Source organism: Mus caroli, unplaced genomic scaffold (genome assembly GCF_978045245.1).
Source record: "Mus caroli unplaced genomic scaffold, Mus_caroli_1 scaffold_10, whole genome shotgun sequence".
In the NCBI taxonomy this organism is placed as follows: Eukaryota; Metazoa; Chordata; class Mammalia; order Rodentia; family Muridae; genus Mus; species Mus caroli.
This window is the reverse complement of record NW_028227265.1, coordinates 109,119,061-109,180,008: the sequence shown is the minus strand read 5'-3', so window position 1 is coordinate 109,180,008 and position 60,948 is coordinate 109,119,061. Positions and strand designations below refer to the sequence as shown.

General features: G+C 43.3%; 2 protein-coding genes, 1 non-coding gene and 1 pseudogene across 4 annotated transcripts; 1 reads left to right on the top strand and 3 right to left on the bottom strand.

Moving 5' to 3' along the window:
- Nucleotides 1-1,495: 1,495 nt before the first annotated feature.
- Coprs (coordinator of PRMT5 and differentiation stimulator) lies at nt 1,496-7,136 on the top strand. Its single transcript, XM_021170649.3, has 4 exons — nt 1,496-1,611; nt 3,958-4,024; nt 6,046-6,258; nt 6,725-7,136. The coding sequence occupies exons 1-4, from the start codon at nt 1,543-1,545 to the stop codon at nt 6,892-6,894; spliced, it is 519 nt and encodes a 172-aa protein (XP_021026308.2). The 5' UTR covers nt 1,496-1,542; the 3' UTR covers nt 6,895-7,136.
- A 3,558-nt stretch (nt 7,137-10,694) lies between these two features.
- On the bottom strand, nt 10,695-24,098 carry Champ1 (chromosome alignment maintaining phosphoprotein 1). Of its 2 annotated transcripts, none has more exons than XM_029480937.2 (2): nt 23,968-24,098; nt 10,695-14,509 (listed from the first exon to the last, which is right to left on the bottom strand). In XM_029480937.2, the coding sequence occupies exon 2, from the start codon at nt 14,461-14,463 to the stop codon at nt 12,058-12,060; it is 2,406 nt and encodes an 801-aa protein (XP_029336797.2). In that variant the 5' UTR covers nt 14,464-14,509; nt 23,968-24,098; the 3' UTR covers nt 10,695-12,057. The 2 variants fall into 2 exon arrangements, with proteins under 2 accessions (XP_029336797.2, XP_021026653.2); XM_021170994.2 differs by having other exon boundaries at nt 23,991-24,098.
- LOC115031790 (small nucleolar RNA SNORA3/SNORA45 family) lies at nt 17,518-17,647 on the bottom strand. Its single transcript, XR_003837452.1, has one exon. It is a non-coding gene; the product is annotated as a small nucleolar RNA SNORA3/SNORA45 family (small nucleolar RNA).
- A 15,517-nt stretch (nt 24,099-39,615) lies between the features above and the next one.
- LOC147002506 (mitochondrial import receptor subunit TOM20 homolog pseudogene) lies at nt 39,616-40,043 on the bottom strand (annotated as a pseudogene).
- Nucleotides 40,044-60,948: the final 20,905 nt, after the last annotated feature.

Genomic DNA, 60,948 nt, shown 5'->3' with positions numbered 1-60,948 from the left:
GTGTCTACAGTATAGAGTGTCTTCAACAACAGGAACTTAATTTTCACCTGAGAAGGTCCACCAAGGGCCTTGGACAACCTTGGCCAGAAACTTCTTTTTTTAAAAGATTTTTTTTATGTATATGAATACACCGTGGCTGTACAGATGGTTGTGAGCCTTCATGTGGTTGTTGGGAATTGAATTTTAGGACCTCTGCTCATTCTGGTCATCCCGGCTTGCTCAATACCTGCTTGTTCCCTCCCAAAGCCCAAAAATTTATTTATTATTATACATAAGTACAGTGTTGTTGCTGTCTTGGGACGCACCAGAAGAGTCTGTAAGAGGGTGTCAGACTCATTACAGGTGTTTGTGAGCCACGATGTGGTTGCTGGGATTTGAACTAAGGACCTCTGGGAGAGCAGTCAGTGCTCTTACCCGCTGAGCCATCTTGACAGCCCGGGCAGCAACTTAAAAGGGACATTTTCACATCTAGTATTAGGATTTTTGTTAGAAGGTAGATGGCTCTTAGAGAAGCACTGTTAGCCCTGGTGGGGAATTTTCATCTCTATTATTTATGTCTATGTATATACCAACTTATATGTATAGTAGATATGTGCTGTTACTAGAGTTTAGGCTGTGCTGGGGAAGGGGAGGCAGTAAAGGCTGCCTCTTCAGCTGGTTAATTCACATTCATATATACATATACACACATACATACACACATATACACACATCCTATCTACAGCTAGCTGCTGACTTATGTTTTTGAGGTAATGGGGAAATAACTGGATTGTAGACTGTAAGACTTTGCCCGTTAAAAGACAGATTTTTGTCAGCTTCTATCGCCCAACTGTTTTGAACTGGGGGGTGGGGGTGAGGTTACAACCTGTGTTAGGTCAGCTACCCATACTCAATAAGCCAGTAAAAATAGCCAAATTAATCATGGAAAGACGAAAACGGAGAATTATTCAACATAGTCACATTACTGACTTGGAGCACTGGCTTTTGACTCTAAGTTCCTAACACCACCTTGTTTTTGTGGTGGCATGTTGTTTTGATCCTTTATCCTGGTTCCTTGCAGATTGACTTTAAAGACGATCATTAAATCAAAGCAGCATGTCTCCAGGCTGCTGGGTTATCATTTTAGATCACTTCAGGTTGCTGAAGTCCCTCATTAAGGGATGCTGTAGTGCGGGTGCAGCCTGCAATCTGGAAAACCCTGTGATGGGGTTGAGCGAAAAGTGATAGAGCCCATCGGCTGTGACTGTGTGACACCCGGGTGGGCTCTACTTGTCTTTTAGCAATGCAGTAGGGAAGCCCCGTGTGGCTGGGACGACTCAGTGCCCAATCAGGCCTGAGGCTCGAAACCAGCACTTGAGGTCAGAAAGAGCTGTAGAGCCTGCGGTCCCGCACTACAACGCAGGTGGGCGTGCCGTCCGGCGCTGCCCCTGCGCCGCCCCGCCCCCTCGGTCGCCGCGCCGCCCCGCGCCGATTGGCTTGTCCGCAGCCCGTCGGCCGTCACGTGCCGGAGCGTCCCAGGCGCCTGGCTGTGGGCGGCGGGGCATGGACCCTCAGGCAGCCACCGGTCGGGGCCCGGGCGAGCGGAATTCGCAGGAGGCCCCCAGCGCGGAGGTGAGCGCCACGGGGTGGGGGACGCGGGCACCCGCGACCACCCAGGCGGGAAACCGCGGGGCTGGCGCGCTGCCGGGAGGCCGCTCACCCGGGAAACGCCGGGGCCGCGCGAGTGCGCGCAGAGAGCCTGGCCGGTAACGGCAGTGGGCGCGGGAACGCGCGCGGACCCGAGCTCTAGGCTGTGGCTGGCGCTGAAGGGAGAGGGACGCTGGGGCTGCTGGGGAGCCTCTGCGGGAGTGAATGCAGGGAACGCGGAGCTGGCTTCCGGGAGCCGGCTGCCCTGAGCCGGCTCCAGCCGCAGGGGGCTGGGTCAGGTGGGAGCTGCGAGGAAACGGATATATTTTTTTTCTCACCTTGAGGACCTCTGGCCATTGGTGGGGATGTGTAGCTGACCTTGGACGCCAGATGTCACCCGTGCTTTTTCCCATTTGATGAAACGAATGGTCCTCTTGTGACACGGGTTTCCAGAAACTTGTTTTTAAGTGCGCGCCATACAGCCTTTCCCCATGACCTGCCCTTATTGCATCCACCTCTACTGCGAGCTTCCTAACTGTAGACATCCTGTTTTCCAGAAGCCGCACCTAGGCCTGGTGTATCCTAATTGGATGAATGAATGGAACGCTTACCTGAGCCTCAGTTATGGTACTTGAAGCTATTCAAGTACCAATAGATTTGCAAAGAAAATTACTTTTGCAAAATAGGAGAGTGATGTTGTCAGAGCGCATCTGGAAAGGATGTTCTTGGGTGAGAGGGTAGGCCCAGCAAAGGTCTGGATATGAGAAAGGGCAAGGCAAATGGCCTTGGAGCTTGGGTCGGAGAGCAGGCTTCTTACAGAAAGGAACGTGAGAGGCAATATGAATGGCATTGCTGGTCTGTGATGGCAGTGGAGGGCCGCGAAGGTTTTAAGTGGAAGGGTGAGCAGGAGTAGGGAGATGGGCGTGAGGTTCAAGTAAGAGGTCCAGCACCGTAGGGGGCAGCAGTAGCGGTCTGTGGTTATCACTGACTACAGGAGATGGATTGAGTCATTAAAGCTCAGGGGTGACTAGATAATGAACGGTAATTAGGGTGAGTGCTAAGTACAGTTTATTTACATGCAGGATGAAGGCTGGAAAGACAGCCATGGTGGTCTTACAGAGTTTGACTTGGCTCTTAGCACCCACAACAGATGTCTCAGCCCTCTGCAACTCCCTCTCCAGGGGATCCTCCTGGTGCATTCACACACACAATATACACAAATAAAATAAATATTGCGATTTAAGTCAAAGAAGTGTTACTTCTTGCAGTCTAACAGGTGGTTTTGTTATTACTGTTGGCTTTATTGTAATTTTTTTTTGAGACAGGGTCTCATGTAGCCCAGGAGCTGGGCTCATGCTGTGGCCAAGAATGACCTTCAACTTCTGATCCTCCTGCACCTACCTCCTAAATGCTGAGATTACAGAGTGGCCCACCATGCCTGGTTTTATGTAGTGTTAGAAAATCAATGTGTAGCTTTGTGTACACAAGGCAGACACTTGACCAACTGAGCTACGTCTTCAACCCATGTTTTATAAATGTCCTCCATCATAGGACCCCTGCCAGATCAGAACAGCCATTCCAATATCTAGAGGTCACAGTCTACGTGCATGGTGGGGCAAAGACTGACATTGACCTGATCATCTAAGCCCTGGACATTACTGTTTCCACTGCAGAGAGACCTTGGGGGGAATAAAGTTTGGGGAACTTGGAGGTAACAGGCTGTAAAATTACCTGGTTGGCGGGGGGTGGGGGGGGTGGGGGGGGTTAGGAATTCCTTCCAGTGTGTAGAACTCAGGCTGCTTCTCCCGTGGACCACTGTGGAATGGCTTTGTTGGAAGGAGTTGTTAGACATAAAGACCTGAGAAGGGCAAAGGTGTGCAGAGATGTTGCAGGTTCAGGAGACAACTATCAATCCTGGCCAGGAAAAAAGAGAAGTTAGAGCAGTTAAAGTATTTTTGGACTTAGAGGAAAGAGTCTACACACAGACCTGAGGTTACAAACCAAGACCAGGGAGCTGTCCCATCTGGCTCTAGGGTCTCTGAGCTTGGAGAAGTCCTGCTGCTCAGACTTCTGAAGAGGGCCTGGGGCTGAGAGCAAAACTGACAGCTGTCTGTTGGCCACTGCAAAAGGGTGCTCCCAGCGGTCAGAGCAGAGCAGTGTTCCTGGGTGATGCCTGTAGCCTACAGGCCCTGTTCTGAGGCCTTGCCGAGTCCTCAGAAGGGTGTGCAAACTCTACAGCGTGCAGGGCATTATGGGTGGGCAGGTTTGGAGCTTCAAAGCAGTAGCATGTCCTACTACCCAAGTTCCTGGTAATTTTTTCTTCTTCCACAGGCTGGCTTTGCCACAGCTGACCTCTCTGGTCGGGAGACGGAGACTGAGCTGGCCGTGGATCGACTAGGCAAGTAGAAGGCAGAGACTGGGCCTGGGGCGGCCATTGGGAGAGATGGAGACAGCACAGTCCCGCTGTCTTGTCTATCTTCTCTTGCTAGCTGACCCACTTTGCCACTGAGTTACCTTCTTTGCCCACCGTCTCAGCGGAACTCTTGGTTTAGAAGCTTCGAGGAGGTACTGGATGATCGTGGACCCAAACCACCCCATTTCACTGGGAGGAACAGCTTGAGACTGTGAAAAGCATCTAGTGTGTGTAGCTAGGAAGACTGTTACAGTTTCAGATCCAGGCTGTAGTCCTTGGGCTTGCATTTTTCATCTCTAGATGTCTATCTTTAAAGTAGGGTACTTCGTCGGGTTGAGTGAGAAGATCTGTAATGACACTTCCACTGTGTAGCTCTGTGATGAACTGAGTTACACTGGGTAGCATTGGTCTATACAGCCTGGGTACAGAATGGGTATGATCAGAGCAGGTGCTAGGTGTTTCAGGCACAGATCTGATTCCTTTTTTCCCCCTAAATAAACTCACAACAACCTGAGGACTATTTCACCAATGAAAAACTTAAGGTACATAGTAAAGTCCTTTTTTTTTTTTTTTTTTTCCGAGACAGGGTTTCTCTGTATAGCCCTGGCTGTCCTGGAACTCACTTTGTAGACCAGGCTGGCCTTGAACTCAGAAATCCGCCTCGTAAAGTCTTAAAATACAGCAAAAGATATAGACTTGGTTTTACCCGTTAACTCTATTAACTATATGACCTGGCTCATTCCACTCTGTGATAGTGTGTACAACTGTCACCGCTACCTCTAGGATGTTGTCACGACCCCAAAAGGAAGCCCTGTCTCTGGAGCAAACACTCTCCACTCTTTAGTTCTCGAGCCTCTAACTACTGATAGCTCCCTACCCCTAATGATTTACCTGGTATGGACATGCAAGTGTGAATTCACAGTAAAGTAAATTATACAATACATGGTCTCTTACATCCCACTTCTTCCAGCTCAGCACATTTCCAGGGTCCATTCCTGTAGCAGCCTGTGTCAGCATCTATCACCCACAAGACTGAGCACGCCCACCATCAGGTTTCCTGCACTTTGTGGATCATTTATCCACTGGTGGCATTTGGTGGCTGAGTGGTGCTGCAGTGAACATCTCTTCCTGTCTGAAGTGTCTTTATAGTTCTTTAGGGCGCACTGTTCAAGGGGAGTTGCCAGGGCATGTGGCAATTCAGGGTTGGTTAGCTTCAGTGTCAGACAGCTCAGAACAGATCTGACCTGAGGCAGTCTGTCTCCAGATTCCGTGCTCTCCACTGAATTGCGTTATAGCTGTGATGACAGTCTTAACACCATGGCTCTTCTCAGGCCACTTGCTTCCTTTCCTCAGACCTGGTATCACCACAGCAGCCCGTGTTGTGGAGGTCTACTGTCCTTCTGTAGGCTTTGTTACGTTACTGTGTGGCTTCACTGAATTCAGGAGGAAGAACACGGGGCTGTACAGGCTCCGTTCTGTTTTCCTTTGTGTACTTGCATCTAACAAGCTTCAAAAGGAAACGTGGGGCATGGGCTTGAATAGTGGAAGTACACTCTGCCAGAGGCCATTTGGTTCACTGTAAATGACCTGAAGATGTCCCCTTTATAAGCCAATACCCTCTGTACTGACTGAGTGGCCTTGTTTATGACAAAACATCTTGGAAAAAATGATCAACTTCATTTCCAAAATATAAACTAAATACTCCAGTAAGTGCTCATGTAATGAAAGAACTATCTGTAGATTTTTACTGCTTCCTTAGAAAAGGGCTATTAGAAAGATTAGAAAGTTTCTTTTTTTTTTTCGAGACAGGGTTTCTCTGTGTAGCCATGGCTGTCCTGAAACTCACTTTGTAGACCAGGCTGGCCTCGAACTCAGAAATCCGTCTGCCCCTGCCTCCCGAGTACTGGGATTAAAGGGGTGTGCCACCATGCCCGGCAGAAAGTTTCTAACCATATGAGCAGACCTCCCGTTTATCATTTTTTTAAAAACTGTCTGTCTTTTCATAGCCAGTGGAGCTCAGAGCATCCCTGCAGACATTCCTGCCCATGCCGAGGGCCCAAGTTCTGAAGAAGGCTTTGCAGTGGAGAAGGAAGCTGATGGGGAGTTGTATGCCTGGGAGCTGTCAGAGGGGCCATCCTGCCCACCCATGGAACAGGCTGCAGATCTTTTTAATGAGGACTGGGACTTGGAGCTGAAAGCGGACCAAGGGAATCCTTACGGTAGGTAGGGAGCCTCTGGGGCTGAGCCTGAGCAGCTCAGACCCTGCACCCTGGCCCTAAAGGCAAACAGTGTGGAAGTCAGATGGTGTTCATTGCTCCATTGTCCCAGGACTGGAATCCCTGCTTCTTTTCTATATTAAAAACAAATACACTGAATCCACAACATGTTGATTTGCTTTAACAAGAAAATTCTCCTAAAGTGTTTGAGCTGAGTGGCTGCAGATGGAAGTACTCTGCTGTCTGTCTCTTTGTATTCCTTTATGGGTTGTTTAGAGTGGCTTATGTGCATTTCCTCAGGAAAGGAGATGTGTGTGTGTTGGGGGGTGGGGGGGAGTGCCCACGTGTGCATGCACACCCAAGCATATGTGTGTCTTCTATTAAAATACTTGCAGGTTTATTTCCTAGGCATTTTTCTGTGCAGTCCAGTTTGACTCTCCCTCTTGCATCTCTCGGAAACTGTCTGCAGATGCTGATGACATCCAGGGGAGCATTTCCCAAGAGATCAAGCCTTGGGTGTGCTGTGCACCACAGGGAGACATGATATACGACCCCAGTTGGCACCATCCACCTCCACTGATACCACACTACTCCAAGATGGTCTTCGAAACAGGACAGTTTGATGATGCCGAAGACTAAAAGTGTCACTTTCCACAGTGGAGTGGGGGAGTTTTTGTGTCCTCCAGATCACAAGTTGTTTCCTATGTTTCAAGTGAGATACTCTTTCCGTTCTCAGTGACTCCTCAGTGTGGGCTACAGACAGGCATTAACTGGGGCATGTTGTTGTTGTTATTGTTGTTGTTGTTAATGGACTCTGGAGTGTGTTGGAATTTTCGTCTGTGTTAGTTGTGTTCTTTATAAATAAAGTTAGGGAAAAATAACCTACTATGCTCTGTCTGCGTCTCTTCCCTATAATTATGTACTTCTGGTCAATGCCTTGCTCCTTCATTCAAAGCCCTTGAATTACATGTTATGGATGGAAATGGTACTCGCAAAGGGAAAAGGCACATGGCTTTGCTTCTGTGTATCCTGCATGTTTTTGCAGGGATTGTAATCCAGGGGTCACTGGTGACTGTGTGGCTTATTTCTGTTGCCTCTGAAGGAAAGGCTAAACATTTACTTAGTTTACAAGGAAGGAAACTAAATGGCACTTTAAGCCAGAAATTATATAATCTTTTTTTAAATAAAGATTTATTTATTTATATTATGTATATGAGTACACTGTCGCTGTTTTCAGACACACCAGAAGAGGGCATCAAATCCCATTACAGATGGTTGTGAGCCACCATATGGTTGCTGGGAATTGAACTCAGGACCTCTGGGAGAGCAGTCAGTGCTCTTAACCGCTGAACCATCATCTCTCAAGCCTAGGGGACAGTTTAAAAATGCTTTTCTTCCCTCTGCCCTCATCTTCCTCTGTCCACAGCTCTAGCTGCAGCTCAGAGTTCCTATCATACACTTAACCATCATTTGACGCCAAACAACTTCCATTTTGGTCATCTAGAACAGTGTCATTTAATCTCAGAACATCCAGAATGCTTCATTTCACTAGTGATTTCTAACTTGATTCCATAGTAATAGAGTTATACACATTCAGTCCTTAGAGGTTTTAGATTTATTCTAGGGCCCAGACTGTTTTCATCATGCCAATGAATACTTGAAATGTACCTACCTTGCAGCTCCTGAGTTTTATAGAAATAAGACACATAGCTCCCTAAGAGACCAGATCTTCTTGTATATAGCCTTGGTATTGATACGCTTCTCATTTGAGAGGTAAATTTTCCAACTTCCTTTTTTTTTTTTTTGATTCACCAGCTTTTGCCATATATATATATATATATATATATATATATATATATATATATATATATTTTTTTTTTTTTTTTTTTTTTTTTTTTTTGGTTTTTCGAGACAGAGTTTCTCTGTGTAGCCCTGGCTGTCCTGGAACTCACTTTGTAGACCAGGCTGTCCTTGAACTCAGAAATCCTCCTGCCTCTGCCTCCTGAGTGCTGGGATCAAAGGCGTGCGCCACCACGCCCAGCTCGCCTTATATATTTTTAATGTACAGATAAATACTTAGGACCATTGCAGTTGCCGCTAAACTCACCCCTTGTTCATTAATAACATGTATGGCTGTTGTACGTCCTTCCCTAAAGCGGGGTTAGTTAAGGGTGAGGCTTGGTTGGTAGAGTGCTTGCTTAACATGCATAAGGCCCTGGGTTCAATGCCCCACATCACATAAACTCTGCATGGTAGTGAATACCTGCAGTCTCAGCATTCAAGAGGTAGAGACTGGAGGACCACAGGTTCAAACTCATCCTCAGCTACATAGATGTTCAAGGTCATTATGGGCTATGAGACCCTGCCTCCAAAATCAAGCAACCATCAGAAACAGCAAACCTTTAGTGGGTTTGTTTTTCTTTTAAATTTGTTCTTGTATGTTTTGTTTTTGTTTTTTGTTTTGGTTTTTCGAGACAGGGTTTCTCTGTATAGCCCTGGCTGTCCTGGAACTCACTCTGTAGACCAGGCTGGCCTTGAACTCAGAAATCTGCCTGCCTCTGCCTCCCAAGTGCTGGGATTAAAGGTGTGCGCCACCATGCCCGGCATCTTGTATGTTTTTTAAGTAGCATAGAGCTACATCTTTTATTAATCCTGTGTTTGCCTGACACTTGGGTACACAGGCCACTTTTTTTGTTGACCAGACCCCCAAGCTACTTCAGTGGTAGAAATACTCTGTAGAGCCTGGACCTCTCTCATGCTATTGGCAGAGCCATAGGTCACTCAGCATACAGGCAGACTAGGAGCTCAAGATAGGAGAGCTGCCTGAGTGGTTTGCAAACCCCCAAGGGCTAATTACAATTGGAATTTATCTTGCCCTTAGGCCAGCTGGGGTTAACTTGAGGGCACAGTGACAGGGAACTTACCATGTTGTCAAATGTACATACGAACAGGTAACTGCTACAATGGAAATACTGATTTTAGATATGGGGCCTGGACCCAAATGAAAATGGGTGCAGTAAGGAAACCACAACAGCTGCTCCGTGGGTGAAAGGGGAAGTTTATCCCAAAGTGACGAGGCTCCCTCCCAGGAAAGCAAGCAGACAGAGCTACCTGGGAGACTCAGGGTTAAACAGGACTGGGAGAAAGGGAGTTTGTGAGCTGGGCTGGGGCTGGTGAGCAGCAACAGGGAGCTTAGAGGCTAGCCTGGATCTTGACAGGAGGCACCCAGGCCCCCTGTGAATGGGTCACAAGCTGCTCTTGCCAGAGATAAAAGAGAATGACTCCACTTTTAGCAAGCAGGAACTTTCTTCAAGCCCAGGAGGGAGCGGGGCCAGAGCTTGGGAAAAGAACTTTCTTTGGGGGACAAGACCCTGTTAGGATGCTTTTTCAGGTATCTGTTAGTATCCAAGGATGTCACAGACTCCACCCCACGGATGTGGCTACCACTGTTTTCTCCCCGTTGTAGTCCATGAAAACACTGAGTTGAGACGCATTACAACCAGTCTTACAGAGGAAGAAAATAAAGGTGCACTAAGCCGGTCATTATTAAGTGGCAGCTGTACAGGAGGCAAAGTCGTTCCATCAAATTAGTTGTCCTTAATACATATGAGGTCTAAAACCAGAGTGGATGGGGCAAGAACAACGGCTTAAATCTCACACTTTAAAACAGAACAGGGCGTAGGCGCAGAACCCAAAGAGCTAAATCTGTGTCTCAATCGTAGCTGTGCAGTAACAAGACTGGCAACCTGCTGAAGTCAAAGCACCTTACAGAACTAAGGGAAAACGTGGCTTAGAATGTACTGCTCAACACATGAAAACTAGTCTCTTAAGGTGACATTTGGGAATAAGCCACTAAAAATCCCTGCAATAGCCGGGCGTGGTGGCGCACGCTTTTAATTCCAGTACTCAGGAGGCAGAGGCAGGCGGATTTCTGAGGCCAGCGTGGTCTACAAAGTGAGTTCCAGGACAGCCAGGGCTATACAGAGAAACCCTGTCTCGAAAAACCAAAAAAAAAAAAAAAAAAAATCCCTGCAATTAATCTTGAGTGGACAGACATCAGTGCAGCACATCCATGTGCCAGAGGGCACTTTCGGGAGTGCATTGTGAAGGCTCTGCTCTGGACCATGCTTCAGCCTCTACAGTAAAAACGGAATACACCAATGGGAAGTGGTGGCACCCTTGGGCAAGGTGAGTCACTAGTGGTGTGCCTGTGAGGGACATATCTTGGCCCTGGCCATTTTCCATTCCTCTTCTCTTTCTTCTGGATACCTTGAGGGCAGCAGTGTTTCTCTGCCACACCCTTTCTCCTTGCCACATGCCTACAAGCCATCGAAACCTACAAAACCAAAGTCAGTCTTATTTTAAACTATCTTCCTCAGGCATCATAAGTCTGATTATAATACAATTATAAAAATTAAGTACACATGAAGATGTTATCGTGAAAGCCTTTTTAATTTGGTTGATACACATTTAACAAAATATGTTAGAATAATCCACAGAGAGATAAAGGTATTTACAATGGCAAAAACATGTGAAACAAAAGCGACATGTCTTTCAAACAGGAATGCTTTTGAGGCAGGGCTTCACTGGGCTGCCCCCGTGAGATTCAGTGAAGCCTCATCAATTCAGCTCCCAAACCACCAAGTCGGCATCTAGTGTGGATCGCTGCCACACCAGCGCTGTTTATTAACCTCTTACTGTCAATCTGGAAGACTTTCAGCTCCTGCTCGTTACTTGGGTCTTGAGCCCCACCCGACAGAAAGCACATAAGGCCCAGAGTAGGAGGTACAGACACTAACATGTTTGGCAAGTAAACATCATCTGTTGATGTGATCAGGCAGGGAAGTGAAGGGCAAGACCCCACAAGGAAGACGGCATTGCAAACAACTAGAGGGAAGCGGTGTCCTTAAGCGCTGTCTTCTCAGCCTGCAGAAAATACCAACACTGCTTTGCAAACCCACTCATTGTCCTAGCAGCAGAAAACCAGCAGCTCTAAGACTCCAACTCTCTTCAACAGCATTCTCAACTTTCCTAATGCTGTGACCCTTCAATACAGTTCCTCACGTAATGGTGGTCCCTCCAACCATAAAGTTTTCATTGCTGCTTTATAACTAACTTTGCTATCCTCATTATGTAAATATCTGTGCTTTCTGTGAAAGGGCCATTCTACCCCCAGGCTGTAACATTAGCATTAATGATCATCATGAAAGTATTAAAGACTTATAAACTAATTTTACATGAAAAAATAAGATATAAGACATGTTTCAAAAGTACATTTAACAAAATTTTTCTCAAATTTACTTTTCATGCTCAATTCTCATACATTCCACTTTTTTTAAAAAGGTATTGGGGTTAGAACCCTGGAACTGGTAAGTATGCAAAACATGCTAGTCGAGGCTCTACCACTGAGCCCTCATCTAATAAGTTCTATGTTCTGAAATCAGTTACACACACACACACACACACACGGTGGAGGACAAAGACTCTGACTATGTTTAAACTTGTTTATTAAATGGCCTGCCTATTTTCCCCCACTCCTTGTATTATAACAAAAATAAACTTAAGGAAAATGAGTTATATCCATCTGGAATCTATAACAGAAATGTATTAAGACTTATAAAATAGCCATCCACATAAACAAGAGATCATATGAAAGAATAACCAAGTACTTATTTTTTGTAACACTGCTTACAGAAACAGGATACACCACTACACACATACTGGCTACTGGTCCATCTAGGCTACTCAACAACCTAAGAGTTTGGCAAGCAACACTGTAGAGCAAGGGCCACTGTCTGAAAATCAAATCTGCTGCTCCTCCAATGGCGACTCCAGGGCTTCCATCAGCTTCTTATTCACCTCTTCATTATGCCGGCTCTGACAGTGAGTTAAGTGTTTCTTAAAGCCTCTTGGGAAATTTGATTCAAAATTACAGCGTGGACATTTAAGTAAACTTTGCCCGTGGGCTGCTACGTGGTTTTTAAGAAGGGACTCCAAAAGAAACGCTTTTCCACAAATTGTGCACTTATATGGACTGTGGACATTGTGCTTATTAACCAAGTGGTGCAAGACAGCGCCCTTTTTCATGGCCCGACAGCAACAGATTTTGCAGTAGTATTTCCCTTTCCCACGCTTCATGTACTTTGCAATCTCCTCCTCAGAGATGAAGGCCTCCTTCTCCTCGGTGAACTGAAGCACATTTTTGGCTTGCTCTGAACTACCCATCTCCATTTTGTTCTCTTTGCTAAAATCAATCGATTCCACATCCACCTGTTCCTGATCGCTGCTTGACTCCTGGCCCTTCGTGTCCAACGTGTCTAAATCTGTTCTGATGTATTCACTGCTACTGAGCTCGGCATCCGAGTTCTCCTGGCTGTCCTTCTTGAGCTTCTTTGAAGAAGGAGATAAAGCATCGTCTAACAGTTTCTTGGGTGTGGCCAGAAGCCCTTCCTGGACCAGACTATCACATTTTGCGTTATCCACAGCTTCAAGTTGTGTCTCCTCACTAAGCTCAGTGGCCTTCTGGGCGTCTGAGAACACAGCGGATTTGGGAAGTTCAGGTAGAAGCACATGCTTCCGGGACTCTGGGAAAAGTGCGCGTTTCCGTGGCTCGGGAGAAGCAGGAAGGACTGCTTTGGTGGGCTCAGGAAACAGTGTGGACTTCCTAGGCTCAGCATCGATAGACAAGACAGGCTTCCATATGTCTGACGCTACCTTCGGTGACTCAGATGAGCCCGAAGCAGTGTGTTTCCTCGTCTCAGAGAAGACGTTAGGTTTCTGAGACTCCATGATGAAGGAAGACTTCCAGAGATCAGGAGGACTACCACAAGAACTTTTCTGGGGCTCAGGGAAATCAAGTGAAGCAGAAGTTTTCCGCTGGTCAGGAGAAACCTTCCAAAGGTCTGGTGACCCTGAAGGCTTCTTGAGCTCCGGAGAACCTGCTGGACTTCGGATCTCTGGGGAAAGTGGTGGGCCTGGTCTGCGGAGCTCAGGAGACACAGGAGGCACTGCCTTCCAATGCTCAGGAGACAAGGGAAGGGCTGTCTTTCGGAGTTCAGGTGGGCCAGACTTCCACGACTCTGGAGATGTGGGTGGTGTTTTCCAGGAACCAGATGAGACTGAAGACTTCCAGGATGCAGTGGACATAGATGGGGCAGGTTTCCAAGACCCAGGTGATATAGAAGGTATTGGTTTCCAAGGTCCAGGAGACATAGGTTGAACAGGTTTAGATGACTTCCACGGTCCTGATGTTGCTGAAGGACTGGATTTCCAAGGCCTAGGAGAACCAGGCGGCCCTGGCTTCCAGGAACCTGGCGATACTGCTGGGGTTGGTCTCCGAGGCTCTGAAGTGATTGCAGGGAATGGCTTCCAAAGTTCAGGAGACTCTGCTGGGGATGGCTTCCTTGGCTCAGGGGAGGCAGTCCTTGCTGGCTTTCGAGACTCTGGAGATGCACTGAGGGATGGTCCCCAAGGTTCAGGGGAAGTGGCCAGAACTGGTGACTCTGGAGACAAAGCTGAAGGGGGAGCCCCCGTGTCTGCAAAGGAAGAGTGCTTTGGGGGTTTGGAGCTGACAAGAGCAGACTTGACTGACTCAGGAGAAGGGACTCGCTCAGGCTTCTCCAGCTCAGGAAGCTCACAGGGTGGGTCTAGACACTCAGGGGAAGGAACAGGAGCAGTTTTTGAGGCCTCAGCAGGAAGACAAGGGGCTTGTGGCTCGGGCGAAATAACAGGACCAGCGCTCTGAGGCTCCAGAACTGGAGGGACAGAAGCTTGTGACTCTGGACACAAACTCGGGCTCGTTTTCTGTGTTTCCATGGGGAGGGTTGGAGTGGGCCTCGTCTCTGCTGGGTCAAAGGCTGGGTTCTGACGCTCAGGAGGGAAAGGGCTTTTCCCAGACTCGGTGTCTTTGCTCAGCTGCTCTTTCGGCTGCTCACTCCACTTGTCCGAGGCTGCGTGTCTGGCCGTGATGTGATAGTACACATTGGCGTACAGCTTGCTGGTGAAGAAGCACTTATGGCAGTGGAAGAGCTTTGCACTTTTCTGGTAAAAGATGAGTTTGCCCAGGCCTCCAGCATCCATGTCATCACAGAACTCAGGATGAATGGAGCCCATGTGGATCTGCACATTCTCGTAATCGGTGCCTCTGAAACTGCAGTGCCCACACTCCAGGCTTAGCGCTGGTTTCCTCAATTCCTGACACACTTCCATCTTGTGTCACACACCGTAGGACTGCACTTGAAAGACTTCAACAGCGCTGCAACAGAGAAAGAAGTTATTTCCAAAGGACTCTGCTGAGCACAATACTGTACTTGCATAGTTGTGAGCCCGGAATGGCATATGCTTTAGTGAAAATGTCTACAAGATTTCTGAGAAAAGAGAGCTTAACCTCTGGCTGAGCACAGCACTCTTGAGTTGTATTCGGGGCATCTCAGGTAACCCTAAGGTTACGAGGCTCAAGCACACCCTCGTCATTTCTGCGGGAAGACATAGCCGCACCTTCACAGACACTGATTGGCTCTAGCCCAGGGTCAGGACTATCAGTTTCTCAAGAATCAACTCCCACTACTTACTGTAGCCTTACACTTAGACCCTAAAATCTTCAATCAACAAGCTGTCCACACACAGAGCTGATACATATCTAGGTGACTTAAATCTAGGAAGAAACTTTAGATCCTTTCCAGGAAATTATTAAGTCTAGCTATGGAAAGATTGCAACATGATCCTGGCCTTATTTTCAATCAACTTTTGGAATATTTTAACCACTCTTAGAATAAAAATAGAGAACCTGTCAAAAGGGCCCGAGTAAGATCCTACAGCTCTTCAGGGTGTCTCACAGACATCAGGCATGGAGGCTACATTTTTAGCCAGTTGTTTTCATTGTAACCAGTGTTACTGAGGAACTAACTGTTCTGGCCATATACAAGCACAGAGCATTTTACACACATGGCTCACATTAAACCTATGCCCACGTGCTATACAGAGTAAGCATAAAACTCCCTTCTACTTTTTTATATAAGAGTATTTCTGGAGGGCTGGGGAGATGGCTCAGTGGTTAAGAGCGCTGACTGCTCTTCTGAAGGTCCTGAGTTCAAATCCCAGCAACCACATGGTCGCCCACAACCATCCATAATGAAATCTGATGCCCTCCTCTGGATTGTCTGAAGGCAGTTACAGTGTACTTACATACAATAAATAAATAAATCTAAAAAAAAAAAAAAAAAAAAAGAGTATTTCTGGGCAGTACATTGAGCTCCATAGAGACAGTGCTGGGGCAAGTGCCGGGGCAAGCACGAGCCAGACGGGCACTGGGCGACTCTGTGCCTCGTGGAGGAAAATCAACTAAACATGGGCAAAGGAGATCCTAAGAAGCCGAGAGGCAAAATGTCCTCATATGCATTCTTTGTGCAAACCACCGACCGCTGGGAGGAGCACAAGAAGAAGCACCCGGATGCTTCTGTCAACTTCTCAGAGTTCTCCAAGAAGTGCTCAGAGAGGTGGAAGACCATGTCTGCTAAAGAAAAGGGGAAATTTGAAGATATAGCAAAGGCTGAGAAGGCTTGTTATGAAAGAGAAATGAAAATCTACATCCCCCCCCAAAGGGGAGACCAAAAAGAAGTTCAAGGACCCCAATGCACCCAAGAGGCCTCCTTCGGCCTTCTTCTTGTTCTGTTCTGAGTACCGCCCCAAAATCAAAGGTGAGCATCCTGGCTTATCCATTGGTGATGATGCAAAGAAACTAGGAGAGATGTGGAACAACACTGCAGCGGATGACAAGCAGCCCTATGAGAAGAAAGCTGCCAAGCTGAAGGAGAGGTACGAGAAGGATATTGCTGCCTACAGAGCTAAAGGAAAACCTGATGCAGCGAAAAAGGGGGTGGTCAAGGCTAAAAAGAGCAAGAAAAAGAAGGAAGAGGAAGATGATGAGGAGGATGAAGAAGATGAGGAAGAAGAGGAAGATGAAGAAGAAGATGATGAATAAGTTGGTTCTAGCGAAGTTTTTTTTTCTTGTCTATAAAGCATTTAACCCCCCTGTACACAACTCATTCCTTTTAAAGAAAAAAATTGAAATGTAAGGCTGTGTAAGATTTGTTTTTAAACTGTACAGTGTCTTTTTTTGTATAGTTAACACACTACCGAATGTGTCTTTAGATAGCCCTGTCCTGGTGGTATTTTCAATAGCCACTAACCTTGCCTGGTACAGTCTGGGGGTTGTAAATTGGCATGGAAATTTAAAGCAGGTTGTTGGTGCACAGCACAAATTAGTTATATATGGGGACAGTAGTTTGTTTTTTGGTTTTTTTTCTTTGGTTTTATTTTTTTCATCTTCAGTTGTCTCTGATGCAGCTTATACGAATATAATTGTTGTTCTGTTAACTGAATACCACTCTGTAATTGCAAAAAAAAATTGTGGCTGTTTTGTTGACATTCTGAATGCTTCTAAGTAAATACAATTTTTTTATTAAAAAAAAAAGAGTATTTTCTGTAGAAAATATTTCTAGTAAATTATTACTTGGTTCAAAGGCTGTTTGGATTTTAAAATGTACCATGAGTACAGGTGAGAACGATTCCCCCAACTCCTCAAAACTGAGTAAAACTCCTTGCTACATGGGAAGAATCTCACTCCTGCCATTTAGCGGTGTTTCCTTTTATCCTATGAGTTCATTTATTTTTTTTGAAAGGCAGGCTTTTGATAGGTAGCACAGTTAACCTGCTCCTTACTATGCAGCCCACACCACACCCAGCTTTACTGTGTTGGTCTTTCCTGAGAAAGACTGAACAATTTCCCTACTAGCCTTTTGTCTTTTTAAAAACTAGGTATTGGTTCATTTTCTATATCTACCTTTCTTAGATGTAAACTTTAATATATAATTATAAAGAGAACAGTCCTTATCTAAAATATTTTCCAGCTTATTATTTATCTCATTAATTTTATAGTATCTAACCACAAATGGTTTTTATAAAACACACACTGGTTTACATACAAAATTTAAAACGTAAGGCTTAGAATCTGGGTTTCTAAGTGATGCTTTTTTTTCCCCAACCATCTTCAGAGCCTCACTCTGAGTAAGCTTATCTTTGTAGCTGTCTACTAGTGAGTGTAAATGTTCACTATTGTGAACACTGACACAGCAGGCACCAGATATAATTTTCGAAGTAGAAGTCAGGTCACTAACTAGCACCCCCTCTCTTTAAAGGATTCCCTAAAGAAATAGGGTTGACAAAAGCCAACCTAACTTTGAATGGGTTAACCTGACATATGTCGGATGTCACTAACCTGGTGACTGACTGTGCCAGAAAGTCCACAGCCAGTGAATAAGGTCAGCAGTTATTCTTCGAGGACTCTAGCACACTAAGGCAACAAGCAATACCAGAGCGTGACTCTAGCCTCGGACCAAGTAATACTTTTTGTGAGCCCAGGGTCTCATTATGTAGCAGTCTGGCCTGCTTCCCAAGCTCTTGATTCACCTGCCTGGGCCTCCCATGTGCTAGGATTACAAGCACAGCACCTCACATGCCTTCTTACCCCACTATTTTTTAATCATTTAGTATGTTTTTCTAATGTTGGTCATATCATACTTTCTAACACTCCCATCCTTTGGTTTGTTGTTTTTCATTTTAGTTTACTTTCAATTTTTAAATATTTTTTAAGACTTACCATAAAACTTTCATAGATATGGACATAATCCTGTCAGGCCCCCACCAAATTCATGACTTTTTCTTTAATTATTACTCTTCTCTCCCCCTCCCCAATACCTGTGGAGCTCATTTAGTGTTCCTTGTATGTATGTTTTTAGGGTTAGCCGCTCCATCGTGGATAAGCAATTAGGGGGTTAATCCCTAGGAAAGCCGATTCTCTCTCAGCTGCCTGTCTAGAACTCTTCATCTGGGAGTTGGGTTTCTGAGAGTTCCCCAATCCACGCTGTAGCTTAGTTTTGGCAGTGCTGTGAGTTGAATGCAGCGCCTTGTACGTGCTGGTAGATGCTCAGCCCTAAGCTCCATCCTTAGCAACAGTAAATTTGCATCTTTAATCTACCTTTAGAAGGATGGAGAAATCTAGCCTGTCCTTTCCCAAATCAGCTGTTTCAACCCTAGATTAGAAAACCCCTTTCTGCCAGGCATGGTGGTGCACACCTTTAACCCAGCACTTGGGAGGCAGAGGCAGGTGGATTTCTGAGTTCGAGGCCAGCCTGGTCTACAAAGTGAGTTCCAGGACAGCCACAGCTATACAGAGAAACCCTGTCTCGAAAAACCAAACCAAACCAAACCAAACCAAACCAAACCAAACCAAACCAAACCAAAAAAACCAAAAACAACCCCTTTCTTTGCTTACTATGCAATGTTGCATTTAATATTTACTAAGTTTTATGTTTATTCTGAACTCTGGTGTTTTTCTCTCCCTATTTCTCACCACTTTCACTGCCCACTCTGGCATGCTAGCTCCTCAGCACAGGAACCAGTAACTGATAAAACTGTAACCATTACAACACAGTAAACTCAGTCATTGCAAAATCTTTTCTTCACTGTCAAGGGAAGTGATATATGCCTGCAGACTGGCAGGGCTGGCCATTCAGGAAGCTAAGGACAAGAGGCTCACTTGAACCTAAGAGTGAATGTTGAGACTAGCCTGAGAAACACAGTAAGACTGTGTCTCTAAAAATAAATCTAATTTCCCATTAAAGGATACCTCTACCACTTAGTGCTACATCCATTCCAGTAGTGACAAGTGCAACAGGCCCCCAAAAACCTGGGCGCTGTCCCGAGGCAAAACAGAAACTTGGTCTCCTGGAATCGTGGCATCCTGTATAACGAATACTCCAATGTACTCGCTTTAGTTGGTAAACGGATCTGTGTGCTTTCCCTTAATATTGCTTTATTATAAGTGCCTGTATTTGACATATAGCTAAGTTAGATTCTTCACCAGTCCTAGTCAGTCCTTGAGCTGACCCTGGGCATGGATAGCTAAGACAATGCCCTACACAGGAATTTACCATTATCTAGGAAGAAGGAAGTTTGTGGTCTAAGGAGGAATCAGAGTAGATACTTAGAACTATAGATAGCTGAGTTACACTCTTATACAAGTATCTACAATGGCCTAGGGGAAGGTAGACTATACAATAGACTAGAGTAGGAACTATGGCAAAGGCACAAAGCCCCTGGCTTCTAAGACTAAGTGGACCTTAGGTGGAACTGTTTTTGATCCCAGTTGTTATCATAGAATTTTATCCCAGTTGGTTCCTGCCAGTTCTTCCATGTTTGAATTCCTCTGTTTTGTGTAAGAATCCAGTAACCACATTGTACCTTGCCAGTGTGTCACCTAACTTCCCTATTTTCTTCTGTATAAAAAGTATGATGCTCATTTTGACAAATTACATTCAGATCCACACTCCCTTCTGTCGAGTCTGTTTGTCACTCCACTTTCCCTGACTTCTTTGCCCACCTGTAACCGGAACCCAAGTTTTGCCCGTGGATCGAGGACCCAAGTGAGGTTCTTCTGTGGCAACTTAGCAAAAGTACTGGCCACTGTTGAACACATGTATGATGGAGGCAATGGTGCAACCATACTCACATTCCTTCTGAGTCCTCAGTGAGCAGCACAGATTGCAGTTTCTAAAAATTACAGGATTGCCCTTATTTAAAAATCAGTGATCACAAGAATAACATTTTAAATTCCGTAAGTCCTATTTTATTAGGACTTATATATTAAATCTATTATATAGTATATATTATTACTAGTATTGCTGTTTTGTCTCACTAGGTACCCAGGACTGTCCTGGAGCTTGCCATGTAGAGCAGGCTGGCCTTGAACTCATGGGAATCTCCCTTCTTCTGGTTCTCAAGTGATGGAACTAAGGTAAGGTGGTCTGTTCCTCTGTACAGTCCATTTTGTTACCCAACAGGCGACCCATCCACCCTTTAGAGGGTCACCCTAAAGCACAGGCAGTCCTATCTTTCAATTCCCTCAAACCTAGTCAGACGCATAGTCAGCAGCATCCTAGTTACCCCAGACAGCTCAGCTCTCATAGAGCCAGGTTCACCCCTGTAACCCTTGCCTGCCCCTGGCAGTGTGTGCTCAGAAAGTACTTCATCAGCCCTCATGTTGCTCTGTGACGACATAGACTTTATAACCAAAGGAGACCTGTGTGCTCGTGTCAAGACATCAAGAGCTGGAAAGGGGATCAGAAGCTCAAGGTCATCCTCAGCCACACACTGTGTTCCAGGCCTGGGAAATAGAAAGCTGTTCTCAGAAATAAAGCCCCAACAACCCCAGCTGAGAAAACTCAGCCCTAACATGATCTGCTTGACATCAGGCAAAGGACAGACGCAGACACAGCAGAGGAAAGCCAGCACAATCAGCTGAGGACCCCTGGCGAGCATCTGTAATCCACACATCAACTGTACAACCCTAGGGCAGCCCTACAGTTTTCAAGAAGAATGCTCTGTTGAGAGTGTGTGCTGCTACTGAGATGAAAGTGAATAAATACTAAATGAAAAACAAACAAAACAAACTTGCAGGTAGATTGCCCACCTCATTCTGCCAAGGGGAGATTACAGGTATGTACCACCATGTCAAGTAATCCATTACAGTTATCTTACTATTAAACTTTTTTTTTTTTTTTTTTTTTTTGGTTTTTCGAGACAGGGTTTCTCTGTATAGCCCTGGCTGTCCTGGAACTCACTCTGTAGACCAGGCTGGCCTCGAACTCAGAAATCCGCCTGCCTCTGCCTCCCGAGTGCTGGGATTAAAGGCGTGCGTCACCACGCCCGGCTTTAAACTTATTTTTTTAAAAAACTTTTTTTGTTTTTTGTTTTTTTAAGATAGTGCTTCTCCGTGTAGCCTTAAATATCCTGGAACTTGCTCTGTACATCAGGCTGGCCTTGAACTCAGAGATCTGCCTGTCTCTGCCTCCCAAAGCACCATCACCCAGTAGATAAAAATACTTTTAAGGGTCTTTGTGAGAGGTGTAGTTTAGTGGAATTGCACTTGCCTGGCATGGGTAAGGCCAAAGGCCTGCCTCAGTTATTAGCAATAGAAAGAATGGAGGCAGGGTATCGGAGCAAGCTGGGAAAAGATGTAAAGCACACCATGCCGACAAGAGTATTTACACATTATCACTTATGAACATAAATGTGTCACAAAGCAAAAACTACGGGGAATACTGGAAAGTCTTACTTTTTTAGATTTATTTATGTGTGAGTATTTTGAACACATTTATGTCTGTGCACAGTGTGTGCCTGGTGCTCATGGAGGTCAGAAGAGGGCATTGGATTCCTTCAGCTGAGGCTACAGACTATTGTGAGCCACCATGTGGGTGGTGAGAATTAAACCTGGGTTCTCTACAGCAACAAAAAGGTCTCTTAGCAGCTGAGCCAGCTCTCCAGCCCCAGAACATTTAAAAAAAATGCTTTATCATGAATTGGAACAAAGTGTTTGTCAGCAGTGCCACACACTGAGAAGCTAGCAATCAATACAAGACCAGAAGGACTAAGAGCCCAACCTCTTCATTTTACAATGGAGAAAAATGCTCAGAGTAATTCTTCTTTTCAAATTTTATAAGCATTTTTGAGGTTTTTCTTTTCAATTAAAAAAAAAAATAGTTTTCATACAGTACAGTCTGATCACTTCCCATCCCTCACTCTCCCAGATCCTTCCCACCAACCCAAGCCCATGCCCTTTCTTGAAAGTAATTCTTCAAGGGCTTGACTCTTGAGTCTTTGCTGAAGAGTTTGCTGAACAATGTGCCTAGATTCCAGTCTGGATTCTGGCACTTCTAACACTAACTGTAAAAAGACTCTAAAAGTCTGCATGCTGGTCCCTGGTGCACTCTGGCATCGGCACCTACTCCCTCCCACTTTCTTCCTGGAGACCTAATGCTAGTTATGGACAGTCCTGCTTTGTTTCTTGACACAGGGTCTCTAGGCCATCCCAGCTGTCCTGGAACTCATAATTAGACCAGGCTGGCCTCCAACTCACAGAGCACCACTTTCCCCTGCCTCCCAAGTTCTTGGACGAAAGGCATCGAGTCACCATACCTGGCCTTGATAATCCCTTAAAAATACACTTTGATATACATGTTTTATGTTAAAACTCCAACATAGAACATGTGTAAGCTTAGTGGCTATGTAAGCTACACTGGTTGCCAACTTGACACAGCTGGGATACAGGAACCTCACCTGAAGAACTGTCTCCATCATAGTGATTTAATACGCATCTGTGGAGCATTTTCTTGATTTATGATTGATGTGGGAAGCACAGCCCTCGGTAGCAGGTACTGTCCCTAAGCGTGTAGGCCTTTGCTGTATAAGAAAGGGAACTGAATTGTGAGTTTGGGAACAAGCTAGTACACAGCTCTACTCTGTGTTTTCTGCTTGAGTTCCTGCCCTTAATTCCCTCAACAATGGACTATAACCTGTAAGATGAAATTAATCCTTTCCTCCCAAAAGGTGTTTTTTGATCAAGCAACAGAAAGCAACCTAGGATGTTGGCACTATTAGTCTACGTATATACTAATAAGACTGTTCTTTCTTTCTTTTAAACCCTGGATTAGGTTTGCTTTTTTTTTTTTTTAAAGATTTATTTATTATTATACATAAGTACACTGTAGCCGTCTTCAGACACCCCAGAAAAGAGGGCATCAGATCTCATTACGGATGGTTGTGAGCCACCATGTGGTTGCTGGGATTTGAACTCAGGATCTTTGGAAGAGCAGTCGGACCTCTTAACCACTGAGCCATCTCTCCAGCCCAAGACTGTTCTTTCTTATTATTATTTTATTATATATAAGTATACTGTAGCTGTCTTACAAATGGTTGTGAGTCACCACGTGGTCACTGGGATCTGAACTCAGGGCCTTTGAAGAGCAGTCAGTGTTCCCAACCGCTAAGCCATCATCTCTCCAGCCCATAAGACTTCTTTATGAATAGCCTTTTTTTTAAGGTTATACATTTTTAACTGGTTGTTTTTCTTTAAAAACAACAACAACAACACCACAAAGCACAAATAACTCTTACGTTTCTACACGTTTTCCAATTCTATTAACAACTTGTGATCACAGTGAGCTAATTTGTAACAAGTGATACTTTTTTGTTCCCAAGTCCTGGGATGGAACCCAAGGCCTCACTCTTGCTAAGCAAGGGCTCACCATCGAGCCACAGCGTCAGCCTAACTTAGGAAGTCCACAGTTTACAGGAGAGACAGTGCATCGCCACGTGTGTGCCACTAACAGTGTAGCTAACTAACTGCTCTGAGTTCCTTGTGTTCTTGACAAGCAAGATCAGTTGACCTGGGGGTAGAAATTCTGGGCACCGAGCGATCTTTAGATTAATTAAATGTGTGGGAATACTAGATTGGCACCCGTTTACGCTCCACAGCCAAGTGCCAAAGCGCTGGCCCCTTCTCGGGAAACACCCCGCTAGGCTGCAGCCATCCATCCGAAAGGGTACCTGGGCGAGGCTAACCCCGGATACGGTCCACGTCGGGGGAACTTCGGGGCCTCGGGACTGCAGCCCTAAAGCAGATTCCAGACCGATACCGCCCCCTCCCATCCTGTGCGCCGCCACAGGATGCCGACCGAAGCAAGAAAAATACAAGGCTGGCCCCGGAGGCGGAGAGCAAGGATGAGGCCACCGGGCGCTCCGGCCTCCAGGCCGCGCCAAGCGTACCACAGCGCCCGCCCGCCCGCCCGCCCGTCTGCCGAACCCTGCAGCCCGTACCGAGGCGCCCGCCCGCTCCTCACCCTCTGGCGAGGCGTCCTGAAGTGAAGAGGAGGAAACGCCCACAGGAAACCTCTGGGCCGGCTGCGCGGCCTCGGGAATGGCGGCGGGACGCAGGACCAGCCGGGAAGTACCGCGCGCCCGCACCGGAAGTGCCGTCGCGTGCCTCCGGGTCGCCCCCTACCCCCGGCCCCTGAGGTTCCCAGCTGGGCTGTGCCAGGGAAGCAAGGGCCCAGCCCCTCTGTCTCTTTGCTTACCCCTTCTTTTGATTGTTTGAGTTTTTTGTTTGTTTGTTTGTTTGTTTGGTAGGTTCGTTTTGATTATTTTTGTCTTTTGATTTGTTCCTTCCTAATAAGGACGCATTCATTCATTCATTCATTCCTATAAGACATACTGTCTTTTTTTTTTTTTTTTTTTTTTTTTTTTTGGTATTTTCGAGACAGGGTTTCTCTGTATAGCCCTGGCTGTCCTGGAACTCACTCTGTAGACCAGGCTGGCCTTGAACTCAGAAATCTGCCTGCCCCTGCCTCCCAAGTGCTGGGATTAAAGGCGTGCGCCACCACGCCCGGCAAGACATACTGTCTATACTAGAAATACAAGACAAATACAAAGCTTTTAGAAGGCAGTAAACAGGTTTCATGTCTCCAAACTCAAAACTCTAGAAATTGGCTTCAATTGCAATTGAAATGTATTCGCCTTTAGGTTTTTTTTTTTCTTTTTTTTCTTTTTCTTTTTCTTTTTCTTTTTCGAGACAGGGTTTCTTTGCGTAGCCCTGGCTGTCCTAGAACTCACTTTGTAGACCAGGCTGGCCTCGAACTCAGAAATCCGCCTGCCTCTGCCTCCGGAGTGCTGGGATTAAAGGCGTGTGCCACTACACCCAGCCGCCTTTAGTTTTAGTATTAGCCTGTTTGCTTTGAAAGATTGTGAGGACCTAGTTTACCTTACTTTATACACCTATGTAATTTCTTAAGCCTCTGCCTTTTTGTTGTTATTGGTGCTGGTAGTGGTTTGATTCCTTGCATTTTGGACTTGAATGATGATAGAAATGAACCCAGGGCCACCTTATTTAAGCAGCCCATGCTGTCTGACACATAACACATTAGTGACTTTGGTTTTTTTAAGACAGTCTCTCCCTATGTAGCCCTGATATCCACCTGTCTCTGCCTCCTCTCAGGTGCTGGGCTCAAAGGTACAAGCCACCACAAGCATTCCTAACCCACTTTTGGGAATCCATGACCGTTTGCACCAACAGTCACTGTCCAAGAGTCAGCAAGCACACTTCTTGGTCCTCTTCACTGCCCCCTTCTGCTGTTGTTCTCCATGGTTGGAGTCAACTCTTGTCAACTATGGGGTTGGGAGGTCCCGGAGAAGCTAGAGGTAGAGTCTGGAAGCCCATGGAGTAGAGAAGAAGTAGGACTTTCCTGGCAAGTCAGGGGAGTGAGATTCAGGAGAAGCCTGGAAGCCTGTGGGATGGGTGGGGCAGAGTAGTGTCTGCCAGAAGCAGAGGAGATGAGATTTGGGAGGCCTATGAGGTGGAAAGGAGCAGAGCCTACCCGGTGGTGCTGTATATTGTTCATTGTTAGGATATAAAAATACTTTATGTGGGACCCTATACCCAGCCACTTCACTAATTTTATTAGCTCCTGAGAGTTTCGTGGGTGCGTGTGTGGAGTCTTCAGGGACATGTCAAATCATATGACCAGAAAGCAGAGTTCCTTTTCACTTGAACGTGATGTTCTTCAATGTCCTAGTTCACTTCTAAGTTGCTGTGGCAAAACACTAACCGAAAAGAAGCTAACCGAAGAAAAGAGGGAAGGGTTTACTTTATAAGGTACTGAGCAAACTCAAGGCAGGAACCTTGAGTAAGCAGAGACCTTGGTGCTACTCCTAGCTGGCTTTCTTCTGGATGGCTTGCTACCTTCCTTATACAACCTAGGCCCACCTGTCCAGGTACAGAACAGCCCCCAGTGGAAGGGGGTCTCCCCATATACGTTAGCAATCAAGAAAATGCTCCACAAAAATGACCACTAGCCAATCTGATGCAGAAAATTCCTCCGTTGAGGCTCTGTCTTCCCAGGTGTGTCAAGTTGACAACCAAGAGTCATTTGCCTAACTGCTCAAGCCGGAGTTGTCTGTGTTAAACAGAAATTATAAAAGCGAGACTTCTCATACTGCCCCTTGTGTTAGAGGCATTCAGTCTTTCACCACTGGCTTTTCATGTGTGCATCTTAGAGTTGAAGGAGTGTGTCTCTAGTCCTAGTTAAAAAAAATGTACTCATTATGGAAACTTTATTAAATTATTTCTAGATCAATTAAAACAATCAAGGGGCCTTTAAAACCCATTCTAACACCAAGATGCATTGTAGTCATTGATTTTTAAATATGGAATCACCCTTGCTTTCCAGAAATAACTCCCATTTTGTCATGCAGCATGACCATCCAGTGTGATGCTGAGATAGATTTGCTAGTATTTCACTGAGAAACTCACATCACTATTCTCCTGATGGTAGATATTGATCTGTAGGTTTTTGTTTTATGGTATGTGTCTAAGTTAGGGTTTTACTTGCTGTGAACAGACACATGACCAAGGCAAGTCTTATAAGGACAACATTTAATTGGGGCTGGCTTACAGGTTCAGAGGTTCAGTCCATTATCATCAAGGCAGGAACGTGGCAGCATGCAGATAGGCATAGTACAGGAGGATCTGAGAGTTCTACATCTTCATCTGAAGGCTGCTAGGAAAATATTGACGTCCAGGCAGCTAGGATGAGGATCTTAAAGCCCACACCCACAGTGACACACATACTCCAACAGGCCATATCTTCTAATATGGGCCAAGTATATACAAACCATCACAGTATCGTTGTTTCAATTTGGTATCAGAGTAATGCTAGCCTCTTAGAATTAGGTAGGATATGTTTTCTCCTCTTCAGTTTGTTTGTATATTTAAATTGTGAAAGACACAATTTTCTTTAATCTTGTTATATGCGTTTGGTAGAATTCACCAATAAAATACCTGTGACCACAGTTGTTAGGTGTTTGGTGGATTTATACTGATTTCACCTCTCTCTCTCTCTCTCTTTCTCTCTCTCTCTCTCTCTCTCTCCCCCCTTTCTTTCCTTCTTTTTTTCTTTGAGACAAGATTTCTTTGTGTAATCTTGGCTCTCCTGGAACTATCTCTGTAGACCAGGGTGGCCTCAAACTCAAGAGATCCCCCTGCCTCTGCCGCCTGAGTGCCCGGATCACCTGTTTATTAAGTATATGCCTAGTCAGATATCTCCTTACGACACAGCCTTGGCAGGTTTTGTGTTTCCAGGAACTCGTTCCCTCAGCTCCTATTTGCTGACATGCAATGACCTTAGCACTCTCTTTTAATTCACCTTTTCTTCAGAAATGGGTGAAACGGTAATATTTTCAAAGAATAAATCTTTTGCTTTTTTTGAGGTTTTTTTTTTTTTTTAGTTTGCTCATTTTTTCCTCAATTTTATTTATTTATTTATTTATTTATTTTGTTAATTTACTTTACATCCTGATAGCTGCTTCCCCTCCCTCCTCTCCTTCCCTTACCCTTTCTCCTCAGGAAAGGGGAGGCCTCCCCTGGGTATCAGCTTGCCTTGGCATATCACATTGCAGTAGAAGCAGGTGCATCTTCTGTTGAAGCTAGACAAGACAGCCCAGTTAGGGAAGGGATCCACAGGCAGGCAACAGTCAGAGACAGCCGGTGCTCCAGTCCTTAGAGGACCCACATGAAGACCAAGCTGCACGTCTGTTACGTGGGGGTGCGTGGTGGGGGGACATCAGTTTTATTCTTTATGGCTTCTACTTTGTAGTTTTGTTTGCTCTTCTTTTTCAAATACTGGAAGTTGTAAAGTTACATCCTAGTTTTAGGCCCGCCTCCCGTTCCGTGTGTTTATGGCTACCATTTCTCCTTCTGCCTGGCTTTAGCAGCAGCTCAAAAGTTTTGGGCTGTGTTCTCTTTTCTTTCATTTGGAGACATCTCCTAGTTTTTCTCTTGTACTCCACATATGTAAAATTTCTCATTTTACTTCAGTTAAGTCTATCTTTTTACCCTGTTGTGGTCTGAGATGTGTCTAATCTCTTTTTAAAAAATCTGTTGGTATTTCATTTGTCATCAAACATGTTTTTCTCAGAAAAAGTCCCATATGCATTTTAAGAGGATGTGCTTGTTCATTTGGATGTCCCATGCCTTTTAGATATACTTCATTCACTGGGTTCTCTATGTGTGTGCTAATTCCATGACTCTGCTGTTTTATCTATCATGTAGAGAGCTGTTGATATTCCAATTGATTCTACCACTATGCGGCTTCCTATGTATTGGGTGAGCAATTGTTTATAATTGTTATAAACTATTACAGTATTTAAAATTGTCAATTTTACTTTCTAAATTACTTACAACCTTTCTCCTGGTGTTATAATACTCTCTTTTGGGTAATAGTTTACTCATTTTCAACCTATGTGTCTTTGTGTCTATAGTGAACCTGCATTTTTAAATTTTACTTTGTATTCAATTTTTTCTTTTTTCTTTTCTTTTTTGTTTTGTTTGTTTGTTTGTTTTTAGGTTTATTCGAGACAGGGTTTCTCTGTGTAGCCCTGGATGTTCTGGGACTCACTCTGTAGACCAGGCTGGCCTTGAACTCAGAAATCCACCTGCCTCTGCCTTCTGAGTGCTGGGATTAAAGGCGTGCACCACCACTGCCCAACTTGTTTTCAATTTTTGAGGTGCTGGAAGTCTAACCCTTGCTATTCTAAGTGAAGATGTTTGGCACCTTCAAGGAACTTAGGGGAGGGAAGGGTTTACTTTATAAGGTACTGAGCAAACTCAAGGCAGGAACCTTGAGTAAGCAGAGACCTTGGTGCTATTCCTAGCTGGCTTTCTTCTGGATGGCTTGCTACCTTCCTTATACAACCTAGGCCCACCTGCCCAGGTACAGAACAGCCCCCAGTGGGAGGGGGTCTCCCCACATAAGTTAGCAATCAAGAAAATGCTCCACAAAAATGCCCACTAACGCTCTTACACTCTTGCCTCTCTTGCTTCTTGCCCCCTTGTTCCCCATCTCTCCCCTATTCCCTTCCCCTTTCTCTCCATATGTTCATGGCTGGCCTCTGCTTCTCTGCTCTCTCCTTCTCTCTGCCTCTCTCTGACACTGCTACCCTCTTAACTCCCCTCTCCATGCCCTGAATAAACTCTATTCTATACTAAAAAAAAAATGCCCAATAGCCAATCTGATGCAGAAAATTCCTCTGTTGAGGCTCTCTACAGATATCCTAGTGCTCTGGAGAATGAGGCCAGGGCCCCAGGCTGACAGCATCTGATGCTGAGTCCTGAGGCAGGTCTGAGGAATCTAGCAAGTTCCCAGAAGGCACCAGAACTGCTACTGGGTGGAGAACCCCATTGTGAGAATTACACTGTAGTGGACAGATGATTTTGCTTTTTAAGGTTCTGTGACATATTAAGCCACGAAGGACTTGAGCAATGGCTCAGTAGTTAAGAGCATTGGCTGCCCTTCCAGAGAATCTGGGTTCCTCGCTTCCTGGAACCCAATTTGTTTGGAGCCAGGCTAATCCAAGGTTTCCTCAGAGGTTCCAATGAAAGGACAAAGGGAACATTAGTTCTGTGTCCTTGCCAAGGGGCTGACTTGGTAGGTCTAGTTTGGGGCTAGGGCCTGGACCTGGAAGGAGTTAAAGTTTCAGTCCCTGGGAAGCCAACATTCCTTTCTCCTTTACCCCCACTCCCCGGCTATGGTCTTAAGGCAGCTGTGTCTGAGGCATCCTGTGTTCTCTTTGCCAACACTGATTTAGCTTTCTGTTGACCTTGGCCCATTTCCTACTACTAAGAGAATATAAGATGTTGCATTTATTAGTAACCTTGCCTGGCATAAGCCATAGCTGTGTTAGACTTCCTGATTCCAAACTTGCCTATCGTTTTACTCCCTGGTCCTTCTTCTCATGCTCTTATCACTGAAAAAACAAAAACAAAAACAAAAACCAATCTGCTGGTCCAAGTCACACATGGTAGCTCACAAACATCTGTAACTGCAGTTTCAGGGGATCTGACTAGCCTTCTGGCCTCCTTGGGCATTAGGCATGCACCCATACAGATAAAACAAACAAAAAGCCAACAAAACAATATCCTACTGGGAACCCAGGCTCTGTCACTCCTGAAATCTTCTGAGCAGAGACTTCACACCTCCTTGGTCACACTTAGGAGTGCTCCGTAGAATGATCGAGGTCCTACACCAAGTCGTGGACCAGAGTGAGTCACCGGGCCAAGTTAGTACAGAGTAGTTTGTGTTCAACATCTCAAGTGATCTGGACTCCATACCCTAGTCACATGACTGGAGAGGATAAGTCTATAGAAAACAGAGCCAGGTGTCCTGAAGGAATCCACTTTCACTGGAGAGAGAATACATGTTGTGTGTGTGCTGTGCTCTGTGTGTGTGTGTGTGTGTGTGTGTGTGTGTGCTATGTGTGTGGAGGGCAACTTTGTAGCTCCATTCTCTCCTCACAGCATGGGTGTTCCAAAGATGAAACTCAGGCTTGCATGGCAAAGGCCTTTATCTGATAGAACATCTCACAGGTCCAGGGTGTCTGTTTTAGCTAATAAAGGTTTTTTGCTTTTGTTTTTTGTTTTTCCTACAATGTGGTCCCATTGATTTTATGTCATAGGGATATTGATGGATAATATAATGTGGAAAATTTGTAACTTTTTAGGATTATTCCTTTGACAAAAGGTAAGAGAGGTAACTGGGACCGTGGTACCCAGGCATGCAAGAACTCTGCCAGACCAGTGGCACAAGTTCCTTTCAGTCTGTCTAGACCAGTGCCCTGAGCAGACCTTGGGCACAGACTCCACAGCCAGTCCCACAACAACCAGAGGAAGCTCTACTCCCAGGTTTTCTGACATGCCCAGGATTCCAGGAGCTTGGTCACACCAGGATCTCAGGGTCCCAGAGGCAGCTTGACTCCCAGGAGCTCTGACACACCCAGGATCTCAGGATCACAGGATCCCAGAATCACAGGATCACAGAGACAGCTTGACTCTGAGGAGTTCTGACACAACCAGGATCACAGGAAGGATGGGCTCCAGTCAGAAATAGCCAGGGCAGGTAGCACTAGAGATAACCAGATGGCGGGAGGCAAGCATAAGAACATAAGCAACAGAAACCAAGGTTACTTGGCATCATCAGGACCCAATTCTCCCACCATAGCAAGTCCTGGATACACCATCACACCAGAAAAGCAAGATTCAGATCTAAAATCACTTTTCATGATGATAAATAGAGGACTTTAAGAAGGACATAAATAACTCCCTTAAAGAAACACAGGAGAACACAGGTAAACAGCTAGATGCCCTTAAAGAGGAAACACAAAAATCCCTTAAAGAATTACAGGAAAACACAATCAAACAGGTGAAGGAAATGAAGAAAACCATCCAGGATCTAAAAATGGAAGTAGAAACAATAAATAAATTATAAAGGGGGACAACTCTGGAGTTAGAAAACCTAGGAAAGAGATCACGAGTCACAGATGCAAGCATCAGCAACAGAACAGAAGAGATAGAAGAGAGAATCTCAGGTGCAGAAGATACCATAGAAAACATTGACACAACAGTCAAAGAAAACTCAAAAAGCAAAAAGCTTCTAGCCCAAAGCATCTGGGAAATCCAGGAGACAATGAGAAGACCAGACTTAAGGATAATAGGTGTAGAAGAGAGTGAAGATTCCCAACTGAAAGGGCTAGTAAATATCTGCAACAAAATTATAGAAGAAAACTTCCATAACCTAAAGAAAGAGATGCCCATGAACATACAAGAAGCCTACAGAACTCCAAATAGACTGGACCAGAAAAGAAATTCCTTCTGTCACATAATAATCAAAACACCAAATGCACTAAACAAAGAAAGAATTTTAAAAGCAGTAAGAGTGAAAGGTCAAGTAACATATAAAGGCAGACCTATCAGAATTACACTAGACTTCTCACCAAAGACTATGAAAGCTAGAATATCCTGGGCAGATGTCATACAGACCCTAAGAGAACACAAATGCCAGCCCAGGCTCCTATACACAGCAAAACTCTCAATTACCATAGACGGAGAAAACAAGGTATTCCACGACAAAACCAAATTTACACAATATCTTTCCACAAATCCAGCCCTACAAAGGGTAATAGATGGAAAACTCCAGCACGAGGCAGGAAACTACACCCTAGAAAAAGCAAGAACATAATCTTCCAACAAACCCACACAAACATAATTCCACCTCTAACAACAAAAATAACAGGAAGTAACAATCACGTTTCCTTACTATCTCTTAATATGAAAATTAATATTACCAACATATCCTAATCAATTGGAATTTAAAAATATGAGGAATTAGAAATTTGTTGGCTGTTATCACAGGGTAGTGGTGGCTCATGCCTTTAGTCCCAGGACTTGGGAGGCAGAGGCAGGCAGATTTCTGAGTTCAAGGCCAGCCTGGTCTACAGAGTCCATTCCAGGACAGCTAAGGCTATACAGAGAAACCCTTTCTTTAAAAAAACCAAACCAAGCCAAACCAAACCAAACCAAACCAAACCAAACCAAACCAATCCGAACAAACAAACAAAAAACAAACAAACAAGCACAAACACACACACAAAAGGAATTTGTTGGTTGTCATCCAGTGGTCTCTCTAATTTGGTAATTGGAGAAACAGGTCCAATATTGTACAATCCATATACATTTTTTGCTTGTTTGTACGTGACAGTGTCTTGCTTTGTACCAAATAATGGTCTTGAAATCATGCTTCTTCTATCTCAGCCTCTCTATTAGTAGGGTTTTTTATTTGATGTTTTTACACTATACTATGGTTTTCAGAACAGCTTACATATTTGAAAATTATTTTTACAGCCAAAAGGACATTTATAATTATTGTATCAATTTTGAAGAAGAGAACCTTATAAGTAACTCTTATTCTGAGATGAATGCTTTTCAAATTCATCACAGCCAATGAACCAGAATCCTCCCCTCACCTAACGTCTGTGCCACCCTCCAAGCAGAGCCATTGTTCACTGAAACAGTTGATGAGTGACTTCATGGATAGACCATCTTAATACACACACCATGTCTTAAATGAATGTAACCTGTTCCCTGTGGGCTGAGAATGATGACAATCACTCAAGTCAAATAGCTTTGACCATAGCAGGAAATCTGTATCCAAATAATCGTGCCTACAATTCATTCCTTGACACAGCCAAAGTGTCAACTCTTAGCTTAGCTACTATGAAGGTAAAATCCTTTAGTGATGTGAGGGACATTGAAGTACAGCCTTATTACAGTGAATTCCAATGTCTAAAAATTGTTCTTACTTTGGGTTTGTACTACAGTAAGAACCAAGATTTTAAAGCTCTACTAAAAATGAAACAAAACAAACAAACAAACAAACAAAAAGACTTTATCTATTTATGTCCATTTAATAACATGTCCACCATTTTCATGATTGGTATAAAAATATATACGGTGTTGAATATAATAGTTAAAGAAAAAAAAAAGAAAAGTGTATGGCATGTTTTTGTGGATATGCAAGCAACAGACAAAGATTAACCTTGGGTACTATTTTTCAGGAACCATCCACCTTGTTATTGAGACAGGGTCTCCCACTGGGGCCTGGCACTTTCCAAGTGGGTGAGGCTAGCTCAAGCCCCAGGGTTCTTCCTGTCCTCACCTCACAGTACTGGAGTTATGAGTGTGCACCACCTGCCTGCTGTTTTGTTTTGTTTTGTTTTTTTTTTTTTAACCACTTCTGGTGAATTGAACTTGGGTTCTTGTGCTTGCATGACAGACACTTTACTGACTGCTCAACATGTTTACTAACTTGAGATTGGGTAGTCATAAGACTATTCCCACCCCTAATGTGACTTTTGGGTTCAGAAGCCCTAATTTAGAGGAAAGAACACAGATACCCTGACCTTTTAGGGATTCCAGGTTTTTGTGTAGTTTTGCCTATGTATGTTGTGTAGTATGGATGTTGGTCTCTGTGCGTGCGCACAGAGGCCGAAGGTTAATGCTGGGTATCTTCCTGGATCACTAATATGCGGAGGTCAGGTCTCTTTGATGAACCGTGAGCATGCTGATTTGACTTATCTGGGTAGCTAACTTGTTCTGTAGAGTGCCTATCTCCATCCCTGCCTCCCAACTCCTACCCTGCCCTGTAGAATCCAAAATAAGTTCAAGACCACCTAGCCCATTCTCCTCTGAAAGGACTTTCAGAAACATAGCAGTCAAAATGACCAAGTCTACAGCTGCCAAAACAAAATAAACTGTTCTCAGAAAAATAACCATAACAAGATTAGCAGTTCCCAGAGAAATTCCCCTACCCCCACAATGAATTCTGAGAAAAACCACAAACCGCCATGACCTTGCTAGAATTCCCTGTGACATTAATTGTAGCCTCCCCTCCCCCAGCCTTAATGGTTCCACTGTTTACACCTGGATGGAGCTTCCCCCTCAATCGTCTGCCACGCCCACTGCTGGAACCTTTACTGGGTCATAGAATCTTCCCAAGACCAAGGGACTCTCCTACCATTGATGAATGACTAGGCCATCCTCTGCTACATATGCAGCTTGAGACACAAGTCCCACCATGTGTTTTCTTTGATTGGTGGTTTAGTCCCAGGGAGCTCTGGGGGTACTGGTTAGTTCGTATTGTTGTTCCTCCTATGGGGCTGCTAACCCCTTCAGCTCCTTGGGTACTTTCTCTAACTCCTTCAGTGGGGACCCCGTGCTCTGTCCGATCACTGTGTGCACCCACTTCTGTATTTGCCAGGCACTGGCAGAGCCTCCCAGGAGACACCTATATTAGGCTCCTGTCAGCAAAATCTTGGCATCTGCAACAGTGTCTGGGTTTAATGGTTGTTCATGAGATGGATCCCTACTCGGGGCAGTCTCTGGATGGTGCTTCCTTCAGTCTCTGCTCTGAATTTTGTCTCTGTAACTCCTTCCATTGATATTTTGTTCCCCCAGCTAAGAAGGATCGAAGTATCTACACTTTGGTCTTCCTTCTTCTTGAGCTTCATGTGTTTTGCAAATTGTATTTTGGCTATTCTGACTTTCTGGGATAATATCCACTTATACAAATTGAAAAGGAAGAGGTCAAAATATCACCATTTGCTGATGATATGATAGTATATATAAGTGACCCCAAAAATTCCACCAGAGAACTCCTAAACCTGATAAACAACTTCAGTGAAGTAGCTGGATATAATATTAACTCAAACAATTCAGTGGCCTTTCTCTACACAAAGGATAAACAGGCTGAGAAATAAATTAGGGAAGCAACACCCTTCACAATAGTAACAAATGATATAAAATACCTTGGCGTGACTCTGAGGAAGTGAAAGATCTGTATGATACGAAGTTCAACTCTGACGAATGAAATCGAAGAAGATCTCAGAAGGTGGAAAGATTTCCCATGCTCATGGATTGGCAGGATTAATATAGTAAAAATTTCTGTCTTGCCAATAGCAATCTACTGATTCAATGCAATCCCCATCAAAATTCTAACACAATTCTTCACAGAGTTAAAAAGGGCAATTTACAAATTCATCTGGAATAACAACTTAGAATAGAAAAAACTATTCTCAACAATAAAAGAACCTCTGGTAGAATCACAATCCCCTACCTCAAGCCCTACTACAGAGCAATTGTGATTTTAAAAACAAACAAACAAACAAACAAACAAACTGCATGGTACAGGTACAGCAACAGACAGATCAATGGAATAGAACTGAAGACCTAGAAGTGAACCCACACACCTATGGTCACTTGATCTTTGACAAAGGTGCTAAAACCATCCAGTGAAAAAAAGACAGCATTTTCAACAAATGGTGCTGTCTCAACTGGCCATTAGCATGTAGAAAAATGTGAATTGATCCATTCTTATCTCCTTGCACAAAGCTTAAGTCTAACTGGATCAAGGAACTTCACATAAAGCCAGAGACACTGAAACTTATAGAGGAGAAAGTGGGGAAGATGGGGCACAGGGGGAAAATTCCTGGACAGAAAACCAATGGCTTGAGCAGTAAGATCAAGAATCGAAAAATGGGACCTCATAAAATTCCAAAATTTCTGTAAGGACACTGTCAGTAAGATAAAAAGGCAACCAGCAGAGAAGGCAACCAGCAGATTGGGAAAAGCTCTTTACCAGTCCATGCCTTTAAAGCATTTATTGTCATGGAGGAGAGTTGTGAAGAGTGAAACTGTACCCTCTTTCTCAGGGCAGGCCTGAGGTTAAATACCTTTTGCAGTGAGGAGTGTCTGGGAAGGAGGCTTAATTGGCTATCCTCTTCAGGCCTTTAGGTGCCTCATTAAAATAGACATCTGCCTAGAGGAGAGGCCTCCTAAGTGTCTAGGATCCTGGTGTCTAGGAGCGTGGCAAAGCACCTACTGTTCCTTGCAGAGTTATCTGCTGGGCCTCTGGGGTTTTTAATCTTGCTCAACCAGAAACTAGGCTGCCTTTCGTCGTCCCACATTAGTTGATTCTGTTGTTCTTCGGTGAAGTTCCTATCCCCTTAGGCACTGCCAACCTTCTTATTCTTCCATAAGAGTCTCCAAGTTCCATCTAATGTTTAGCTGTGGGTGTCTTCATCTATCTAAGTTGTTGCTGGGTGGATTCTCTCATAGGACAGTATGTGCTAGTATGTCTGCAAGCATAACAGAGTATCATTGATAGTGTCAGGAACTGTTGCTTGTCCATGGGATGGGTCTCAAGTTTGGTGGGGTTTTGATTGGCCATTCCCTCAGGCTCTACTCTATCCCCTATTCCTGCATTTCTTTAGACAGGAAAAGTTTTGAGTTAAAAGTTTTGTGGGTGGGTTGATGTCACTATTGCTCCACTGGGGTTCTTGCTAGCCAGAAGAGGAAGCCTCCCCAGGCTCCACTAGCCAATGCTGTGAATCACAGCTAAGCACACCCACATTGATACTTGTGTGAATCCCCTATCCTATGTCTCCATCTCTTCCTGAAGTTGCCCCCTCCTTACCATCCCTGTCAGTTGCAGATTTCCATTCATTATCATGGACCCCACTCCTCTCCACACCAGACACTGAACCCACCTCTCCATCCCTATCTCCTTTCTCATCCTGTTACCTCCCTCCATCTGCATTCCATGTCCATTCAATAGAATCAAACATCCTTTCTTCTGCCCTTCTTCCTGTCCAGCCTTCTTGGGTCTGTGGAGTGTAGCATGGGCACCCTGTATTTTATGGAATACATCCTGAGAGGGGAGAGGTCATGTTTAGGTGCATTTTTTTTTTTTTTGGTAATTTTTATTTAGCATCATCTTTTTTTTTTCCGATATTTTTATTAGGTTTTTACTTCATTTACATTTCAAATGCTATCCCGAAAGTCCCCTATACCCACCCCCCGGCCCCCCGCTGCTCCCCTCCCGACCCACTCCCAATTCTTGGCCCTGGTGTTTCCCCTGTACTGGGGCATATAAAGTTTGCAAGACCAAAGGGTCTCTCTTCCCAATGATGGCCAACTAGGCCATCTTCTGCTACAAATACAGCTACAGACACAAGCTCTGGGGGTACTGGATAGTTTATATTGTTATTCCACCTACAGGGTTGCAGACCCCTTAAGCTCCTTGAGTACTTTCTCTAGCTCCTCCATTGGGGGCCCTGTGTTCCATCCAATAGCTGATTGTGAGCATCAACTTCTGTGTTTGGCAGGCACTGGCATAGTCTCACAAGAGACAGCTATATCAGGGTCCTTTCAGCAAAATCTTGCTGGCATATGCAATAGTGTCTGCGTTTGCTGGCTGATTATGGGATGGACTCCCGGATGGGGCAGTCTCTGGATGGTCCATCCTTTCGTCTCAACTCCAAACTTTGTAAATCCTTCCATGGGTGTTTTGTTCGCAGTTCTAAGAAGGGGCGAAGTGTTCACACTTTGCTCTTCCTTCTTCTTGAGTTTCATGCGTTTTGCAAATTGTAACTTGGGTATTCTAAGTTTCTGGGCTAATATCCACTTATCAGTGAGTACATATCATGTGAGTTCTTTTGTGATTGGGTTACCTCACACAGGATGATACCCTCCAGATCAATCCATTTGCCTAGGAATTTCATAAATTCATTGTTTTTAATAGCTGAGTAGTACTCCATTGTGTAAATTATCACATTTTCTGTATCTATTCCTCTGTTGAGAGACATCTGGATTGTATCAGCTTCTGGCTATTATAAATAAGGCTGCTATGAACATAGTGGAGCATGTGTTCTTATTGCCAGTTGGAACATCTTCTATATATATGCCCAGGAGAGATATTGCTGGATCCTCCAGTAGAACTATGTCCAATTTTCTGAGGAACCGCCAGATTGATTTCCAGAGTGGTTGTACCAACTAGCAGTCCCACCAGCAATAGAGGAGTGTTCCTCTTTCACCACATCCTTGCCAGCATCTGCTGTCACCTGAATTTTTTTATCTTAGCCATTCTGACTGGTGTGAGGTGGAATCTCAGGGTTGTTTTGATCTGCATTTTCATGATGATTAAGGATGTTGAACATTTTTTCAGGTGCTTCTCAGCCATTCGATATTCCTCAGTTGAGAATTCTTTGTTTAGCTCTGTGCCCCATTTTTTAATGGGTTTATTTGGTTTTCTGGAGACCATCTTCTTGAGTTCTTTATATATATTGGTTATTAGTCCCCTATCTGATTTAGGATTGGTAGAGATCCTTTCCCAATCTGTTGGTGGCCTTTTCGTCTTATTGACAGTGTCTTTTGCCTTACAGAAACTTTGCAATTTTATGAGGTCCCATTTGTCGATTCTTGATCTTATAGCACAAGCCATTGTTCTATTCAGGAATTTTTTTCCCTGTGCCCATATCTTCAAGGCTTTTCCCTACTTTCTCCTCTATAAGTTTCACGGTCTGTGGTTATATGTGGAGTTTCTTGATCCACTTAGAATTGACCTTAGTACAAGGAGATAAGAATGGATCAATTCCCATTCTTTTACATGATAACCAACAGTTGTGCCAGCACCATTTGTTGAAAATACTGTCTTTTTTCCATTGGATGGTTTTAGCTCCCTTGTCAAAGATCAAGTGACCATAGGTGTGTGGATTCATTTATGGATATTCAATTCTATTCCATTAGTCTACCTGTCTGTCGCTATACCAGTACCATGCAGTTATTGTGGATTTTTTGAAATTTTTTTGTCTCTGTAAGGTTTTAATGCTCAGTTTTCACAAACACAAGTTTCTACCCAATTTTACAACATACAATAAAATGTTCTAGTCTTTAGAATGTGCATTATTCAACTCTTCCTCAGATTCTTTTCCAATCTTTTAAAATCACCACGAGTTTCTACCTAAGTAAGACTCGACTGTATTTACATTTGGTTTGCATGTCTTAAGAACAAACGGAAATCCATGATAGTTTGGTTTTATAAAATGAAAAGCTCTATCAAAATACTTTTCACTGGAAAAATAAATAGAACAGACAATGGATCTACCAAAGTTCATAATCCCTTTGGTAGATGTCAGTGTGGGACAGTTCATGACAGCACAATTTGCACTTATTCCCCCAGAGCTGACCAGCTTCCAAGCTAACTGTTAAATTATTTTTACTGAGATTTTCTCATGCTGGTATCTGGCTCATTGCAGATCATCATCAGACAAGCTCTAAACACTTACAGTTCTCTGACTAGTGGTTGGAAGCTTGGTCAGGAGCATCTGGAACACTGGTGGTGGAAGAGTCTGCTGTAACACTTGCAGCAGCTGCTGAGGCTGTCCACACAAAGCAATGACATTTGTCAGGTGGTCCACACCCTTCTCATAGTCACCTTCATAACTCTTCACCAAGCTGGATCTCTTCATAGAACAATTTCTGAACTGCTTCAGCATCTTTTAAATCAGGTAACTTGGAAAGCCCAGCTCTCTCCTTAGCAAGCTCCTGTTTCTTCATTCTCGAGGCTTGATCTTGAAGTTGGGGTCACTCTGCCTTTTGCAGTCGAAGTAGATGCAGTACCCGATGAAGAGGGCACAGACACGCCCGAGGTGCCGGCGCAGTTCTGGCCCACCATCTTCACTCGACTGGGGCATATGCTGGCCCTGGCAGCCCCCCTGGCAGTGGTTAGCTCCAACTGATCAGAGCAAGCCAACTGCTCGCAGCCACCTGCCTGCAGTCCAGACAGAAAAGGCCTACCATTCAGTTTTTATCACAATTGCTCTATAGTACAGCTTTAGGTCAGGCATGGTAATTCCACCAGATCTTCTTTTCTCATTGAGAAGAGTTTTTGCTATCCTAGATTTTTATTCCAGATGAATTTGCAAATTGGCCTTTCTAACTATTTCACTTCCTTAGTTAGAGTCACACCAAGGTATTTTATATTATTTGTGACTATTGTGAAGGGTGTTGTTTCCCTGATTTCTTTCTCAGCCTGTTTATCCTTTGTGTAGAGAAAGGCCACTAATTTGTTTGACTTAATTTTATATCCAGCTACTGCGCTGAAGCTGTTTATCAGGTTTAGAAGTTCTCTGGTGGAGTTTTTAGGATCACTTATAATTACTATCATATCATCTGCAAATAGTGATATTTTGACTTCTTCCTTTCCAATTTGTATCAACTGAACCTCCTTTTGTTGTCGAATTGCTCTGGCTAGGACTTCAAGTATTATATTGAATAGGTGGGGAGAAAGTGGACAGCCTTGTCTAGTCTCTGATTTTAGTGGGATTGCTTCCAGCTTGTCTCCATTTACTTTGATGTTGGCTACTGGTTTGCTGTAGATTGCTTTTATTATGTTTAGGTATGGGCCTTGAATTCCTGATCTTTCCAAGACTTTTATCATGAATGGGTGTTGGATTTTGTCAATTGCTTTCTTTGCATCTAACGAGATGATCATGTGGTTTTTGTCTTTGAGTTTGTTTATATAGTGGATTACGTTGATGGATTTCTGTATATTAAACCATCCCTGCATCCTTGAGATGAAGCCTACTTGGTCATGATGGATGTTCGTTTTGATGTGTTCTTGGATTCGCTTTGTGAGGATTTTATTGAGTTATTTGCATCTATATTCATGAGGGAAATTGGTCTGAAGTTCTCTATCTTTGTTGGGTCTTTATGTGGTTTAGGTATCAGAGAAATTGTGCTTCATAGAATGAGTTGGGTAGGGTACCTTCTGTTGCTATTTTGTGGAATAGTTTGAGAAGAACTGGAATAGGTCTTTTTTGAAGGTCTGATAAACTCTGCACTAAACCCATCTGGTCCTGGGCTTTTTTTGCTTGGGAGACTATTAATGACTGCTTCTATTTCTTTAGGGGATATAGGGCTGTTTAGGTCATTAATCTGATCCTGATTTAACTTTGCTACCTAGTATCTCTCTAGAAATTTGTCCATTTCATCCAGGTTTTCCAATTTTGTTCAGTATAGCCTTTTGTAGAAGGATCTCATGGTGTTTTGGATTTCTTCAGGATCTGATGTTATGTCTCCCTTTTCATTTCTGATTTTCTTAATTAGGATGCTGTCCCTGTGCCCTCTAGTGAGTCTGTCTAAGGGTTTATCTATCTTGTTGATTTTCTCAAAGAACCAGCTCCTCAATTGGTTGATTCTTTGAATAGTTCTTCTTGTTTCCACTTGGTTGATTTCGCCCCTGAGTTTGATTATTTCCTGCTCTCTACCCCTCTTGGGTGAATTTGCTTCCTTTTGTTCTAGAGCTTTTAGGTGTGCTGTTGAGCTGCTAGTATATGCTCTCTCTAGTTTCTTTTTGGAGGCACTCAGAGCTATGAGTTTTCCTCTTAGAAATATTTTCATTGTGTCCCATAAGTTTGGGTATGTTGTGGCTTCATTTTCATTAAACTCTAAAAAGTCTTTAATTTCTTTCTTTATTTCTTCCTTGCCCAAGGTATCATTGAAGAGAGTGTTATTCAGTTTCCAGGTCAATGTTGACTTTGTATTACTTATATTGTTATTGAAGATCAGCCTTAGTCCATTGTTATCTGATAGGATGCATGGGACAATTGCAATATTTTTTAATCTGTTGAGATCTGTTTTGTGACCAATTGTATGGTCAATTTTGGAGGAGGTACCATGAGGTGCTGAGAAGAAGTTATATCCTTTTGTTTTAGGATAAAATGTTCTGTAGATATCTGTTAAATCCATTTGTTTCATAACTTCTGTTAGTTTCAATGTGTCTCTATTTAGTTTCTGTTTCCAGAATCTGTCCATTGATGAGAGTGGGATGTTGAAGTCTCCCACTATGATTGCGTGAGGTGCAATGTGTGCTGTGAGCTTTACTAAAGTTTCTGTAATGAATGTCGTTGCCCTTGCATTTGGAGCATAGATATTCATAATTGAGAGTTTATCTTGGAGGATTTTAGCTTTGATAAGTATGATGCCCCTCCTTGTCTTTTTGATAACTTTCCATATTAGAATAGCTACTCCAGCTTGTTTCTTCAGACTGTTTGCTTGGAAAATTGTTTTCCAGCCTTTCACTCTGAGGTAGTGTCTGTGTTTTTCCCTGTGATGGATTTCCTGTAACCAGCAAAATGTTGGATCCTGTTTGTGTAGGCAGTCTGTTAGTCTATGTCTTTTTATTGGGGAATTGAGTCCATTGATATTAAGAGATATTGTCTTAGTCAGGGTTTCTATTCCTGCACAAACATCATGACCAAGAAGCAAATTGGGGAGGAAAGGGTTTATTCGGCTTACACTTCCATGCTGCTGTTCATCACCAAAGGAAGTCAGGACTGGAACTCAGACAGGTCAGGGAGCAGGAGCTGATACAGAGGCCATGGAGGGATGTTCTTTACTGGCTTGCTTCCCCTGGCTTGCTCAGCCTGCTCTCTTATAGAACCCAAGACTACCAGCCCAGGGATGGTCCCACCCACAAGGGGCCTTTCCCCCTTGATCACTAATTGAGAAAATGCCTTACAGTTGGATCTCATGGAGGCATTTCCTCAACTGGAGCTCCTGTCTCTGTGATAACTCCAGCTGTGTCAAGTTGACACAAAAATAGCCAGTACAATTGACCCCTTATCAACTTGACACACAAACACATCACTAGTAAGCCTCAACCCTTACATTCTTATTCATCCCCAAGATCTAAATAACTTTAAAAGTCCCACAGTCTTTACATATTCTTAAAATTTCAATCTCTTTTAAATATCCATCTCTTTTAAAATCCAAAGTCTTTTTACAATTAAAAGTCTCTTAACTGTGGGCTCCACTAAAACAGTTTCTTCCTTCAAGAGGGAAAATATCAGGGCACAGTCACAATCAAAGCAAAAATCAATCTCCAACTGTCCAATGTCTGGGATCCAACTCACGATCTTCTGGGCTCCTCCAAGGGCTTGGGTCACTTCTCCAGCCATGCCCTTTGTAGCACACACGTCGTCCTCTGGGCTCCAGATGCCTGTACTCCACTGCTGCTGCTGCTCTTGGTGGTCATCTCGTGGTACTGGCATCTCCAAAACACTGCATGACCCCTTCAGTCCTGGGCCTTCAATTACAACTGAGGCTGCACCTTCACCAATGGCCTTCCATGGCCTCTCACAGTGTCGAGCCTGAGCTGCTCTGCATGACCCCTTCATGCCTTCAAAACCAGTACCACCTGGGTGACCCTTACACATTACCAAGTCCCACTGCAGAAGGAGTACAACCTTGCCTATCTCTGGAACACAGCCTCTTTGTGCTTTCAGAAAACACTTCCCAGAAGATGTCACCTCAACGATGCTGGTCTCTTCTTAATCACCGCTAATTTCTTAGCTCCAGCTAACCAGCATCAATAGTCCCAGTAATGCAAAGTTTTTGCTTTAGTAGTTCTGGTATCTTGTTAATCACAGCTGATTCTTCAGCCCCAGCTAACCAGAACTACAAAATCTTCACAAGCAAAACAGCAATGGCCCTGAAAAGAGTCTTTAAATCCCTCTGAAATTTCACAAACCAGACCTCCATCTTCTGCACTGTTCTCATCATTATCTTCCAAGCTGCTACACAACATCTGACAGAGCTCTTAACAACGAATGGATCTTCAAGCCCAAAGTTCCAAAGTCCTTCCACAGTCCTCCCCAAAACATGGTCAGGTTGTCACAGGAATACCCCACTCTGCTGGTACCAATTTGTCTTAGTCAGGGTTTCTATTCCTGCACAAACATCATGACCAAGAAGCAAATTGGGGAGGAAAGGGTTTATTCGGCTTACACTTCCATGCTGCTGTTCATCACCAAAGGAAGTCAGGACTGGAACTCAAGCAGGTCAGAAAGCAGGAGCTGATGCAGAGGCCATGGAGGGATGTTCTTTACTGGCTTGCCTCCTCTGGCTTGCTCAGCCTACTCTCTTATAAAACCCAAGACTACCAGCCCAGGGATGGTCCCACCCACAAGGGGCCTTTCCCCCTTGATCACTAATTGAGAAAATGCCTTACAGTTGGATCTCATGGAGGCATTTCCTCAACTGAAGCTCCTTTCTCTGTGATAACTCCAGCTGTGTCAAGTTGACACAAAAATAGCCAGTACAGATATTAAGGAAAAGTAATTGTTGCTTCCTGTTATTTTTATTGTTAGAGTTAGGATTCTGTTCTTGTGGCTGTCTTCTTTTAGGTTTGTTGAAGGATTACTTTCTAGCTTTTTCTAGGGAGTAGTTTCCATCCTTGTATTGGTGTTTTTTCGTTATTATCCTTTGAAGGACTGGATTCGTGGAAAGATATTGTGTGAATTTGGTTTTGTCATGGAATACTTTGGTTTATCCATCTATGGTAATTGAGAGTTTTGTTGGGTATAGTAACCTTGGCTGGCATTTGTATTCTCTTAGTGTCTGTATAACATCTGTCCAGGATCTTCTGGCTTTCATAGTCTCTGGTGAGAAGTCTGGAGTAATTCTAATAGGCCTGCCTTTATATGTTACTTCACCTTTTTCTCTTACTGCTTTTAATATTCTGTCTTTATTTAGTCCATTTGTTGTTCTGATTATTATGTGTCGGGAGGAATTCCTTTTCTGGTCCAGTCTATTTGGAGTACTGTAGGCTTCTTTTATGTTCATGGGCATCTCTTTCTTTAGGTTGGGGAAGTTTTCTTTTATAATTTTGTTGAAGATATTTGCTGGTCCTTTAAGTTGAAAATCTTCATTCTCACCTACTCCTATTATCTATAGGTTTGGTCTTCTCATTGTGTCCTGGATTTCCTTGATCTTTTGAATTAGCATCTTGTTGCATTTTGTATTTTCTTTGATTGTTGTGTACATGTTTTCTATGGAATCTTCTGCAACTGAGATTCTGTCTTCCATCTCTTGTATTATGTTGCTGATGCTTGCATCTATGGTTCCTGATTTCTTTACTAGTGTTTCTATCTCCAGAGTTGTCTCCCTTTGTGTGCTTTTGTTTTTTATTTTTTCTACTTCCATTTTTAGATCCTGGATGGTTTTGTTCAATTCCATCACCTGTTTGGTAGAGTTTTCCTGTAACTCTCTAAGGGATTTTTGTGTTTCCTCTTTAAAGGCTTCTAGCTGTTTACCTGTGTTTTCCTGTATTTCCTTCTTAAAGTCCTCCATTATCATCATGAGAAGTGACTTTAGATCCATGTCTTGTTTTTCTAGTGTGATGGTATATCCAGGACTTGCTACGGTGGGAGAGTTTGGTTCTGATGACACCAAGTAACCTTGGTTTCTGTTTCTTCTGTTCTTAAGCTTGCCTCCTGCCATCTGATTATCTCAACTGCTTGCTGCCCTCAATATATCTGATTGGAATCTGTTCTTCCTATAATACCAGTTGATTCAGGACTCCTCAGAGTCCAGCTTTCTCTGGGATCTTTTGATTGTAGGCTCCTGTTAACCTGAGATTCTGGGTGTGTCAGAGTTTTTGACAGTCAAGCTTCTTCTGAGATCCTGAAATACTGGTTTGACCCAGCTCCTGTTATCCTGAGATCCTGTTGCCCTAAGATCCTGGGCATGTTACAGTGCCTGGAAGTGGTGTCACCGTGGGGTCAGTAATCCTAAGATCATGTGGAGAGTCCTCTGGGGACTGTGGGGGTGTCCACCGACTCTGCGCCCTAGGGGACCAGGTGCTGGCGCTGACCAGAAGGGACTTGTGCCCCTGGTCAGGCCAGCTTTCTACTTTCCTTCTGCTGTCTCAGGTCCCGTGATTGGATTGAAACCGATGTTGTGTTCCACTCACAAGTGATCCTAAGTGATCACAAGTGATCAGGTGGAGAGTCCTCTAGAGACCGTGGGGGTGTCCACCAACTCTGCTCCCTAGGTGAACGGGTGCTGGCGCCAACCTGAAGGAACTTGTGCCCCTGGTCAGGCCGGTTTTCTGTTTCGCTTAGGCTCTTTTTTACTGAGACTCACTGGATCATTTACCTGCTTTAGGGTCTTAGGCACCTAGACATGCATACTTTAAGACATCAGCTCATAGGCCTTCTATAAGGAAAGCAAAATAAAAAATTCAGTTAGTTTATAAATACTTACCCATTGTCTCTTTTGAAGTACTGTATTGGATACTTTAAGGAGACTTACAGAAACTACATACATTTTTACTTCATTGTATATGCTTAACTTTTGTAGATTTATATAGAGGAATATTTTGCTGCTGTGTGTTTTCTATACACTGTGTGCTAGAATTGAGTGGGGAATGCCTGGGAATTGGAGTTATGGACAGCTGTGAGGTGCCATGTGGGTAATAGCACTCAAAATTGAGTGCACTACAAACAAAACTAGAGCTCTTAACTGCCAAGCCATCTCTCCATAATATTTATGTTACTTTTACTATGATATATATAATACGGAAAGTTTTATCATAAGATCTATTGTCAACTTTAATGCAAAAATATTACCAAGAAACATTAGGTCAATATGTCCTGTGTTGGCTAAGGGACGAAACAAAGACATTTTGAACTGTTGCCATGACCCTGCTCCTCCATACTTAACTTGTGCACATGTGGTGTGTGCATTGATACACATGTGAAGGTCAGAGACTGACACTGTCTTCCTCTCATTTTCCCGTGTCCCACATATGTGGAGCTAAGTATGTGGTGGTCAGAGGACTTGCCACTTGACAGTTCTCTTCTGTCACATTATGGGTTCTGGGGACTGAACTCAGCCATCAGGGACTCTTGTGTGTTCCACCCAATGGTCCCTCAGTTTTGGAGACATGTTCACTCACCCAAATCCCTGGTGTGTTTGATTTACTCTCTTGAAACACACTGACTCTCAGACTTGCAGGCAAGTAAGCTTTAGGATCCCCTTATCCCCACATCTTCTCTCCGGTTTTCAGGGCAAGTGTTTTACCAATTGAGTTTTACCAACCACCCCAGCCCTTTATACTTATTTCCTCTTCTTATTCTGCACTAGGTTATGAAGGAGAACCAATGACACAACTATAGATTTTCCATAGTCCCCATGCTTCTTGATCATTTTGTAGTTCTAAGGGGCTAATTATTCTTTAAGTTGGAGCTTGATATAGATAATACAAGAATAAATTATAAATTATAGTTTCAAGATATTCTTTTGCTCATTGAATGTTTTCTTTAAAAACAATGAATTGTCCAACTGTAGTTTTTCATTTTGTCAGTCCATTTATTTCTCACACATAACTTAGATAGCTACTGTGTAGAATATAGATTCTACTATCTCTCCAGATCTTCCTATTCTTATATCTTTATGTTCCTCTTCCCAGTCAAGTTTCACACCGTCTATAAATTTAAATTATTAAATGGAATGAGCCATACTCATTGGAACCCTAGTTTCATTTTGCTTAAAGCCTTTTGAATATCAAGCATGGGAGTTGGATAGTATAGGTTATCACTTTGTAGGGATATTTACCCAATTTTGGTGTGAGTCTAGGGGCACACTGACCATTTTATGGTAAAGCATGATGACCTGTTTGGTAACATTTAGCACCTGGATTACCATGGACTCGTTATCTATCATCTTAGGAGTGTGTTGTGCTCCTGCTGGTAACGAGGTATGGAAACACTACTCATGGGCATAAAACAAAAGAAATGTGGAAATGAAAAAAAAATCAAAGTAATGATGACTTAGGGTTTAGATTTTCATTTGTTATGAAAAATTTATATAGATTCAAGAGATCTGTAGAATTGCATCTATAGGTCATTCCTACGCAAGACCCAAAGCCTGTCAATCATCCACAGGACACACACAGCTTATCAAAATCTGTGCAACAACCCCCCACAGTCTGTTAATTATCCCTAGGAAAAGCCCACAGCCTGGCAGTCAACCATAAGAAATGTCCAAGTCCTGTCAACCATTCACTGGAAACGTCCCCAGCCTGTCAGTTATCTACAAGCAACTCACAAATCCTGAGAGTCAACCAGAAGAAATAATCACAGCCTGTCAGTCATCCACAGAAAATTCCTACAGCCTGACAATCATGCATAAAAATGGCCACAGTCTGTTAATCATCCACAGGACATGCCCACAACCTATCAATTTTACATACAAAGTGCTCAAAGCCTGTCAATTGTGCATTGGAAACTCCTATAGCCTGTCAGTCATCTAATGGAAACACCCACAACCTGTCAATCTTTCATAAAATATATCACAATCAATATGTTACTTATTCATAGGCAATGCCAACACCCTGTCAATCAATCACATGTCCTGGCTACAGACTGTCAATCATCCACAGTAAACACATACCAACCCTGTCACTCATCCAAAGACAAGCCCATAATCAGTTAATCTTCCATAGGAAATGCTTACAGCCTGTCAATCATTCACAGGAAATACCCGAAGCCTGTCAACCATGCATAATACACATCTACAAATTTTCTTTTTTTTTTTAAATATTTTTATTAGGTATTTTCCTCATTTACATTTCCAATGCTATTCCAAAAGTCCCACATACCCTCCGACCCACTCCCCTACCCACCCACTCCCACTTTTTGGCCCTGGCATTCCCCTGTACTGGGACATATAAAGTTTGCAAGTCCAATGGGCCTCTCTTTCCAGTGATGGCCTACTAGGCCATCTTTTGATACATATGCCGCTAGAGTCAAGAGCTCCGGGGTACTGGTTAGTTCATAATATTGTTCTACCTATAGGGTTGCAGATCCCTTTAGTTCCTTGGGTACTTTCTCTAGCTCCTCCATTGGGGGCCCTGTGATCCATCCAATAGCTGACTGTGAGCACCCACTTCTGTGTTTGTTAGGCCCTGGCATAGTCTCACAAGAGACAGCTATAACTGGGTCCTTTCAGCAAAATCTTGCTAGTATATGCAATGGTGTCAGAGTTTGGAAGCTGATTATGGGATGGAACCCTGTATATGGAAGACTCTACATGGTCCATCCTTTTGACACAGTTCCAACCTTTGCCTCTGTAACTCCTTCCATGGGTTTTTTGTTCCCAATTCTAAGAAGGGGCAAAGTGTCCACACTATGGTCTTTGTTCTTCTTCAGTTTCATGCGTTTAGCAAATTGTATCTTATATCTTGGGTATCCTAAGTTTCTGGGCTAATATACACTTATCAGTGAGTACATATTGTGTGAGTTCCTTTGTGATTGAGTTACCTCACTCACGATGAAACCCTCCAGGTCCATCCATTTGCCTAGGAATTTAATAAATTCATCCTTTTTAATAGCTGAGTAGTACTCCATTGTGTAAATGTACCATAATTTCTGTATCCATTCCTCTGTTGAGGGACATCTGGGTTCTTTCCAGCTTCTGGCTATTATAAATAGGGCTGCTATGAACATAGTGGAGCATGTGTCCTTCTTACCGGTTGGGACATCTTCTGGATATATGCCTAGAAGAGGTATTGCTGGATCCTCCGGTAGTACTATGTCCAATTTTCTAAGGAACCGCCAGACTGATTTCCAGAGTGGTTGTACAAGCTTGCAATCCCACCAACAATGGAGGAGTGTTCCTCTTTCTCCACATCCTTGCCAGTATCTGCTGTCACCTGAATTTTTGATCTTAGCCATTCTGACTGGTGTGAGGTGGAATCTCAGGGTTGTTTTGAGTTGCATTTCCCTGATGATTAAGGATGTTGAACATTTTTTCAGGTGCTTCTCTGCCATTCGGTATTCCTCAGGTGAGAATTCTTTGTTCAGTTCTGAGCCCCATTTTTTAATGGGGTTATTTGACTTTCTGGAGTCCACCTTCTTGAGTTCTTTATATATATTGGATATTAGTCCCTTATCTGATTTAGGATAGGTGAAGATCCTTTCCCAATATGTTGGTGGTTTTTTTGTCTTATTGATGGTGTCTTTTGCCTTGAAGAAGCTTTGCAATTTTATTAGGTCCCATTTGTAGATTCTCGATCTTACAGCACAAGCCATTGCTGTTCTATTCAGGAATTTTCCCCCTGCACCCATATCTTCAAGGCTTTTCCCTACTTTCTCCTCAATAAGTTTCAGTGTCTCTGGTTTTATGTGGAGTTCCTTAATCCACTTAGATTTGACCTTAATACAAGGAGATAGGAATGGATCAATTCGCATTCTTTTACATGATAACAGCCAGTTGTGCCAGCACCATTTGTTGAAGATGCTGTCTTTTTTCTACTGGATGGTTTTTGCTTCCTTGTCAAAGATCAAGTGACCATAGGTGAGTGGGTTCATTTCTGGGTCTTCAATTCTATTCCATTGGTCTACTTGTCTGTCACTATACCAGTACCATGAAATTTTTATCACAATTGCTCTGTAGTAAAGCTTTAGGTCAGGCATGGTGATTCCACCAGAGGTTCTTTTATCCTTGAGAAGAGTTTTTGCTATCCTAGGTTTTTTGTTATTCCAGATGAATTTGCAGATTGCTCTTTCTAATTCGTTAAAGAATTGAGTTGGAATTTTGATGGGGATTGCATTGAATCTGTAGATTGCTTTTGGCAAGATAGCCATTTTTACAATGTTGATCCTGCCAATCCATGAGCATGGGAGATCTTTCCATCTTCTGAGATCTTCTATAATTTCTTTCTTCAGAGACTTGAAGTTTTTATTATACAGATCTTTCACTTCCTTAGTTAGAGTCACGCCAAGATATTTTATATTATTTGTGACTATTGAGAAAGGTGTTGTTTCCCTAATTTCTTTCTCGGCCTGTTTATTCTTTGTGTAGAGAAAGGCCATTGATTTGTTTGAGTTAATTTTATATCCAGCTACTTCACCGAAGCTGTTTATCAGGTTTAGGAGTTCTCTGGTGGAATTTTTAGGGTCACTTATATATACTATCATATCATCTGCAAAAAGTGATATTTTGACTTCATCCTTTCCAATTTGTATCCCTTTGATCTCCTTTTGTTGTCGAATTGCTCTGGCTAGGACTTCAAGTACAATGTTGAATAGGTATGGAGAAAGTGGACAGCCTTGTCTAGTCCCTGATTTTAGAGGGATTGCTTCAAGCTTCTCACCATTTACTTTGATGTTGGCTACTGGTTTGCTGTAGATTGCTTTTATCATGTTTAGGTATGGGCCTTGAATTCCTGATTTTTCCAAGACTTTTATCATGAATGGGTGTTGGATTTTGTCAAATGCTTTTTCTGCATCTAACGAGATGATCATGTGGTTTTTGTCTTTGAGTTTGTTTATATCCTAGATTACATTGATGGATTTCCGTATATTGAACCATCCCTGCATCCCTGGGATGAAACCTACTTGGTCAGGATGGATGATTGTTTTGAGGTGTTCTTGGATTCGGATAGCGAATGAGAATTTTTGCATCAATATTCATAAGGGAAATTGGTCTGAAGTTCTCTATCTTTGTTGGGTCTTTTTGTAGTTTAGGTATCAGAGTAATTGTGGCTTCATAGAATGAGTTGGGTAGAGTACTTTCTACTTCTATTTTGTGGAATAGTTTGTGAAGAACCAGAATTAGATCTTCTTTGAAGGTCAGATAGAACTCTGTACTAAACCCATATGGTCCTGGGCTTTTTTTTCGTTGGGAGACTATTAATGACTGCTTCTATTTCTTTAAGGGATATAGGACTGTTTAGATCATTAACCTGATCTTGATTCAACTTTGGTACCTGGTATCTATCTAGAAACTTGTCCATTTCATCCAGGTTCTCCAGTTTTGTTGAGTATAGCCTTTTGTAGAAGGATCTGATGGTGTTTTGGATGTCTTCAGGATCTGTTGTTATGTCTCTCTTTTCATTTCTGATTTTGTTAATTAGAATGCTTTCCCTGTGCCCTCTAGTGAGTCTGGCTAAGGATTTGTCTATCTTGTTGATTTTCTCAAAGAACCAGCTCCTCAATTGGTTGATTCTTTGAATAGTTCTTCTTGTTTCCACTTGGTTGATTTCGCCCCTGAGTTTGATTATTTCCTGCTCTCTACCCCTCTTGGGTGAATTTGCTTCCTTTTGTTCTAGAGCTTTTAGGTGTGTTGTCAAGCTGCTAATGTGTGCTCTCTCTAGTTTCTTTTTGGAGGCACTCAGAGCTATGAGTTTTCCTCTTAGAAATATTTTCATTGTGTCCCTTAAGTTTGGGTATGTTGTGGCTTCATTTTCATTAAAGTTCAAAAAGTCCTTAATTTCTTTCTTTATTCCTTCCTTGACCAAGGTATCATTGAGGAGAGTGTTGTTCAGTTTCCACATGAATGTTGGCTTTCTATTATTTATTTTGTTATTGAAGTTCAGCCTTAGTCCATGGTGATCTGATAGGATGCATGGGGTGATTTCAATATTTTTGTATCTATTGAGGCTTGTTTTGTGTCCAAGTATGTGGTCAAGTTTGGAGAAGGTACCATGAGGTGCTGAGAAGAAGGTATATCATTTTGTTTTAGGATAGAATGTTCTGTAGATATCTGTTAGATCCATTTGTTTCATAACTTCTGTTAGTTTCACTGTGTCCCTGTTTAGTTTCTGTTTCCATGACCTGTCCATTGGTGAAAGTGGTGTGTTTAAGTCACCCACTATTATTGTGTGAGGTGCAATGTGTGCTTTAAGCTTTACTAAAGTTTCTTTAATGAATGTGGCTGCCCTTGTATTTGGTGCATAGATATTCAGAATTGAGAGTTCCTCTGGAAGATTTTACCTTTGATGAGTATGAAGTGCCCCTCCTTGTCTTTTTTGATGACCTTGGGTTGGAAGTTGATTTTATTCGATATTAGAATGGCTACTCCAGCTTGTTTCTTCAGACCATTTGCTTGGAAAATTGTTTTCCAGCCTTTCATTCTGAGCTAGTGTCTATCTTTTTCCCTGAGATTTGTTTCCTGTAAGCAGCCAAATTTGGGTCCTGTTTGTGTAGCCAGTCTATCAGTCTATGTCTTTTTATTGGGGAGTTGAGTCCATTGATATTAAGAGATATTAAGGAAAAGTAATTGTTGCTTCCTATTATTTTTGTTGTTAAAGTTGGCATTCTGTTCTTGTGGCTGTCTTATTTTAGGTTTGTTGAGGGATTACCTTCTTGCTTTTTCTAGGACGTGGTTTCCATCCTTGTATTTTTTTTTCTGTTATTATCCTTTGAAGGGCTGGATTCGTGGAAAGATAATGTATGAATTTGGTTCTGTTGTGGAATACTTTTGTTTCTCCATCTAAGGTTATTGAAAGTTTGGCTGGGTATAGTATCCTGGGTTGGCATTTGTGTTCTCTTAGTGTCTGTATAACATCTGTCCAAGCTCTTCTTGCTTTCATAGTCTCTGGTGAAAAATCTGGTGTAATTCTGATAGGCTTGCCTTTATATGTTACTTGACCCTTTTTCCTTACTGCTTTTAATATTCTCTCTTTATTTAGTGCATTTGTTGTTCTGATTATTATGTGTGGGGAGGAATTTCTTTTCTGGTCCAGTCTATTTGGAGTTCTGTAGGCTTCTTGTATGTTCATGGGTATGTCATTCTTTGGGTTTGCGAAGTTTTCTTCTATAATTTAGTTGAAGATATTTGCTGGTCCTTTGAGTTGAAAATCTTCATTCTCATCTACTCCTATTATCCGTAGGTTTGGTCTTCTAATTGTGTCCTGGATTTCCTGGATGTTTTGAATTAGTATCTTTTTGCGTTTTGTATTTTCTTTGATTGTTGGTTCTCTATGGAATCTTCTGTACCTGAGATTCTCTCTTCTATTTCTTGTATTTTGTTGCTGATTGTCGCATCTATGGTTCCAGATTTCTTTCCTTGGGTTTCTATCTCCAGCGTTGCCTCACTTTGGGTTTTCTTTGTCGTTTCTACTTCCCTTTTTATGTGTTGGATGGTTTTAATCAATTCCATCATCTGTTTGGTCATGTTTTCCTGAATTTTCTTTAAGGGATTTTTGTGCTTCCTCTTTAAGATCTTCTACCAGTTTAGCAGTGTTCTGTATTTCTTTGAGCGAGTTATTAAGGTCCTTCTTGATGTCCTCTACCATCATCATGAGATATGCTTTTAGATTCAGATCTAGCTTTTTGGGTGTGTTGGGGTTCCCTGGACTGGGCGAGATGGGAGTTCTGGGTTCTGGTGATGGTGAGTGGTCTTGGTTTCTGTTCGTAAGATTCTTACGTTTACCTTTCGCCATCTGGTAATCTCTGGAGTTAGTTGATTTAGTTGTCTCTGTTTAGTGCTTGTTCCTCAGGTGATTCTGTTAGCCTCTATCAGCATTCCGGGGAGACTAGCTCTCTCCTCTGAGTTTCAGTGGTCAGAGCACTCTCTGCAGGCAAGCTCTCCTCTTACAGGGAAGGTGCACAGATATCTGGCGTTAGGACCTCCCTCCTGGCCGAAGATGAAGGCCCAAAATAGGACCTGTCCCGAAGCTGAGTTGCTTTGGCCTGTTCCAGAAGCTGTTTGCTTCTGTATTCTACACTCTCACCTGTGCAGAATACTCTCAGAGGAGTCCTGGAACCAAGATGTCTGCTGCCGATGCTCAGGCCAAGCGCTCCCGGGCTGGGCAGACCCCTATCTTCTAGCCAGGAAAGTGGCTGGATGTCTGGGGCCCGAAAAGGGGGCTGCCTTAGAATCTCTGTGGCTCCTGCCTGTCCCAGAAGCTGTTAGCTTCTGTATTCCACACTCTCACCTGTGCAGAATACTCTCGGTGGGGTCCCAGAACCAAGATATCTGCTGCTGATGCTCAGGCAAAGCGCTCCTGGGCCAGGCGGACCCCTATCCTCTAGCCGGGAAAGTGCCAACTTTTCAATACACATAGGAAATATGCACAGCCTGTCACTCATCCATAGTAAATGACCGCTACCTGCAAATCATCCATAGGAAATGTCCACAGCCTGTCAGTCATGTATAGAAAATGCCCAAATCCTGTCATTCACCCACAATATGCCCACAGCTTGTTAATCATTCATAGGAAATGCCCACAGACTTTCAATCATTCATAGGATATACCCACATCGTGTCAATTATCCTTAGGACATTCCCACAGCCTGTCAGGCATACATAACAATTACAGCTGGTCAATTATCCATAGCAAATACCCTCAACCTGTCAGTCTTCATAGGAAAAGCCCATAACCTATCAATCATCCACAGGAAATAGCTACAGCCTGTTAGTTATGCATATGGCACACCCCCAACCTGGCAACCATCTGGAGGAAAAACCTATATCCTATCAATGATCCATAGGAATTGCCCACAGCTTGAGAATCATCCATAAGAAATGCATAGTTGATAGCCAAACACCACAGGGATAGTGTGGGTAGCACTGGCATGCAGACATACCTGTGAGCACAGGTAAGACTTGAGGGACCTGCCCAGAACCCTCATGACACAGGAACTGAGGAACAGCAATGGACAGGTCCTTCTGGTTTCTGTCTACATTCCGGAGCTGACATCTTGCCACAGCTTTTCATATCCAAATTCCTGCCAGAGAGACCTGGTCTCCCAGGAGTACTGACACACAGGCTTGCAGGAGGGAAAAGCCACAGTCAGAGACAGTGAGACCAGCTAGCGCCAGAGATAACCAGATGTGTCAAGAGGCAAGGGCAAAAGCATAAGAAACAGAAACCAAGCCTACTTGGCATCATCAGAACCCAGTTCTCCCACTGCAGCAATCCCTGGATACCCCAACACACCACAAAAGCAAGACTCTGATTTAAAATCATATCTCATGATGATGATAGAGGACTTTAAGAAGGATGTAAATAACTCCCTTAAAAATACAGGAAAACATAGGTAAACAGAAGTCCTTAAAGAGGAAACATAAAAATCCCTTAAAGAATTACAGGAAAATACAACAAACAGGTGAAGAAATTGAACAAAACCATCCAGGATCTAAAAATGGAAATAGAAACAATAAAGAAATCACAAAGAGAGACAACCCTGGAGATAGAGCACCTAGGAAAGAGGTCAGGAGTTATAGATGCAAGCATCACCAACAAAATACAAGAACTAGAGAAGAGAATCTCAGGTGCAGAAAAGACCATAGGTAACATTGACACAACAGTCAAAGAAAATGCAAAATGCAAAAAGTTCCTAATCCAAAACATCCAGGAAATTCAGGACACAATGAAAGGACCAAACTTAAGGATAATAGGTATAGAAGAATGTGAAGATTCCCAACTTAAAGGGCCAGTAACTATCTTCAACAAAATTATAGGAGAAAACTTCCCTAACCTAAAGAAAGAGATGCCCATGAACATACAAGAAGCCGACAGAACTCCAAATAGATTGGACCAGAAAAGAAATTACTTCTGACACGTAATAATCAGAACAACAAATGGACTAAATAAAGATAGAATATTAAAAGCAGTAAGGGAAAAAGGTCAAGTAACATATAAAAGCAGACCTATCAGAATTACACCAGACATCTACCAGAGACTGAAAGCTAGAAAAATCCTAGGCAGATATCATATAGTCCTGAAGAGAACACAAATGCCAGCCTAGGCTACTATACCCAGCAGAACTCTCAATTACCATTGATGGAGAAACCAAGATATTCTATGACAAACCAAATTTATACCATATCTTTCCATAAAACCAGATGTACAAAGAATAATAGATGGAAAACTCCAAAACTAGGAGGGACTGCACCCTAGAAAAAGCAAGAAAGCAATCTTTCAACAAACCCAAAAGAAGATAGCCACAGAAACATAATTCCACCTCTAATAACTAAAATAACAGGAAGTAACAATTACTTTTTTTTTTTTTTTTTTGGTTTTTCAAGACAGGGTTTCTCTGTATAGCCCTGGCTGTCCTGGAACTCACTTTGTAGACCAGGCTGGCCTCGAACTCAGAAATCCGCCTGCCTCTGCCTCCCGAGTGCTGGGATTAAAGGCGTGCGCCACCACGCCCGGCTTACTTTTAATCAATAACTCTTACCATAAATGGACTCAATTCCCGCCAAAAGACATAGCTAAGCAGGCTAGATATATAAACAGGATCCAGAATTTTGCTTCCTACAGGAAACACATCTCAGTGACAAAGAGAGACACTACTTCAGAGTAATATGTTGGAAAACAATTTTTGCAAGCAATTGGTTCCAAGAAAGAAGCTGGAGTAGCCACTCTAATACTGAATAAAATCAACTTTTAACCAAAAGTTATCAAAAAAGACAAGGAAAGACACTTCATACCGGTCAAAGGAAAATTCCTCCAAGATGAACTCTCAATTCTGAACATCTATGCTCCAAGATGCAAAAGTACCCACATTCATAAAAGAAACTTTGCTAAAGTTCAAAGCACACATCATACCCCACAAAATAATAGTGGGAGACTCTTAGCAATGGACTGATGAGGGAAACAGAAAGTAAACAGAGGCACAGTGAAACTAAAAGTAGAAATGGTTCTAACAGATATGTATAGAACATTTCATCCTAAAGCAAAAGAACATACCTACTTCTCAGTACCTCATGGTACCTTCTCCAAAACTGACCCTATAAATGATCACAAAACAGGCCTCAACAGACACAAAAAGACTGAAATAATCTCATACAACCTATCAGATCACCATGTACTAAGGCTGGTCTTAAATAACAACAACAATAGCAACAACAAAAACAGAAAGCCCACATACACATGGAAGCTGAACAACACTCAGTGATAACAAAACTCAGTGATAACTTGGTCAAGGAAGAAATAAGAAATTAAAGCTTTTTAGAAGTTAGTGAAAATGAAGACATATCACACCAAAACTTATTGGACATAGAATGCAGTTTTAAGAGGAAAACTCAAAGCTCTAAGTGCCTCCATGAAGAAACTGAAGAGAGCTTACAGCTTGACAGTACAACTGAAAGCTCTAGAACAAAAAGAAGAAAATACACCCAAGAGGAGGTGATGGCAGGAATGAATCAAACTCAGGGGGGAAATCAACCAAATAGAAAGAAAAAGAGCTATACAAAGTATCAACCAAACCAGGACCTGGATCTTTGTGAAAGTCAGCAAGATATATAAACCCTTAGGCAGACTAACAAGAAGGCACAGTGACAGTATCCAAATTAATAAAATCAGGAATGACAATGGAGACATAACAACAAAATATGTCTTTAAAATTATTTTTAATGTTGAATATTGACAGTTAAAAATATTAAAATCATGTTCTACAAAAAAAAATAAACGGAAGCTGAATATGCAAATTTTATCAGGAAGGTGTACAGTGACCTAACTAAAGTTTTGTTAAGCACTGTCTGAATTTGTCAATAGATATTGGACCAGAAAAAAAACAATGCCACTGGAAAAAAAGAAGTAAGAAAGAAAAAAAGAAAAGAAAACATATAAATAGGAGCATGTAGCACAAGAGCATGAGGTGACCGACAGTGTCACAGGACCAGCATGGGGAACCAGAGAAGGGCACCTGACTCCAAGATTTTTGCCAGCTCCCTCTTCTACCCTACCTGCCCATCCAGAGGAGCACACAGCTGCCAGTGGATGAGAAAAACCCCAGCTCTCTCCACTATGCTGAACTTACCATAGATAGAGGTAGAGAGAATGGATCAAGCCACCTGTGAATGGTCTGGCCAGTCCAGGTTAATGAGCGTGAAATGGAGTCCCTTGTAGGGTTTCCCTGTGTCCTGAGAAGGTCTTGGGGCAGTCCCATCTATGTGAGTGAGCCAGGTCTGGGTGTCAACATCCAGAGAAGTAAGCTCAGGTCTCTGGCCCTAAAACAAATACTTTGGTCTGAGTCACCAGAATGTCAGGCTTCTTTCCTATAGAATAATAAATCCATGTCCGGAAGACTCTCCAAGCCAGGGAACATCTCTATATCAGAGAAAGAACTGTCGAGTTCAACAGCGCCTGCTCCACACTCAGCTGTGACCCTTTACATAGGCTCCTGGTGCAGCCACCATGTCTGGCCTCCTGAAGGCATTGAGTTATTTATGGACTAGGAATCCAGAAAAGAGACACCTAGCAGCCGCAAATTGACCCTCCTGCCGTGTTGCACCCTCCTATTTATCTGAGATAAGGTCAGAAACTGACATTGTATATTCATCCCTGGCCCCCAGAACATGTCACTACACCCTTATTTACCAACAGACCCTGTCACCAGACAGAGCTGCCTCACTGCCAAAGACACAGTTTAATGGATGCAGATAGTGATGAACTTCACAGAGGCTGGTGTTCCAAGGGAGCGGCCAGCCACGTGTGCTATTGTAGTGGGGAGTGCCCTCCTCCTTGTAACCTGTAAAGAGACATCATGCACTGCTCTGGTGTGACTATGGTTTCTGAGCAGCTGCTGGACTTAATTAAATGTCTCTGCGTGGGTTTCTCTTGGAGATAATGGCCCATGTAAATCCCCCATCCACCTGCAAAGCAGTTCCCCTAGGTGTGACAGCTCCTGCCTGATCCTAGCCCTGCTTCTGTCTGGAACCCACCCACGCGTGAACAGGCTTCTAATTGAATGGTGGCTTGCCAGGCCTTCCCACATTATTAGGATTCATCAACATAATGCCCTGGCTCCTGCCACAGTTGCCCAGCCAATCACGGGCCACCTTGACCTCAGGAAGGAGGTGACTTGTGATGTGAGCTCCTGCTGAGACCTCTGTTGCATCACTCTCACATGAGAAGGGGCTCCAGAAGGACTTGCCAACAAAAACATGCTGAAGCCTGCCATCAAATACTGATAAAGGCAAAGAGGAGAGGACTATGTAAATGGATTATCAATGGCCAGGCCTGGCTCTCAGGCTCTACATTCAGGGAAGGGCCTTCATGGTGGGCTTGCTGTTATTGTTGTTTTTAGATGAAACTCCTTATTTGACTTATTGACTTGAATTAATTTTTATTGCTCATTTTCTTTATTTACATTTCACATGTTATCCCCCTTCCTGGTTCCCTCCCTGCACACCACCCCCCCAAACCGGATGCTAGCAGCCAACCATTGGACTGAACCCAGGTACCTAACAGAGGAGTTAGACAAAGGACCGAAGGCTGCTGTTTTTAAACAGGGGCACTCGGGTTTATTTTTACTTTGAAACAATTTGTGGAGCATGTTTGTTAGATTGGGCTCATGAGGCAAACAACACAGGCATTCAAGGCCAGAGCCACTAGCTTTCCACACGGGTGACCTGCCTTCCCAGGAGGAGAGGGTAAGGCCTGAACCACATGCTTCTAAGGCAGCCCAGGCTGGGCCTATAGACTGCAAGCCCTAGAGGCAATGAGGAATGGGGATGGGAAGCAGGTATGTGAGACAAGAAACTTCTGGAAGATTTCTTACCTTTTGAGCTTAGTGAGACCTTTGAGAAAGTTCTGATCTTTCAGCAGCATTGTGTTGTGTTACTTAGGGCTCTTACATGTCTCCTTTTATCCTACATGCGCCTGTGCCCACCCTGTTAGGAGACAGTTTCCTGAGTTCAGTCATCTCAGAAACACCTTGGAATACCTTGCTGACAGGGTCAAAACTGAGTTTATGTTCCTAGGCTCCAGAACCTAACTCCTTCCTGTTCTGCTCCTTCAGGTGTTCCAGGTTTGTCTGATGGCCAGTGGAGGATGTAAAGAGGGAAGACAGCTGTTATCCCTTTATGTAAACTAAGGAACACAAGTCATAAGTGTGCTGCCTATCTTGACTAATTAATGTGTGCTACTTGCCCACTCCTTTGTTCCCTTAGCATTCTCAAATTCTGGGTCAGAGTCCAGAAGGGGACCTGATTGCAAAAGCTAAATCAAGGACCCTGAACCAGGTGACCCAGATAAGGGCCAGAATGTCACC

Coding starts and splice junctions, on each gene's coding strand:
- Champ1 (XM_029480937.2), bottom strand. CDS start 14,463: ATGGAAGTGTGTCAGGAATTGAGGAAACCAGCGCTAAGCCTGGAGTGT.
- Coprs (XM_021170649.3), top strand. CDS start 1,543: ATGGACCCTCAGGCAGCCACCGGTCGGGGCCCGGGCGAGCGGAATTCG. Junction 4,025..6,045: donor GCTGGCCGTGGATCGACTAG/GCAAGTAGAAGG, acceptor GTCTTTTCATAG/CCAGTGGAGCTCAGAGCATC. Junction 6,259..6,724: donor GGACCAAGGGAATCCTTACG/GTAGGTAGGGAG, acceptor AACTGTCTGCAG/ATGCTGATGACATCCAGGGG.